The sequence below is a fragment of the Primulina eburnea genome, chromosome 14 (assembly GCF_022965805.1).
Source record: "Primulina eburnea isolate SZY01 chromosome 14, ASM2296580v1, whole genome shotgun sequence".
NCBI lineage: Eukaryota > Viridiplantae > Streptophyta > Magnoliopsida > Lamiales > Gesneriaceae > Primulina > Primulina eburnea.
The window spans coordinates 28,699,451-28,771,539 of NC_133114.1; the positions used below are offsets into that span (position 1 = coordinate 28,699,451).

General features: G+C 32.7%; 4 protein-coding genes and 1 long non-coding RNA gene across 6 annotated transcripts; 2 read left to right on the forward strand and 3 right to left on the reverse strand.

Annotated features, from left to right (window-relative positions):
- The first annotated feature begins 13,000 nt into the window (after window positions 1-13,000).
- Window positions 13,001-16,350, forward strand: LOC140812338 (meiotic recombination protein DMC1 homolog). The gene is made up of 14 exons (XM_073170584.1): window positions 13,001-13,136; window positions 13,246-13,328; window positions 14,017-14,108; window positions 14,193-14,264; window positions 14,352-14,390; window positions 14,493-14,550; window positions 14,647-14,692; window positions 14,808-14,853; window positions 15,046-15,107; window positions 15,248-15,314; window positions 15,405-15,497; window positions 15,739-15,807; window positions 15,880-15,958; window positions 16,031-16,350. The coding sequence occupies exons 1-14, from the start codon at window positions 13,123-13,125 to the stop codon at window positions 16,219-16,221; spliced, it is 1,011 nt and encodes a 336-aa protein (XP_073026685.1). The 5' UTR covers window positions 13,001-13,122; the 3' UTR covers window positions 16,222-16,350.
- Window positions 16,351-17,365: 1,015 nt separating this feature from the next.
- On the reverse strand, window positions 17,366-19,853 carry LOC140812933 (stem-specific protein TSJT1-like). Its single transcript, XM_073171317.1, has 4 exons — window positions 19,536-19,853; window positions 18,321-18,561; window positions 17,941-18,061; window positions 17,366-17,710 (listed from the first exon to the last, which is right to left on the reverse strand). The coding sequence occupies exons 1-4, from the start codon at window positions 19,736-19,738 to the stop codon at window positions 17,520-17,522; spliced, it is 756 nt and encodes a 251-aa protein (XP_073027418.1). The 5' UTR covers window positions 19,739-19,853; the 3' UTR covers window positions 17,366-17,519.
- Window positions 19,854-23,926: 4,073 nt separating this feature from the next.
- On the reverse strand, window positions 23,927-31,768 carry LOC140811823 (uncharacterized). The gene is made up of 17 exons (XM_073169902.1): window positions 31,380-31,768; window positions 29,886-30,189; window positions 29,673-29,802; window positions 29,452-29,596; window positions 28,973-29,215; window positions 28,795-28,879; window positions 28,310-28,412; window positions 27,541-27,666; window positions 27,342-27,455; window positions 26,163-26,281; window positions 25,953-26,037; window positions 25,777-25,869; window positions 25,596-25,685; window positions 25,371-25,490; window positions 25,196-25,287; window positions 24,775-24,832; window positions 23,927-24,201 (listed from the first exon to the last, which is right to left on the reverse strand). Exons 1-17 carry the CDS (start codon window positions 31,570-31,572, stop codon window positions 24,118-24,120), a joined length of 2,184 nt encoding a protein of 727 aa, XP_073026003.1. The 5' UTR covers window positions 31,573-31,768; the 3' UTR covers window positions 23,927-24,117.
- A 19,049-nt stretch (window positions 31,769-50,817) lies between these two features.
- Window positions 50,818-51,479, forward strand: LOC140813038 (uncharacterized). The gene is made up of 2 exons (XR_012113817.1): window positions 50,818-51,068; window positions 51,177-51,479. It is a non-coding gene; the product is annotated as an uncharacterized lncRNA (long non-coding RNA).
- Window positions 51,480-56,484: 5,005 nt separating this feature from the next.
- On the reverse strand, window positions 56,485-61,293 carry LOC140812173 (VAN3-binding protein-like). 2 transcript variants are annotated; one of them, XM_073170387.1, is made up of 7 exons: window positions 60,914-61,293; window positions 60,034-60,141; window positions 57,798-58,218; window positions 57,472-57,696; window positions 57,290-57,339; window positions 57,063-57,120; window positions 56,485-56,870 (listed from the first exon to the last, which is right to left on the reverse strand). In XM_073170387.1, the coding sequence occupies exons 1-7, from the start codon at window positions 61,217-61,219 to the stop codon at window positions 56,656-56,658; spliced, it is 1,383 nt and encodes a 460-aa protein (XP_073026488.1). In that variant the 5' UTR covers window positions 61,220-61,293; the 3' UTR covers window positions 56,485-56,655. The 2 variants fall into 2 exon arrangements, with proteins under 2 accessions (XP_073026488.1, XP_073026487.1); XM_073170386.1 differs by having other exon boundaries at window positions 60,034-60,144; window positions 60,914-61,292.
- Between the last annotated feature and the right edge of the window lie 10,796 nt (window positions 61,294-72,089).

Consider the following 72,089-nt stretch of genomic DNA (forward strand, 5'->3'; position numbering starts at 1 on the left):
TAAGATTGATTAAATTTATATATTAGATTGTAATGACAAAATTAACCTTATCATAATAAATTTTATAATTTCAAAGTTGTTACTTGACTTCATATTTTTTATTTGTTAATGCGTCGATAGTGCTTGAATGATTTATTTATTTTTACTTAATTTTATATATTATATAATATATAATTGAGCCTTTGATTTTGTGAGTCAAGTCAAATATCAATTTTTAAGGTTAATCGGGTGATACTAATAATTTTATTGAGATTTATAAAAATCAATTTATATAATTATTATTTTATATAATATATAAAAATAAATAAAAAATATTTATTTGATTTTAATTTCTACCTACTAGCATAGATTTATAAAAAATCATTTATAAATTGAAGGTAATTAAGTCATTTGTAGTGTATTTTATCCTTAAATTAAAATTATCACACATAATAGAAGGGATATTTTATCCTTCAATAAAATTATTTATCAAGGGCCTATGATATTATCATGAGCTTTTTAAAAATGTACCAAAAATAGGATAAGGAGTATTATTTATCAATCTCTCCCTTATCCTATGTACCAAACTATGCGGAATTAGGAATAAGAGGAGTCCCATATGGACCAAAAACGATCTGGTAGAGGCCCCATTAATGTAAAGTATGGATAGACAGTACATGGTTGATAACACAATATCTCCATGGTTAAGATTAAAATCATAAGAACAAAGGGGTTCATTTTGTCAAATAAATCTAAACAAAAATTGCTTAGAAAATCAAAAAAAGGACTCAATATCCACCATAAACGATAACAAAGAAGTTAAGACAGCAATAATAAGTTCTCAAGTGAATTATTGGCAATCCATTTTGCAAAAAACTTTCTTTATACAGAAAATGTACACAAAAGGAAGAACAAATATTTTCAAGCACCAGATGACAGCATTTTCGACCTTAATTTTGTAAAAAGTTCAAGAAACTAAAAGCACGTCGATGGGAAAAATAACACATATAAAGAAAGACGGCCTACAATGCGGCGGTGAACTGTTAATCCTTCTAACTTTAAAGGGAACTAAGGGGAGTTGTAATCAATACAGGAGATTTAATGAATTTTTTAGATTTTAAAAGTTTAAAAGTGGCGTGCTGTCGTTGTGTCACCAAACTTAAATTCTTATTCTCTAAATAAAATTAATGTAGTGATGAGTAGGGTCGAATCCACTAAGGAACGAGGATGATTTCTTTCGAGCAAAGTGCAATTAAAATGGGAGATTTTTGTATATTGATTAAATAAAATACTAAACTAAATTTATCCAAGAAAAGAAAACAATAAATTAAAATGATAATTAATCAACTAGAATAAAATGAAGAATTTAATATGAGAAATATCTGATTCAAGGGAGTTCTATTATTTAATTATATCATTGTTCATCGGCTACCAAATAATTTATTCAAATTAAACCAAGCAATTAACCTTAGAATTATAGGGATAGCCGCTAAAATCCTTGTGGTTTCCTAATTTAATTGACCAAACCCAACATTCATTCAAAACTTATCAATAATTAACTGGGCACGATAACGTTTTATATTAATTAAAGATAGCTTTTAGATTTGTGAAAACAGTTAATACTAAAATCTAACAATCGAGATAGGTGTAATTTATAGATCGAGTTTCGTTAATTTATTTAGATTAAACATGCTATGATAACACAACACACTTAATCTATCGCTACTCATGTACCAATCGTTAATGACAATTACAGATCACTGAATTCATGGATAGCAGTAGAAAATTATATATCAAATTAAATTGTCAGATTAACCGAGATATAACTTTCATAGAATTAAATATAAATCAACAAATATTTGAACAAACACGAATATTAAATTAACGCACAAAAAGCCTCATAGTGATAAATTGAAATAGTAAAAATATCTCCTGAATCAGAAATAAAACTTAGCCTAAAGATGTGGAGAAGATATGAGAAATTCTCGCATATTCTTCTTGTTCTTCACGTTGAAAAGGAGATCTTCTTTTCCTCCTCTTGTTTCTTCTACTGTGCGTGCGTTTGGTGGGAGGATATTTTCTTGTGTAATTTGTTGTCTCCTTATTCACGTGAGTTTTGTAGGCAAAAAAGAGAAAATTGAGTCCAAAAAAAATTATCAAAGCCCAATAATCTAATAATTATAACCTAATCACTAAAATTAAAATATATTTAGAAAATATCTTCCAAGAATATAGAGTTTTTTATGAAAAAAACTCTATCTAGCATTCTTCATTGATATAAAAATTCCTTGATTTTCTCTAGGCAGCTGAAGAGTAGTCACAAGACGTGATCACGCCTTGTCCAGAAACCACTTCTGAATTTTTCTGTTTCAAGGTTTCCACTAAAATCATATCATCAACTTTAATTGTGATATAAAATCACCTTTTTTATCTCAGATTTATCGCAAGAGCAGAAAAGTTCGTTCTACAATAAAGTCACACAAAAATATTGTCAATTAAGCACGTTGGTAGTGGTAACAATGAGAGATATAACAACAAAAATGCAAACTATTATGAGCCTATCAAAAAGTATTCAATCTAGACTTTTGCATACTTCTATAGAAGTCCACTATTATTCAAAATAGAATTTTATAGAATATTAAAAGATCAAGTGATATTCAGCATTACTTTTAAAAATTTATAAAAGCCTAGGCGTATTGAAATTTTTAATAACTCCATGAAATTTTTTAACATACAAACATTAAAGCCTAAGGTACAACTATGAATTGTCAAAATTTGTCTTTGATTCAATCCAAAGATTTGGATTGACTTTAAATCTTCGAATCATACACAAGCTCTTTCTTTTTCTATTCTCACCTCACATCAGTTCTCTTCTATCTTTATCACTCTCCAATTTTCAAAATTTATCTATACTTTTTTTTTTATTTTTCAGATTTTTCATTTTTTTTGATTGCTCATTTAATAAATTTTTATTTTAATATCATAAGAAATTTTGAATTTTATAACTGATTGTATGATTTTTAATTTATGATTTACACAAATGAAAGAAATATTAAATAATAATAAAAGATTATCAAAAAAATAACGTTGCTTGATTCTTATAGTTGAACAGTCTTACAACAAGCTTAATAAAAAAATAAAACAAAAATTAAGATTTTAAGCTATAATTTATAAATAAATTGTGATAAAATTGATAAAATAGTTTTTTTCATTTATTGTTTAAAAATTACATTTTATTTCTTTATTTTATGATTTTCAATCTTGAAATTATTAAGGTTTAAAATTATAACTACAAATTTTTTAATAAAATTATAGCACTAGATATAAAAAAAATCATAAACTTTTATTAGCTCATATAATTGAAATAAATAATATTTTTTATATAAAATAAAACTTTTATTAATTTTTTGACTAAAAATAAATTTTTAATTCTTTTTTATTATTTTCAATTAATCTGTAAACTATAATATTTTAATAAAAAATTATATTCATACAATTATAAATAATATTTTTCACATGAATATATATATATATATATATATATATATATATATATATATATATATATATATATATATATATATATATATATATATATATATATATATATATATATATATAAAACGAGGTCATTTTCTTAAAAAAATAATTGATTAAATTTATTTTACAAATTTTCCTTGATTTTTTAATAAAACGATGTATTTTTAAAAATTTACAAATATACATACAAACTTAGATATACACATCATATACACATAAAGATTAAATTATTCAAATAATTACATTTATTTACTAATATAAATTTTAAAAACTATTTTAAACTAAATATATTATATATGTCAATTAATTATTAGTTCAAAGAAATTAATAAAAAAAATTAACATGTTATAATTAGGTAAAAATATACAAAATTCTATATAAAAAGTTTACAAAGTTATATTAAATTTTACAAAGACGTTTACAGGATTCCATATAAATCTATTTGTTAATCTGAAATTCTGTAAAAGTCAATAAAAATTTATAAAATCAACAAAATTCTATAATTATATTAAATTTAAATTTATAATTCTTTATAAAATAATGTGTTGATGTCGACTTTATATATTCTTTTAATATATGTTGAACGCAATTTGTGGAAGCTCAAAAAATTGAGTAATATATTCTGAGAGTAGTCTGGATAGCAGCAACAATCAATTGGGAAGCGCACTTGGGAGACCAATCGAATTCTAAGCGGAAAGGACCAAACGAGTCATTTGACTGGCGGAGAGGTGATGCTTACGCATGCATATTACTTGTTTTTGCTCAAACTCAGATTGACTAAAATCAATTCAGTCAATCTGAGTTTAGTTTAGCCATATGAAATCCAAATCTTCTACATACATGATGTTAAGATTGTAATTTTGAGATAACTCAACTGTAAAAACTAGTTCGAAAGGAAGACATTTTTGGGGTGGTCCATAAAACAATCCTAGGTTAAGGCTATGTTACTTGAGTAAAATTGAGAGTTTATAAAACTCAATCACAAAAGCTGGTTCACGTAGGAAGATTGTTTAAGTCCATATATACAACTCTCAAGAACTTAATCAAATTGATTTGAGACATCTAACATGTATATTTTTGGTACAATTAGGAAGAGATTTTTGTTTTTACAGGTTTGAACTATAGTCTCTCATGGATTATCACTGCACCACACGAATCGTGCCCAAAATTTTCATGTATTTGCTCATGCATAAAAAGTTAAGAACCTTTCCTAAAAAATAAAAAACTAAGAACCTGGTGATCAATAGATAAGTTATGACGACACAGTCGCATCTGCCTTTCAAGGTTCCAATAGAGACGAGGTATCCACACAATTTATCAATAATGAGTTAAAGTTATTTTCTATGACTTTTCTTAAATGGTTGATAATCCATTGATAAATTTTTAAATAATTAATAAATTAGCATATAAATTATTGCTTGTGGCTTTGTAAATTTTAGCAAAAAAAATTAAAGCCTAGTAGGGAACACAAGAAAAAACTGGAACTTCTTAAGATGTGCATGCAGAGCAACTAGTTGCCAAGCCTAGAAATGTTGTAATCTGTAAACTAAATTAAAGTTTTAAGTTACAATCAAATATTCAGCAACATGTGTCTTTTATGGAATTAGAGCATCTCTCTAACGAACTTGGTATGTATTTAATGTATTTTTTCCCTCCTAAATGGCATCTCAATCCTCTAATATTTTCTCCTTTTTCGCCAATTTTCGAGTCACTGCTGCTCAAAATTTCATATATATTATTAATACAAAAGCTCAGCTTCCTCTCTAACTCCCCAAATTCAATTACTTGCTTGGAAAACTCATTTTGATGTCATCTTGTTCGGGTGGATCTTCTTGGTTATCTCGATGAATTCTTCCATGTCCTGCTCCCATGGTGACTCAAGACGACAAAAGTGTTCCGAATCTAGACCATTTTCCTTGATGTCGTCAAGATCATCTCATTCTTATGTGCAATTTTGGTTTCTTTGAGTGAGTTTTTCATTCCGTTGGTGTGTTTGCCACATTGAATCATGAAGCTTAGTCTCGATCATATGTCTTGTCCCTACGCCGAGGATCTCCCACTCACTTGATTTATCTCAAATGTAATATTTGACTATGATTACTAGTGTTTTGATCTTTCTATATTACTATCTTTGTTGCATCGATCTCTAGATTGCCAGTGAGCTCACTCTTATAAGTGCTGACACAGTCAATGATGGAATCTTCTTATTTATGCAACTTGTGGCTTAGATCCCACTAACAAAGAGCTAATTACAGCTATAATGCGCACTCATGATTCTGTTGTTCAATTCCAAAGTTTAATAAAATCATTCATCAATACGAACTGTTCATTTAGAATGGGAAACAGTACTGGTTACACATTAACACAAAGCTTCTGCTTGGAAAATGTTTGCGGGTAAAAAAACAATATTCGCAATATATAATCATATACTGTTCAAATTAGTTGAATCTAAGCTCCAACTTGGTATTTGACAGAAGAATGTGCATTTGCATAAATAATTTAAATTTTTATATTTCAATCAACTACAAATTAAAAAATATCGAATCCACTATACGATTGAAATAAAAATTAAAATATATATATATATATAAAAATATTCATCAAATTTAATATAATTTGAGATTTTGACACCCAAAAATATCTAAGAAAAGTCTGGCTTTCTGAATGTACGGAATATCCTAATATGGCAAATACATGACATAGATGTTAGAAAACAGACAATTAATCAAATACTCGTTTTCAAAAAAATAAATAAATAGAATCATCAAATATTTCTCTCTCGAGATTTTGGATCAAAATGGAATAAAATCAAAGACCTGAGTTAGCCTAGAGGCCAATATATCTGAAGCAGAAACACAATGATAAAAGAACAGATTTATATAGTACCTATATCAATCAGAGAAAACCTGGAAAATATATAATATAAAGGGGGATTAAACTGATTAATTATAAGGTCGAAGAACATTAGGGTTTTTAGGGCAAAATAGCTTGAAATAGCAGAAAAAGACGAGGTTAATCGTTTTTCATGCAAGCAGCATCAGGTGAAGCAGCCACATGATCTAATCTTTTCTCAAGAAGAGAGAAAGGTTTAGATCATGCTGGCAGCTTCAGCTAATCCCTTTGCACGATAGAGAAACCGGATATATCAATTTCTTAGAGCACCCTGGCTTTAGAAAACCCTTGGAAATGGTTTTTCTTTCTTTTTTTGCTGAAGGGTTTGGCTGCAGGAGAAACTAGAAGACGGGGATATAAATATATTTGTGAGTAGGGTTACGCTTCAGAAGTATGGAGTGTAAAAAGATGAGAGATTGGTGAATAAAAAAGCCGGAGCCGGAGGAAGCTCTGTAGTAGATGTGAGAGGGGTGGGGTTGGGTGGTCCCTATATTGATGCAAATTGAATATTGTCACGCCACCGCCTCCAACATGGAGACTGCGGAAAGGTATTCAGTGTTCCTATATTTTTATTAGCCTTTAGGTTTGAGATATACAGGGTGGATTTCGGCAGTTGTGTTGCATTATGTTAAATATTTTATAAATTTGTGTATTTTTTATCTCAAGGAAAGCTAATATTTTTTTTATCTATTAACTTGTTCAATTTTAGGTTTTGGTCTACTAAATTAAAACTTAATAAACTAAAACCCAAAATCCAACAAGTTAGTCATTAAAAAAACTGTTTCCACTTTATCTTACATTAAATCATATATGTGTGATATGATTCTATTCTTCTAAATTTTTATAATTTTTGTCTTTTTATTCCGATGTGATCCGATCCTGACGTATATAGTGATACTTTAGTGCTCTCAATTAAAAAGAACTAATATTATGAAAAATTAAAATATGCAAGACTAAAACTGAAGCATGATAATATAGATGACAAAAATCGCGAAAAAACATATACACGTCACCAACATTGCAATTTTCCTATTTTTCAAAAAATCATTGTGATTTTCCCATTCCATGGTGGTTATCTTCCATCTTTTTCTTAGTGATTGATATTTGAAAAGAGACGACATCTACTAGGCTCAATATGCAACTGAATATTCTCATAGAGATGGAACTACAAAAGCATATCATTAACACAAAAGATTTGAAGATATTATTGTCAACAATAGAAATTCATCTATAAATACAGAATGGGGGGAAAATCAATGCTTTACTTAAATTTATTAAAATTTGTAAAATATTAATTAAACTCTCAACAAGTATACCTTTTTCAAAACTTTCGATCCCAAGAATGAATTGTAGCCAGGTTTATTGATTAAATAATTCGTAGCAATAGTTATATGCAATTATATAATTTATTTCTAACATATTTCTTGATTGCACCTGCAAAAATCCAATGATTTATTCTTCCAGATCCCTTTTTGTGAATTTGATGATATAAAATTGGCAGTGAATTCTGATTGTGAACAGGGGCGGATGGTAGTTCGGTCAAAGCTGGGCTATTTCCCGGCAGTTTTTCCCAACATTTAATTGCATGATTAAATTGGTAAAAAACTTGGTGAAATTTTACCCTTATAATTTTAATAGCCAAATCCAATTAAAGTAGCCATCTAGTTTCCCAAATTCATTTTAATTTGGAAGTTGGATAGTTTTTAGTAATGATGTAGATTATCAACAAAAATAACAAAAAAAAAATAATTGATTTTGAACTACAATGTTAACAAAAGAAAAAACTTGAATTTATTTTTCTATATTAAAATGAGGGGAGAGGAATTTGAGGGATAAAGTAGCTAAAAACCACCTTAAATTTAGTTTTTTTATGAATCTTATTGTGCATAAAACACTAATCATGTTCTATGCATTTCTTAAATTTGAAATCATTTTGAATTATAACATAACTATCCAAATAAAATTTTGTTTCAGCCTTTTTTATTATGAATTTGAATTACATTAATATATGATTTTGTTGTTGATGTGTAAATTATTGATTTAATCCGATGAACGTTTGTTTCATAATTGCCAAAGAAAATAGTGAAAATACATATATTTTTCTAGAGTATGTTGTTTGTGAGACGATCTCACGAATCTTTATCTGTTAGACGGATTAACCATACTCATATTCACAATAAAATACAACAAGTAATTTATTTAGTTAAAACATGATTAAATAGATTCGATTAAACTTTAAAGACGTTTTATTGAATTGGAAGTAAAGCAATCCAATAATTAATTTCTCTTTTTACAATTAAAATAAACTTTCTTCCCGCTATTCATACATACGTGACGGGATAATAGATATATTTATTATAATCTTATGGTTTCAGAATCAGTTTTTATAATATATATGACATGTATTATAATAATGGTTGTCATATTCTGTTATCCTCTAATAATAATAATGTAAATTGATTGTTTTGTCCACCAAAAAAATGATATGTAATGAAATGAAAACTCAATAAAAAATAATAGTTAAAAAAATTATACAAACATACACATACTTTAATTAAATTTTTAAATTTAAAAATCTATACAAAACATTAATATATATATATGCACCATGTGCTCTAGTATTACTATATTTTAAAAATGTGTTTTTATTCAAGATCATGAAAAAGTGAAAGACCATTTTAGTTCAAGTTTACTTTAAACAAAACACGCTTTGTATATTCAATTAATTAATTAATTTCAAAACAAAAAATTACAATTAAAACCAAACAAATGGATAGTAAAACATGAACTCAAGCACCATTTGACTCGTGGGCTTATATGATAAAATGATACGAGTGTATAATATGAAGGATAAAAATTTGATAGATATAAGAAGTTTTTATAATATAATTATTTATAGGAGTAGGTCTCTTGTGAGACGGTCTCACGAATCTTTATCTGTGAGACTGGTCAACCCGACTGATATTCACAATAAAAAGTAATACTTTTAGTATAAAAAGTAAAAAAATTCATGGATGGCCCAAATAAAATACATGTCTCACGAAAGACGATCCGTAAGACCGTCTCAGACAAGCTTTTGTCTATTTATAGTATATTATTTGGTGTGTGGGCTGAGAATGATTGATATAAAATGGAAACATTTCCACCTGATATAGACAGCGAGTGCTAGCGAGTACCCGATACCAAAATTTTAGGTTCAATCTTAGTTAGCTAATCAAAGAAAACACTGTAGTCGGAGATGAAGTGTTTGCACCCCGAGTCTCGAACTCTCTCGAAAGAACACAGTCGGGTGATAACTACCATGCAAGTATAATTTTTGCTTCCAACATCTCTACAGTTTTACAGAATAATAGAGAACATTTAATTTAATTATGTCTGTTAAAATAGTAAATAGATAATCATCATGATAATCTATTAATGATATAAAATAATGTGGGATATCTATATATCTTTTCTTTATGTAGATAGTGTCCCTAAACTTTTTTCAATAATTTATGGGGACAATGAAATTTCGTCCCGTTGCTTTTTATATCTCTATGCAATTTTGTTCTTTTATATTGTAAACATTGAGTCTTAGTCTAGTATTTTTTAGATCTCGACAATTTGTCATTTTTAGTCGGAAGTGTTGATGAGACATTGTACAATTGAGCGTCACGTTGGCATCAAGTCATCGTCAAGTGGAAAATAGTCCAAAATTGCGAGGAAACATAAATGTAACAAACGTAAAATTTGATAGAATAAAGAACTAAAATTGCAAATAAAGTAGCTTAAAAATCATAGACATACAAATATACATAATCAACATTGCAATTTTTCTTAATTTAAAATATGCATTCCCAATTAGTGGGATGCTTTAATTTCCCTTTCAACACAGTAAATAAAAGTAGAATATAAATTATAATTTTCCATGACATTGTACAAGCAGGAATTTTTTTTAAAAAAATAAGTAGGATTGTTTCCTTCCATCAGATATTCCAACCTCATTTCTATTTTTTCACACAATTCGAACTCATAATCATTAAAATTGTAGACAATTAGCTACCAACACATAGGATTTGTGGGAGAAAGTATAACAATTAGGTTGAAAATTAGATTTAAAATTGGGTAAAAACTTGTGTGAGACGGTCTCATGAGTCGTATTTTGTGATACAGATATCTTATTTGAGTCATTCATGAAAAATTATTACTTTTTATTGTGAATATCGTTAGAATTGACACATCTCACAGATAAGATTCGTGAGATCTTCTCACAAGAGACCTACTCTTAAAATTGAAGCAAAAAAATATATTTAGCAACACAGTTTTCCAAATCTTTCATTCTATGTTACGCAAATGTATAACACATTTGAAATGTTGATTCAAAATCAAATCTACTTAAATCTTTCGAGCCAAATGCAACATGAGGTGTTGATTCGCATAGCATAAGTTCTACGCCAATCCCATAATTATCTCGCAACAAAGACAACAAATCCTAGAAAAGGGGAAGTTGGTGAAAAATCCTCAATCAAAACATTTCTTTGAGTTCACTCCCTACCCACAAAATTATGGTACTATGTCATACAAAATGTGATACACTTCATGTGGAAATGTGGTACTAAAAAAGTACCCAGGGACTGAACACAAAAAAAAAATCGACTGACTGGGACTGAAGGCCAATTTCTCGCCCTAAAAACTATATTTCTAAGAGAGAGAGTGTGTGTGGACACATACACATGCGTACAGTGGTCCTTGAAATAGCTAGTTAGTGGGTGACAGAAAGAGGTAATTATATTATCATAGAGTAGAGTGGTCCTCCGACCCTTTTATTATTTCAATCAACAAACTTTTTGCTTTAAACCCCAATGTATAAATAATAGAATAATATTAATTATAATTAATTGTGAAGGGTTGCAGTACAAGCATTTACTGTTTACGGCTAGGACAAAAGCACACACATGACAGTCTATTTAAAGTAAGACGGAGGACAAGATGATGTTCACTCTCCGTAGCTGGAAATAGTTCATATGTGATTACGTAAAACCCAAGCTGTCACGTTCCGAGTCCGGGCTCGGGCTCGTATCTGCGTGACTGCACAATGGATTTCTATAGCAACTACTTCGTATTCGTCTTCATCGCGGCCTGATCACTCGATCCACCAGCGCCGAGAATCTAAAGCTACATGTTCAAGAGGTGACTCTCGTCATATAGCACTTTTCCCCGCATGTTCAAGAGGTTGCTCTCATGCACGTAGCACTTTGCCCGCATAGCACTTATTTCCCGGTGTTCCATACCCGTGACTGGCTCTGATGTCATTCTGTCACGCCCCGAGCACGAGTCCGCGCCTGCGTGACTGCACAATAGACCTCTTATAGCAACTACTTCATATTCGTCATTGTTTTACAAAATGATAACTCAAGTTGTTATAAAAGTCCATTGTAGCACATTATAAACTCATTTTAAATCTTAATTTTTAAGATATGAGACAAAAGTATCACTCAACTGTCATCTCATCATAATTAGGCGTCGCCTATCAAAAGTTCGGGGAGGTGAAATAGGTGCACTTTATCGATGATTTTTCGACCCACCAACCTCTGTATATCCATATAGATGGAAAATAGTCCATATTTTGAAGCCCAAGCTCAATTGTCATTTCATCATAATTAATCACGCATAAATCCAATAGTTGGTAAACTTGTCAACACAGACTAGCCCGTCAGGCCTGCTTGCTTCACCACATTAAATAGTGCATTTTATTTGATGATTTATCGACCCACCAACCTGATCTATATATCCATCTAGCTGGAAATAGTTCATTTTATGACCCAAGTTCAATTGGCATCCCATCCTAAACAAACTGCCCTAAATCCATTAATTAGAAACCCAATAGTTATAGCCCCTTAACATTGTATTAACCTGAATATGCTGTAACTAGCCATTAATCACGTAATACTCAAATCATTGCAGTAATATAGAGTCAATGGAGAATCATAATTAGGTCAATTACTGATATTTTAGCACTTAATTATAAATAACCCACCAAGATTTATAACTAAAACCATATTAAGCTTCATAAAAAAAAAATTAAACACGAGCTTTTTAGATAAAATTTTAGGTCAACTTTTTTTTTTCTATTTATAGATAACTTTTATTGTGCTTTTTATAGAAGTTAAGTTTAAATATTTGACAATATAATTTTTAAACAAAAAACCTTAAATATACCAAAGTTCATGATAGTAAAAGATTTTTAAGATTTATACATTTATTTTTAAATTTTGTAGTTTATGTGTTCTTTAATCTATTTATTGATTTTATATAATTACTATTGTAAAACTAAAAACGTCTCTCGCGTTTAATCCCATACAAAACCCACTTAAATTTTTAAAACTTGAAACTTTTTAAAAAAACTATCACGCTTTTTATAAATTTAATCACATTTTTTAATTTCATTTATCATGGGATCATGGTCTTAATTAATACAGAAGTTTTCTTAGAGGGTCTCATTTCAAAGAACAAAAAAAAAGATTAAAAATAATTGGATAGACGAATTACTGGCTCTTATTTAACGCGTGTAAGTTCCAAAGATCATGCCGCCGCACTGAATCATAACCCAAAATACATGCAATCCGTGAGTTCACCTGGATATAAATCTCCGCTCTCGAGTTTGAAAATAACAAACTCAATCGCGCTCTGATTTCTATACGACTTCCATCGAAATCCTCCTCCTCAACAAAAATGCTTGCGTTCAAGTATGATTCAGTTCAAATAGCACATTTTAATTTCTATGCTCAACCAACTATATAAAATTCCAGATCAATTACTAAATAATTCTTGCGTTGGGTGAATTTTGAGCAACAGAACTGAAGAGCAGAGCCAGCTGCAGCTTGTCCAAAGAGAAGAAATCGAAGATGAAGAAGACTTGTTTGAAGCAATCGATAAATGTATGAAGTTATGTGGATGCTGAGTTTTTTCGTTCGTTTGGTCTCGTAATGCTCATATATTAAATGATCGAGATTTGCGGTTTTGTACTTCTCATAGTTCTTGGTTTCATCCTGTTTGTGTTTGAATTTTAATCGTTGAATGCTAAAAGAAATTCCTCTTGTAGTCGGATCGTCCATACTTGTTTACTATTTGCAGAAGTTTGTCGTTCAATTCTGTCATATAAATTTCATTAAACATTTTAGTGTCTTGCAACATTTTCTATGATACAGGGAATTTCTCAAAGTTTTAGGAACTTAGTAAACTATTTGATCCTGAATCACAGTAATTTCTGGCAGTAGTTTTCGATTCGGTTCTGATCTCTAATTTTTTACTAGTTTTTATATTTTTGGTGAGGTAAATTGCATACGAAAATATTGTTTCACGATGTCATTGTGCGATTACTTGCCGATCTCTGTTTTGCGCGTTACGTTTTCATGAGATTTTGAGTGTGCGAGTGTTGATTTGTCTGGAACAAAAAATTCCGCTAGATTTTGCAAACTTTTGTGCGCCACTGACCCAAATATGGTGGAACAAAGTTTTGATCCTTTTCTGGAAATTGAATATCAAATCAAGTCTTCATTATATTTAGGAGCTTTTCATGAATGATATGTTGATGCCTTTGAGAACTATTTTATGTGGTTTATGCAGTGATAGCTCATGGAATCAACGCCGGAGATGTGAAGAAGCTTCAGGATGCTGGAATATATACATGCAATGGCCTGATGATGCATACTAAGAAGGTGAAGATAGATAATCAAATGCCTTGCAATCTTAGGTATACGGATTTGCAATGTATTTAACTTGTAATTCTATGGGTTATCTAGAATTTGACTGGAATCAAAGGGCTATCTGAAGCAAAAGTTGATAAGATCTGCGAAGCAGTAGAGAAAATAGTGGTTAGTGCTTTCATTTTACAATTGTAGTTCATATCTGAATCATTCTGTTATGGATCCTGACTCTGTTATTTCCCCCTTACTTTTCAGAACTTTGGTTACATCACTGGAAGTGATGCTCTGCTGAAAGTAAGATTTTTAGTTTCTTGGTGTTTTTTGTGGAATAATTTAAAGTATCAACTGAAGGAAATTTGTTTAGAGGTTGATAGTCTACTATTTATGAGAGTGTAGAGAAAAGCAGTAGTTCGCATTACAACTGGAAGCCAAGCTCTAGATGAACTGCTTGGGGGTAACTATTGAAATCTTCTCGGCATTTTTTTTCATTTAAATATGTCTTTCATTTAATTTCTGTGATATAATTCACATTTGGCCGTGCTTTTTGAAGGTGGTATAGAAACTCGGGCTATCACAGAAGCTTTTGGGGAATTCAGGTGACAATTAGGCCATTGTTCTACCAACTTGATATAATAAACTTCACCAACAATTGAAATCGAGCCGTTTTAAATTACTTTCTTTCTAAATTGCTTTGTTGATAATTTAACTCAGGTCTGGAAAAACACAACTGGCACATACTCTCTGTGTTTCCACACAGGTAACATAATAGTCAAGTCGGTCTTGTACATGTATTCCTACTAGCTGGTAAACAGAGATGTAATACACAAATTAAAATCTGAATGGTACATCTTCACTTTCCATCAGTTTGTTCCTATGATTGTTGTGTTTGAATTCTCTGCATGACTGGAAGTGAAATTTGTTTTGATTTGTCGATCACATAATTTTGCAGCTTCCTACCAACATGAGAGGTGGCAATGGGAAGGTTGCTTATATTGACACTGAAGGGACCTTGTATCTTTCTGATTGTTTTTCTTTAACATTAATTTCAAGACGAAAGATAAATCTCTGTTGTGGCGTTAGATTGAAAAAATTACATATATTTAGCAATCCGTGCTCTTTCTTTTATAAACCTTCACTGAATGAACTTTCAGTCGACCTGATCGAATAATACCGATAGCTGAAAGATTTGGAATGGATCCAGGAGCAGTGCTCGACAATGTAAAGATAATGTTTTTGTTCTCAAATTAATAGTTAAACAATTTGTTTGAGCGATCTCATTTTCAGCCTCTGTTTGTTTATCTGTGAAAGATCATATATGCTCGAGCTTACACATACGAGCATCAGTTCAACCTGCTCCTTGGTCTGGCAGCAAAAATGGCTGAAGAGCCTTTCAGACTATTGGTGAGCTAAATTATGTCACTAAAGTTGAATCAGCTATTGTGGCGAATATACTAGATTTTTAGTTCCAAGGGTTTGTTCCATTTTGTAAATGAGTGACATACATTTATCGATGCATTTTAAAATTTATATTAAAGACATTTCTCACTCTGAGTGTATAGGAAATAATACAGAACATCGTTCCAAACATACTATTTGGTGTGCCGGGCCGTTAGGAGTTTACTTATTGGGTTTTTACTTTCAGATTGTTGATTCGGTGATAGCCCTCTTCCGAGTTGACTTCACAGGAAGAGGAGAACTTGCTGATCGTCAGGTCAAATCTAGCTTATTACATTAGTTCGATGTAACATAGCTCCTATAATAAAACAAACTTCACATTCTCCAGCAAAAGTTGGCTCAAATGCTGTCAAGATTGACGAAGATTGCCGAAGAATTCAACGTGGCTGTGTACATGACCAATCAGGGTAAACTTTTAAGCATGATAACGTCAAACAAGTTAGAGTCGTGTTGCTGATTCGTTAAATTGGTGAATGCAGTGATAGCTGATCCTGGGGGAGGAGTTTTCATATCAGATCCAAAGAAGCCAGCAGGAGGACATGTTCTGGCGCATGCTGCCACCATAAGACTAATGTTCAGGAAGGGCAAAGGAGAACAACGTGTCTGCAAGGTGTTTGATGCTCCAAATCTTCCTGAATCTGAAGCAATATCCTTCCCTTTTCTTGTTTAAAATTTCGTCATTTCTATTTTTTTCATTTAAACTTTTCGCTAAAGCCAGGGGAGTGTGTGTTTAGCTCATTTGCAAATTACAAGTTTCACATGAACATGTTGAAATAGAATCGGTATGGAAGTCGTGAGGCGGGATATTTTCGATTTTTCTTGACAGTAACAAGTATTCCAGATAACTGCTGGTGGGATAGCGGATGCAAAGGATTGAATTAGCTAGCCAGAGAGGTTCTAATTAATTCAGTGCCGTTTTCTTAGTTATCAGTCTTTGAATACACAGTTGTACACCACGCTAATTAGCTTATGCGATTGCTCAAATAAATCTTGTGGTGATACGCACTTTTGTTGCACATATCAATTCCCATGATTACTTCACTTTTCAATATGAAATTTTATTCCTCTTTATTCCAATAATTTTTATATTTTTTTAATCCACCTTATCCCTCGTTTGATACGCATGATTATTTAACCAAGCCAATACCTCTTATGAATGATGAGTAGGTCTCGTGTGAGACCGTCTCACGGATCCCGATCTGTGAGACGGGTCAACCCTATCCATATTCACAATAAAAAGTACTCTTAGCATAAAAAGTAATACTTTTTCATGGATTACCCAAATAAAGATCTGTCTCACAAAATACGACCCGTGAGACCGTCTCACACAAGTTTTTGTCATGAATGATTAGGTTATATTAGGTAGGTTAAAATAATACCTCCTCACCTCCTAGGATTATTTATCCAACACTTAAAAATCATACCAAACATAACACCATATATTACATTCCTACAACAATCATTTACTTACTAATCATTAATTTATTTTATCCTCCATACTAAACGCAGCTTAATTGTCTATTTTCCGTTGAGGAGTTGAACCTTGATCACATGTCAAACATAAAATGTGTAATTCAAATATTATTTTTTTCAGTCATCAAGTCACGAGTAATCGTAATTATTCAAACTTTAATTTCAGTTTTCGTTTCTATTTAAAAAATTCATTAGTTTCACACAACAATGTTTCAAATCAACAAAAGAAACCCAAGGAGGGGCCATTTTAATCATTCGAATTTGCCAAAGCCATAGAATATATGGAGAAAAACAAAACAGATATAGGTCATAATTCATCGCATCATACATGCTATACCAAATAGAAAATGCCTTATTTTATTGATGTTTTGGTGCCATTTAAATGGCTTGATTTCGGTATGCCGCTAATGAAACAGAACAGTGAGAAACATTCTTTAAAAGCAGGGCCTGTAAATAAGCAAGGCCTTGACATAAGATGCAACATCCAACATTAGTTCAGTAGTGCTGAGACCAGTTAGCATCGCTTCCAACTCTAGGCATTCCAGTTTTATCTTTCCGAGACTCTGCGTCCACTTTAAAGGTCATACCACACACTTCCCCAGAACTGTCAACTCTTGGTACCGCCTTCAATTCATTAATCGGATGCTCGTAACTCCTAAGACCACCAGAGGATGTGAAAAAGCAACCTGAAGTTCAGACAAAACTCATTAGATTCCTAATCATACCAATGGAGCAAAAACAGAGAATGGTTGCACCCAAAAACTAGTCTTCAAACTTTTAAGTGCATAAAAACATAAAAGCAAGTGATATAATGATCCATGGTATGCCTTCACAGCTAATAACCGCGCAATATACAGCTCAAACACACTCCCCAAACAAAAGGAAAATACAGATCTTTAAACCTAAAAGACGGTACCTTTAGGAAATGGAGCAAAAGACTTGCCACAACCTTGTTTCCCAACTTCTCCATCATTACAAAGAACAAGATGACCTTCAGCATCAGTTCCCCAGAAAAAGGGTATGCTCCCATCAGCATCCTGTGTCATAAAATTAAGCTCAACATGAATGCTACACGTGCTTGCATATTTGTCCTTACTTCAGACGAGGATACATAGTTTCAGAAACACCACTTGTAGAACTCAATTTCAAATAATCGATAGGCAGCCCTCACTAAGACGGATGTGAAGTGTGAACCATATACTAATAATAGCCCTCCTTTACAACCGTATAAATAACGGGTTTAAAATAACATGCCAAAAAAATAAATCAAACTTTATTAAGATTAAGACAACTTACGGAAGCAATGAATGCAGTTTTTGAAGCACTGTCAAACAGAATGAATGCAAATTTCCCTTTAATATCTCTCACGACATGATCCGCGGGATATGGACCTCTATCCCTCAAAGTCCTGTAAGCTTCAATCACAATGATTACTTCATTTGCAGTCTTGTTTAACCCGTACTGCTGCTTAAGATGCGCAACATTCTCAATGTGCCCTTCGAACAAGCAGAATATGTCGTCGACCACTGCAAACAATCTGAAATAAAAATGACAAAATCAATTAGAGACATTTGGTTTTTTAAGAATAACGGGATCCAATCCATAAAGCCAGTATCAACAGCATTCTGAAGACTAGGTAATTTGATAGGTATCATGGGATACATCGATAAAAAAAAATTTGATAGTTTCAACCCACATGTAATATATGTGGTGTGATTAGTTACATGGTGTTTGGTGTCTGATCAACCATAACAAACAGCTAATAAGGTTCTTAAACGTACTCTAGTGATATTGGCATCACCGATGTTCTCCTAAGTATATCTATATGATACATGAAGGAAATCAAAAATTGCAGCAACTTGCAAATTTTAATTCATTTAAACCGAACCAATGCCTATATATCATAAGCCATATGAGAGGATGCTCCAGTAATCACAAAAACCCAATAACAAGTGATGAAGAAATTTATTAATCTTCCAAAAAGTACTTCTTTTTCCCTCCCTAAAACACCACACAAAAGGGAAAAAGACAAAGACAAGACATAGAAGATGGGGTTCAAGAAAATTTAGAAGATACTCCGCATAAAGCATAAACACGACGCCGACTAATTGAGAAATGCATAAATCTTGTTAAGGGATTTCAGAAGACGACGATTAATTGACACCAAATAAAGACGACAAAAAAAAATAGAGACCGTGTCACAAATAAAATTCGATACGCATCCAGTTAGTCAGATTCCAGAAGCAAAAATATAGAATCTTTAAATTATACAAGTGAAATTAATAAAAACAGGAAGTCCTACGACCCCCCACACTAAAGATTCAATCTAACGCGATCTGCAAATAAAATGCTCTAAAACAGGCATAAATCCTCCCCACAATGACAAAAACCAACCCATTAACGACACCATGAGCAAACCAGACTAGATCCATCGAGAGTAAAGGCCCACATATTAATCATTGCAAAAAGAAACAAAACCAATGATTGAGAAATATGAGTGAGTGGACAAACCTGGGAAGAATGGGGTTCTGTTTATCAGAAGAATATGCCATAAAACCAGAAGAAGCGAGGTTGATGACGACAGATGCAGGGTGTACGGACGAGAAATGGGTCGCCAAGAATCCATCCTTGAGAGCGCAAACCGATTGAGTTTCAGAATTTTGGATCAAAGCTTCGGGGCTTTTCGCCACGGATTTGTCAAAAACTGCCAACATTTTTGTAAAGATCAACTTTGAATTGTGTATGAGATTTAGTTGAGCAAATGGATGAATTTCTTGACTTTCCTTGTATGATTCCAGTTGAAGAAAAGGGGAAGCGAATCGAAAGTATCTGACGATGATTATTATACAGCAATTTTCATGAGGATGGATAAAGTTAATTGACGATATTACCCTTGCTCAGGAAATACTTAAAATAGTGAGGCTTCATATTTTTTGTTTTACGTCAGGATTATGTTTTAAAAAAATATTCAAAGTTTCAATTAAATAATTAATTAATGTTGAAAATAAGAGATTGAGTTTTGAAAATATTGAAAATTAGTGTGTGGAGATTTATATAATAATGTATTTATTTTTGGATTATTTTCAAAAAAAATCTATAAATAGGTTTATCAATTTGTGATGAAAAACACAATTGAATGGAGAAAATTTTATAAAAGTGTGTAATTTAATATATTTTGTGAGTTTGAGATTATTATTTTTACCGTAAATTTTTACTTTTAACAATTAAAAAAATTATATATTTTGATTGATAGTTTTGGAAAAAAAGTTGTGTTAAGTTGTATCACTCAAGTAAATTGATCTATATTTTTTAGAGATAGATTAACAAAAATGATTTGTATTTAGTTTTGTCTTCAGTAGTTTTTAATGCATGTAATAAAGACATATAATACAAAAATAGGTAATTTCACTTAATTAATGCATGTAATCTTTTTATAATTATATGATAATATAGTGCGTATATTTTTTGTAGAAATATAAATAAAAAGAATGATTAATTTTATGAAAATGAAAACCATTGATAATATACTTTGGGGAGAAACATAAATTGTAATAGATTTTCAAGAGAACAATAAAAATATTTGAAAATATATTTCAAAATTTTCAATAAAAAAATATATCATTTCATTATTGTCGCTATCTTTTTAAAAGCATTAATTAAAAATAAAAATATTACAACTTTTGTTTTATTTCCCAAAAACTTGTGTCAAGGGTTATATTTTTTTTATGTTAAAAGTATTACTATGTATTGTAAATATTGATAAGGTTGACTTATATCATAGATAAATATTAAATTAAATAATGGACGATGACGTGTCTCGTTTAATATAATTTAAATATTGAGTTGGCTCTCATTCAGAATTGCACATTTCGCAATCAAAATTTTGTCTCCGACAAGTTAATTTTTAAACGTAAAAAAAAAATAGTTGTACCATTTAAATTTTCATCGAGTTCTTGAAAAAAAAACATGATCTTTGCATAAAAAGTTTCAACGATGATTTTATCAATCATTGTACTATTTTTTCACATAATTATTACATTGCACATAATTCTCACTTTTCACATTAATTAACTTTTAAATTTTATATGCTAGCATTTTCCTAAAAGAAAATTTTATATGCAAGTCAAAAATCATTTATATCTCTTCAAAAAAAATCTTATTCATTATTTTCCTCAAAATAGAAAAAATTGAAACAAGACCATATATAATATTTGTCAAAGTTTAAAACAAAGAACATAATATTTTTTTTTTTGTTATTTCACCAAACCTTTCTTTTCTTTCTATACAAATATAATCATTTAACATAGCCATTTTCTATACTTTTCCGACATAATTATACATATTTAACTTAATTTTCATAATTTCATATTAATCTGTTATTATAAGATATTTAAATCAAATAAACTGGGATTTAAATATCAAAATATTTCAAGTATAATCATGATCGACAAGAGTGTACTTATTGTACTTTAAGAATATCTAAAACATGGAGCAACCTAGACTTTGAGGGCCGAAAATCGTCGAACGGCCGATGAATTTTGATCAAACTCGGTCATATGCAACAGATTTGCTGAACATACATCTGATGCACACAACCTGAAGTCCACTTACAAGAGCTAGCAATATGTATTCCCCAACTTTATAAAATATGATGCGCCTTCTTGTGCTCTCATTTACTGCACCAAGATATGTGGATAGCGCTTATTTCATGATCAATGGCGCATATTAGGATAACAAACTATCAACTTAGGCTATGTTTGATATCTGTGATAAGTTTGTCTCATTTTTTATGGGTCCAATTAATCAAGAAGCTCATGATAAAAAAAAAAAACATATTTGATTGAAAAGACATCACATTATTTTGATGGGATTGACAATCCAATTCCTAAAATATTGCATAAATTATCATTTTACCCACAAAAGACTCAACATGAGAGATCTACAATTTTAAATCTGCTCTCGGCTCATGTTTTAAGAAATCAAAAATTAATATTCTTTGATGGTTTATATTTTTTTTATTTGCACATCACATTAATAATTTCATGATGAAACTAAAACAAAATTAAAAAATAGAAAAAAATAATTAAAATCAATATTAAAAATGAGATAAAATGCAAAATCATATTAATTTTTATTAAAAAATAAATTATCAGATAAATACATAATCTATAATTTAAAATTTTATAAAATATTTATTTATTAATATAACACATGATTTTGAAAACACACAAATATCATTTTATATATCAAATTGTCATCAATGCTAGTTTAAGGTATTTTTGTCTCAATAACAAAAAATATAAAATTTATCATTCTCATTAAAATCTTACCAAACAAAACATTATTTATCACAACACATTATATATCTTCACCTTGAGTTTTGGCATCAATCCAATTAATTATCTTATCCTACGCACTAAACATAGTCTTAATGAAATGTGCAAACTAAAAGAAATGCACTGAAAGAATCGTTATCGAGTAACAGTCATTCTGCAAAGCAACCAAACTCAATTCTTGGAAGGGGGGAGTTTGAGATCTACCAAACTTGATGTCTGTTTTTCGGTTAGTTCTATTTGTAAGAACTTGAAAATTTTTGCTGAGTTAAAATGTCCGATATAAGAAAAGGTAAACATGAATGGACAAATTACACAGTTATCGCATAACCACCAGATATTGTCAATGTTGCAGCAATGCTTAAAGAGTTTCGATCAAGGTATAAATTAAGTAAAACGGACTATGTACATAATGAAATTGAGTAACAATTGCGTCTGAAATTTTCGAACCTTCAGTCCATCAACTCACAAAGTATTTCCATTGGTTTAGTAGAGTATTTCCAATTTTTCATGAACATGGAAAAGTAAGAAGCAAATACACGTGGTTGGTTACTCGTGCAACTAGAGTTCTTCCAAAGTGGATCCAGAATCAAAAGAGAAATTAAAAGACGAAAAGGTCTTACTACGGCGATGACGAGCGACTCGCGCTTTCAAGTAGTTTTACTCTGCCGTAACAGATTCTAGAGCCTCCACTAGCTCAGCAATTTTAACATTAACGGAGTCCAAATGTTCTGAATGTAAGAGAGGAAAGAACACCATAATAGAACTAAAAAACTAACGCTGGATCAAAATACACAATTCAAAGCAAAACAAAGGCAATACAAACCATCTTTGCCTATGTTATGTTCACTGGGAATTTGGCCAACATGAATGTAGAACGATAAATTCTGCAGTGGAGTAAGGGTTGTGAAAACAGAATTTGTACATTCCCCTTCTAAGTGCCTTAAAAAATCAAATTTGTCCCCTGTTGTCCCTTTTAAATTGTGCACTGTGTTACCATCAGGAGAAGTCACCTACACCAAGAATCGATAAATACACACAAGTTTTAAAAAACCATCAATTCAAAGATAGTTAAATCTAATCGATTTTTCAATAGCCTGAGAGCCTGAACAATAAGCAAGTTAGCTCAGGAAACAAAATATTTTCTTGGAGACAAGGCTGGAAATTCAATAAAACAGTGATTCCGACAAACTGACACCCCTTGCATGTAACTTGCGTGTTTCAAAACAGAACTGAGGAAACGCAACACGAGAGAGGAATACGCCACAGAAAAAATCACCAAATATGTATGAATGTATATTTATATGCATCCATATCGAAACCATATCGAAACTTATGAGTGCTTGCAAGTTGCATGTGCGCTTGCTTTTATGTAGTGATTTGTATTAACAATTCTTAGTAAAATTTCCAAAAGCAAATCAGAAAAATAAAATGAATGAGAATACGGATATGTTTCCGATTGGCCGGTCAACTTCACTCGTAAGTTTATAGTCAACTAATCATTTATACATTTTACTGATAAAAATTAAAAATATTAAAAACAAAAAATTTCGAAATTTCTGATTGTTATATATTTATAATGATAAAATAAGAATATTTTTTTATTCCCTACCACGGTAATGTGTATAATAAAGAGAATAATAATAATAACATAGGCCTGTACACTCGGAAAACATATTAACGAATGGATAACAGCTCTACCATTTTATGTGTATATATATGTACATTAAACTCGATCACTTCAGCAAGATGTAACTCCATTATACTGGGGTCTTATCTTCAAACGCAAGTTCTTTTGCCTCACCATTTTCAAACTTCTCCGTGTCTCGTTCGTCGAACATTTCCTGTAAATCAGATACAAAAACAATGCCATTTACTAAAGAACCGTAATTCCAAAGCAAAAGATGGTGCCGATCTTCAAAACCAGAAGCTTAATAAAACTAAAAGTCAGGAAATTCACGTGGCTCCTTTTCCCACATAATTTGGTTCATTTAAAATCAAATCTCGATTATTCATAAATAAAATACACCGGGTTGTATATCTTTATGTCAAGTTAATTTTACTCTTCGATTCATCGCCTTTTGTTGTGGGTTTTGTAAATTTGTGTCCCACACAAATATGTTTAGTCCCCAAACTTGATACATTTCATAATATAGGCAGACACTAACGAGCGATGTCTAAGACAAGGTGATACTCCTCACTAGTTGAGATAAAAAGATCCCAAAATGGATGGACACGAACAAATCAAACCCAACCAATCTTGTCGCCGTATAAATGTGTTGAGAAGAACATACTCGTACACAAGAATATACATACATAATCAAAAAATACACCAATTAATGTAGTGATATAAAAATATTGTGCTTTGTGTGGAATAAAAGAACCACAATCAGTGAATTAACTAAAAAAATACTTACTTCTACAGGTTGGTCGACTGGGAATAGATTGATGCAGCTTGGATTAAAAGTGAAATCGCTGCAGCAAGTAAACAATATTATAGGAGAATCAGAATTCTAAAAAATCAATGCTGTAAAACGACATCACTTATCCGCTAGTCAGCTTTCGGGACGATAAAACTTAACAATCGAGTGTCTCTAAAATGAATTTTCTATCTCATTGCTTTTCGGTTTTGAGTCTGCCAATCTGAATTCATTTTTTTTTTCAAAATTGGAAAAGCCATATTATGATGATGGTAAGTTTTGAATCCTTTTCTTTCCTCCGACGAATCAGATATATGAAATTGTCGTAGAAAACAAAATGATACTCAAAGCAAGAAGGCGGCAATAAAAAGTAAAAGTGCAGGTATTGATCTCGTTATATTATATTTGAGAAACATACCTCTGGGACAGTACCAGCTGCCATACATACGGAATGAAAAATTCCTCAGGATGACTCTCTTGTTCATAGGTGAATCGTAGTTGCGTGAACATCTTTTCAAAAACCAAACAATGGAGTTAAGATGATAAAACATAACAAACGTTGTAATTGACTGGTTACCCAAGCATTTGTGTACCTTCATGCCTTCACCTCTCCATGATCGGCAGTTGTTGACTATGACTTGAAGCACTTTCTCAACCGACCATTCACCATCCCTTTGCTGTGCATCAATTCGGCTGTTGAAGAAATCTAAAACCTGCAATATAAAATAAGAATGAGTATGACGATGTAACTGAATTTTGTTTGCTGAACATGAAAAGCAAATTTAATTGTCAAATGGAATGATTTGCAGAATACATACAGTATATATGTTTTCCAACAGTTCATTAAAACGTGGATGATTCTTGAAAGGTAGGAAAACCTCCTGCCTGTGCATAATTGCATAAATAACCTGAAGGTATGGCAGCAGCAAAAGAGGGTATGTCATACACACATGAGAAATAAGAGCAACAGTTGCTCTAGAAATAAAATACTTGTGATACCTCAGGATTCCTTGGTAATGCATAAGTTAGGATTGCATTTAGTATCTCCAGCACAAGTCTCAGGAAGTCAGTATATATATGAAGTTCTGCAGACTGCAGCATTTGGAATATCATCAAATGTTTTTTAACATTATTTAACTTGTAAATATGATCATACAAAAAAATAACTTCATTACTGGATCTTCTGCAACGGTGTCTCCACTCAGATCATCATCTGCTACATTCATTTTGTCATTTTTTATCTCTGCTAATTTATTATACCTACAAATTTAGAAATTTGAAACAATAAATTAAGAGTCAATAACAACATGAGATGATTATTCTTGTTATCAATTATTCAATGTCCAGTAAGATACCAAGAAAAAAAAATTAAAGATGAGACTTACTTCCGTGAAAGCATGTAAAAGAGGCTAACCAATCGCTGTGATGCATATGCACTCAGGCGATGAACATGTGGTGCCATATTAGCCAAAGTTGCAAGACAATTTGTATGAAGATAGACATCCTGGTGAAGTAGTGAGATGTAAATGCCGAGAACAAATGACACTTAGCAATTAGAACTAATTGTATTGTAATGTTATTCATTGCATCTATTCGATTCTATTTGGATTGATGAATTTAAAGCTAATGATTTCAAATCCATCATGGTAAATCCATTAATTTGTTTTGAATGAATTCATTATACGAGTTTTAAATCATTAACTATAAATTTATGATGTATTTGAGTCGATGTAATGGATTCCAGATCGATCAAATTTGGATTCATTTGCAATCATTCTTCTAAATTCCTTCCCCAAATCCAATTCATTTAACCTACATGCAACCTTAGATACTGAAATAATCATTTGAAAATTAATTCCAAGTAGGGTTATCTTAAAACATATTTTGAGCATATCTTCTGGTGATTTGCTATCACTCCAGTCATGTCGAAAAACTTCACTAGGTAGATGTATAAATTTCAAAAGGAACTAAAAACAGAGTCACAAGCTTGAATAAAAAAGTAGTAAGGGAAGATATGGCTAGCAAGATGAATGAGTTCAAATTTGATGCCTCCTTTAGTTGGTGCAGAGACTTCGTAGAGCACTTTATTTATAAGTAACTATTTTTCTTTTTTCTTCTCTGAAGGGCCAACTGCTGTATGCAATCCTTTCTACGTTAATAGATTAGCATCGAACCCAAAAATTTAAAAAAAAATTTGGTACAGAGTTCGTTTCCGTTATGAAAAATTACCAGACTCCAAGAGGTAAATTTCAACTGGATTCACAATGCACAGATGATAATATACTTTGTACCATGTAACATCCGTAAAAATCATCCAAAAATATTAAAAAACCAAATTAACATTGGGATTTACTTCACAGACAAATGAAAATTTCTTCTATGATGGTAACTGCCGCAAAAGGAAACTAAAAATTGCAGTTACAGATGAAGATTCTGAAACCTATCATTCACGAATAAACATTCAGGAACATCAAAAACTTTCAATGAAGTCTGCAGTTTCTTCGGTACTAATAAGTTTTAAAAGGAGAAAAAAGGGTAAGAGTTGAAAGAAAAAGAAATCTTACCCGTAGCTTAGAGAGATTGTATTTCACAGTCCTAATTAATATTATGACCATCAGGGAACCAAGAGAAGTTTGATGGAGGATACGCTCTTGATACCACGGAACATTCGGAAGCATCTGTAGCCATTAACATTAACAGATGAGTGTACCTAAATGTAAGTAATAAGCTAATCAGCGGACTAAAGCTACATTTACCACTTACAAGTTTGTGGATGCTGGCATTGAATGAGGAATCTTGACTCAGTATAAGAAAGATGATTAGCACCATATAAATATGATTGGACGATCTTCTTGGAGCATTATATAGTGTTTCCAGCATGGGCATCAACTGTTGATCGTGATAAATCAGATATCAAAGTAAAATTTGTGCCCAAACCAGTGATGCAAATGCACAGCACTAATGAGCACACGGAAAGTCAGTGAAGTGGCTACAGAAAATAAGCCTGCAACATTTTAGCAAAAGACCAGTAGTTGAAGATTGAAAAGTGTCATCCCAATATAGAAGTCTAGTTTGATACGAATTTTGGGTCCTGCAAGTCTATGCATGAATTATTTCTTCTACAACAAGAAGCAATAAGTATGATGACCGCTTGAAGTCACAAACTAGCCAAATGTTATCATAACTATTCTCACACTATTAATACAGTCCTTTTCTTGTAACGAAAAACCAAAAAAAAAATGGTAAAATGATAAAGAACACAAAAGTTCTCTTACACAACAATTTTGAATCGGCGATTTCGTAAATAAATAGCAAGGGCATGGATGTACATTAATTTCACAAATGTGGCATTTTCGTAAATGAATAACCACCAAAGGGCAAAAGAAAAAGGAAGTTGACCATACCCACATACCAAACCCCACCTCAAGCGTAATATAGTAATAGAGATATTTATTGTTTCATCCTTAATTTTCGATCAAGTCAGAAATAATGATATTTTCTTCATTTGAACTTAAACTTGTTATTTTCATACCAGTGTATCTAGATCTGTTCGCACCAAAACATACTCCAAAAAATCTGAATTTCCATGGACCAGTGAGTAAAGCAACAGGACAGAGGTTTCGTCAGCCAAACACCTGCACATAAAAAACATGAACAAAATTCTAAATCCAAGATATCGAGATTTGAGCTCATTTTAATGTGTAGTTTCTCTTTGTGAGGATGTGAGAGCAGGAGACGTTTAGCATATATGGTACCAAATTAAACCACAAGCAGAATATAAGACATAACCAAGTTCTGGCTGATTGAAATCCAATATTCAAGCAATGAAAACTCAAATGTTTAATCTTCAAAAATTACGAAATTATTCAAATAAAAAAATAATTTAAAATAATAAAAAAGCACATCAAAGATACTGATAAGGGAACTTGAACATGTTAAGATATGAGTTCTTGCAGTAAAAAGAAGTTAAATTAGAATCCCATCAGAAGTAGAGGCAATGTGATTGGAAACACTCACACGCAAAGTACATCAAAAAGCGAAGCAAAAGGAAGTCTGACGTTCAGACCACCGTGCGCATTACCCTCAACATCATTACGATCAACTGCAACCAGACAACAGAAAGACTCCAGATTCTCAAATATCGCATAATTTTCCATCAATAAATAACGAAACCCAAGAATTTTTAGAATAGTACATTGGATATCCCTGACACTTTCAACAGCTTTGCAGAAAGGGTTTTCTGAAAAATTCATCTCTTCGTTTCGCAGAGGCTCTGAACTGCTGTTATCAGTTTTATCCACCACATAATCCATAGAAATAAATTTACGATAATGAACAAGAACAAGTAAGACATTAAGGCTGCATTCCGCCAAAGGCTTTCTAGAAGCTTCACCAGTTGAGCCAACTAAGAAATTCAATGGTAACAGCATCAAGTGAGCTGCAAATATGATTAGCATAGAACGACTTAAAATGCAGAAAAATATCTTGATGCCAGTAAGTAAAAATTGTAAAATCGGAGGATCTAATTATGCACGAATCAACAATGAACTGTTTCAAGAAAGTTCCTTGGGAAAAAAATTTAAGATCCAGCATAAAAAGTTTGAGAAAGCTTAACTGTACATCATACATCATATATAATTAGAAATGAATGGATGGCATCTATCACAATCTTACCAGCAGCAGAACCAACTCTCCTAAGAACACCAAGTTGATTTCTTTCGGAAAACATGGTATAAGACGAACTAGTTCCAGGAAACCGAGGGAATGTGATGTAATTGAGCAATAACCTCCGCACTACCAAATTAACCATGGAAATTTCCTGCAATGATAATGGCAAATTGCTAAAGTAAAACTCTATATAACTGGCATTGAAGCCCAAAAGTCACTAGCGTCACCTGAACCATGGCTGCATCGATAAAAGGGTGAACATCACTTGGTCCTGGTGATGGCCCAGAAAGAAGCTGCGTTGACATTGCCGTCAGCAAGAAGTTAAGCGCATCATGATGAAGAAGGTAGGTTTCAGGGCTGACAAGCAAAAATGCATCAATTTGGGAAGATTACAATATAAAGCATGGCATCAATGATATATTGCAGAGATTATAGCATACCTAACATCAACTTTTCCAACGAAGCGCAGCACACTGTACATAATAAGGTTTGTAACATCTACACCTTTCGAGAAATGATTTGGCATGGGCTCAGTTTCATCCAGCGAAAGGAATAGTTCTTTTAAGTTCTCGCTCTTAGCATTCTCAATCAGGAACTTCAAAAACACAGATGATATAAACAATGCATTAATAGCTTTCGAGAAGGCCGCAGTCGGCACACCAGAAGAAGAAATGCACTCTTGCAAGCACCATGCTAGATGAATCAAAATCTTTGCAAGGTGCCTGGTTGTGGAATTGTTCGCCGCTGCATGCAAATGCAACCGAAACAAATTAAATGGGATCCAAATTACATCTTAACACTCAAATCTAGATTAGCCATTTATGAAGCGAATAAAACAAAATTTGTGATTCAATCACAAGCAACATATGAAATCACTAGCATTTATCGCACCGAAAAAATTACATATCAATGACAGATGTTGGCAATCAAGATCGTCGTGGCAGCTTCGTGGCACGTGCATTTATGATGCGGTCTCCTTTTTTGGGTAAATGGCACGTATGATGTGACCTACCAACAATTACACATGGCATTCGGAATCCATATAAAAAGAACATAAACAAAATAACTTAAAGGAAAAAAGAAACTACTACCCACGTAGACCATATACCAACTTTATTGCTACAATGGCTTTCCTTGTCCTAAATAAAACCCAATTATCAAGAGAGGTAAATCAACAGCATAGCTATGGCAGTAGGTTGGAATTTATTAATCCCAAGAGTAAGGTTGAATATTTTTCTACCAACTTTAAAAGCACGAGTCCGTCCCAAAAATTCACATACACTTATCTTTTTCTTGCAGGAGTGGAAAAGCTTTATGCAGAATCCAATTGTTAATCTCAAATCCCAAATTTTGTGAAATAATATTTGCAGGATTTGGCCAACAAAAGATTCAAGGTATGAATCAAAAGTCTTATATAATATATTCATATCGATAGAAAGTAGAAGAAATTCCGATGGCAATACTAATACAAGCAATAAAACTCGATTCACAACCTGCACGATAATTTGACAGCTCAACATTGAGAATGTCATATAAAAACTCACTGAGAGATCAAAGGAAAGTAGAGAACATCACAAATAGACCACGAATATATGAAAATACACAGGTTATTTGACGAATTTTTGACAACTTCACTTTAAAAATTACATCAACGAAGCCAGGGAATCAACCATTCATTTCTTGAAGCTCAATATTCCAATATTGCCACAGTAAAAAAATTAATAGTATCATCATGCGGCAGCATAAAAAGTTGCAGTAAAATTGCTGGAGAGTGATATTCAAACAAGACATGCCGGAGTAGCACAGATTTCTACGAACGAGAAAAAAGTCAATGCACGGTAACTTGAATAGCAACGATGACACGGCAAAACAATAGAATATTAAAAAACAAATTGCTGAAACTCAAATAAGAAAAAAATTGATGATGAACTGACCGAAGAGGTAACATGCTTGCCTAACGCGATCCGATTGCCAGCGAAGATCGAGCGGTAGCTCCAGAAGCTTCTGCCAGTAATCAGAGGTGAGAGGAAATGATTTTTCACCGACAAACTCGCCAATTAAGTACTCCGCCGTCTCATGCGGGCGAGCTCCGCCACCCAGTCGCGGCGTCGATGGCACTCCGCCCATTCTGTATTTATCAAATAGTCAGTAGGTGTGACTAGATGCGAGTGTATGTCTATCCTATATAAAATGCGTTCGGATCTGACGGAGGAGAGTGGTGGAGGAAGATTTAGATGGCGGATTTCAGAGAGTGAAATATTTTGGTGGACATTTTCCTTGCGAGGGTTTGATTTGGAGAAAAAGGGTGAAAGCGTGTTCAGAATCGTGGGAACATTAAAAACCGGGGACCTAAATATGTTCTTGGGATCACGTGCCTTTGCACCCAAGTTATAAGAGTGAGTCTCATATCAGACTGTCTCACGAATCATAATTTGTGAGACGGGTCAACTCTATTTATATTCACAATAAAAAGTAATATTCTTAGTATAAAAAATAATACTTTTCATGGGTGACCTAAATAACAGATTCGTCTCATAAATACGACCCGTAAGATAATCTCACACAAATTTTTGTCAAGTTATAATTCTTACTTGATGAGCAATTTTATTTCCTTTTATTGTAATATTGGAAATATAAATATTAAGTGATCAATTGACATAATAAATCGTATTTATTTGAGTGTTAATGAGTTTGATTGTTAGCTTACGGAGTCAGAAGATATATATGTATTGTCTCATATTAGAGTCATAATATATTTAGGCAAAAACTTGTGTGTGACGATTTCACAAGTCGTAATTTGTTAGACGGTTCTCTTATTTACTTATCCATGGAAAAAATTTTTTTTTTGTTAAAAGTATTAATTTTTTTTTTGTGAATTGATCTGTCTCACAATAAAAATTCTTGAGATCATCTCACAAAAAACATACTCTAATAGATGAATGTTTTATTATTGATATTGTCCCATATTATCGAACGATCAATCTTTTGATATCTTCTTGTTGTTGTCTCTATAATATATCAATATTATCAGTTAACATTTGATATCCTTATTTTTATGGTTCACAAAGCCAACAAGATCATGCAACGACGATAATAACTTGACACAATCTACTAAAAAACAATTCAAGAGATCATTTATTTCAATAATTCTCTCATCCTACATTATAACATAAACATTTTAATATCATTTTATATATTTTATTTAATTTTTTTCTTTAACACGAAATGAAATTATTTGATTTGGAACATCACATTGCGGTAATTATTGCCTGGTCTTTATAATTTTTTACGTTTGGTATTTGGTTTCTCGAGAATGAATCTGAAAACACTACAAAAAAAAAAAAAAAAAAATTAGCGACGGTATAACCGTCGCGAAATGGTAAAAGCGACGGTTGGGAGGTCCGAAACAAAACCTTGCGTCGCTTTATCAAAGCGACGGTTTTGCAACTCCCGTCGTCTATGGCGACGGTATTTATGAAGAAGACCGTCGCTTTATAGCGACGGTGTTTTTACTGACCGTCGCTAAAATCAGCGACGGTTATATGCACATCGTCGCTATTATAAGCGACAATTTATACACACTGTCGCTATAAATCGCGACGATTTGCAAAAACCGTCGCTAAAATAAGTAACGGTTATTCAAGAACCGTCGCTATATTAAGCGACGGTATGTAATGAGAGTCGCACATGCACGACGAAGATATAACATTTAAGCAAAAATTAATGTATTAAATTTACAAAAATAAACTAATAAGTAAAAATTAAATCATGTATTATTTTCTGTAAAAAAAAAAAACTTTAAAACATGATGTTGCGCGAAGAATAACTTCCAAATAACGCTGGAAAATCGAGTAGCAAATCTACAAAATAAATACGAAATAGTTAGTACAAAATAAAAAAACGAAACTTCGAAAAATTTATAGAGTTTGGTTATTACCAGACACAAGTGAAAATCGCTTATGAAAAGTGTTCGAAAACCTCGGTATATATAGAATCATAGTGACGGTCTAAAATAAAACCGTCTTCATATAGCGACGGAGAGAAGTATAACCGTCGCTACTAACAACGGATTTTCACCTCACCGTCGCCGATATAGATCGGCGACGGTTTCCATTGAACCGTCGCCGATCTGGATCGGCGACGGTTTATACAAACCCGTCGTTATATTAAGACGGTTTTTATTTAATTGTCGCCTTATATTGCGACGTATTGACGTAAAACCATCGCTAAATTAAGCGACGGTTTAATAATAAACCGTCGCTTGTTTTGAGTAGCGACGGGTTATTTAAACAGTCGCAATATATTACGAGAGTTTAATAAACTGTGGCTAAAAAAGCGACGGTTTCTAGTAAACCGTGGCTAAAAACGCGACGGTTTTTATTAAACCGTAGCTAAAAAAACGACGGTGTTTTGTAAACTGTCACCTATTTTAAGAAGCGACGGTTTATTAAAAGTTGTCGCAATATTTTACGACGGTTTATATAACCGTAGCTAAAATAGCGACGGTTATTTTTAAACCGTGGCTAAAAGAGCGACGGTTTATATTAAACTGTGGCTAAATAAGCCACGGTTGTTTGTAAACCGTCGCGTATTTTATGTGGCGACGGTTTTATTGAAACCCGTCGCTATATAGCGACGATTATGAAACAACCGTCGCCATATGAAACCGTCGCTATTCATCTGTTTTTTTGTAGTGAAATTGCATTTCAGTTGACTTAAATATTTTACCAATTGTAGTATAGGACTATAAATATCAATACATTGTCATTTTATGTTTGTAAGCCATCGAACGAAGAAATCAAGAGGTGATGAAGTAAAACTGTTGTGATAAATAAATCAGAAGTTTTGATTTAATTAACTCAATAACGTAAGAACCAAAAAATAGATTTCTTCACAATTTTAGTGATTTAATCATTCAAATAGGCTTGGTAACAACTGAATTTGCTTTGCCGAGGTTATAAGTTTTTTTTTACGACCAATGCACTCGTACCTATATAAATTATAGAACTTTTATTAGTTTGGTTGACTTTTGAATTACCTCATTTTGAGATTTTGGAGATTTATTCATCCCATGGTTGCAAAAATATTAGGCATGATTTCTGTATTGTCGAATTCACCGAGCCTTCTCTGTAAAAGAAAATGATTTCGTCTTATTTTAAATGTCGAATTGTTGTTCAAAATATTATAATTATTTAATCTCCACTTTTATATCTATATTTGTAATATTACAAATCATACCTAACCAATCGTTAAATAAATGTTTGTATATTTATCCACACCTCATCCAAAAACTTTGGAAAAATCACCTCCCAAATTTCTATTAAATTTTTGATGTATGAGAAAGATAATGTGAAAACAAAAAAACAAAAAAAAAAAAAAAACAAACAAACAAGGAGAAGAAGAAAAGGGCAATATGGTCTTTTAATAAGCAGGCGGCATTCGGGTTTGTAATTACTGGATTATTTCACCCTACCCCTACAGGCACTGCCTGTAGGGGTACATCCAAGGGCCAGAATTTTTTCTGGCCCAATTTTTTATTTTTTTAAATTTTTTTATTTCCCATGATATGAATCTCAACCCTTGATCTTGGGTGTGGGCACTGCCCCCACACCCAGGATCGAACCTTCCGTAATTACTTGATTCTCTTGGTTTTGATCCACGTGGCACCTCGCATCCACGTAGATTAGTTCTTGCTTTGGGACGGGCCGAATGGCAATGCAATGGCGGGCATAAAAGATGAGAGAATCAAATGATGTTTCGGAAAAAAAAAAAAAAAAAAAAAAAAAAAAAAAAAAACTTTTCAATAAAACTGAGTGAGAAAAATCTGAATGAAAGAAAAATAGTACAACAAATGATATTATGATATTCTCTCTGGTTTCAATTGTTGTATATATTTTAATTGATGCATTTTTATCTTGTGCTTGAAATTCTTGAGTTTTGATGTTGACAATGCTTTCGTAAATAAATTAGCTAGTTTTTCGCTAAAATGAATTTGTTGGACATCAATCTCACCATTCTTCTGGAGTTCATGTGCGTGCATGAACTTTGGTAAAATATGCATTGTTCTATCACTTTTAATATATCATCCTTTCAGTTTCCAATGCAAATAATATTATTTTCGAATATAGTAATCACGCTATCTTTAGTTGTTAGTAGTTTGCATGATTTTTGAATACGTTATGTCATGGATCTCAATTATATGTATTCTTAACTTGCTTCGTGTATTGCAATGATTTCAGAGTGGTGTGATGATGTCGTGCTTAAAATTTTTCTGATATCTAGTTTTATGTAGATCTTAAATATAGATTGCATATGCACGTCTTGCAAATTGTATTTGAGTTGACGAATAGTTAGATCTTGCTAGAAAGTTAACAGAAAATGTTATATCTAGGTGACTAAGTTGGTGCAATTCACAAAATAAATCTACCCATTACACTTAATGTATGACATTTCGAGATCAATGATATTTTCTCCTTCTTCAAATGGCCGGAAAAGATATTTATCAGTGTCAAGTGATCAAACAATTATTGATAATGACAATGGATGTGCTTGATACATATAAAAGTGTTTTAATAAATTTTATGTGTATAATGATTGATTAACAAATATTTCTTATGGTAAATGTTCAAGTTATGATGCAAGACAAAAGTTTGTCTCAAATTCGCTTTTCAAATACTTGATAATTTCATTAGTCTCTTCGGGGTACTAAATTAATTGCATCACAAGCGCACAAACTATCTTAATCTGTATAGTGTCTTATCACTTACGTGACTTTATTGAATAACTTATAATAATAAACTTTAGCTCAAGCCAAAAATCAATTGTAATTAGTTGTCATAATAATGTTGCAGGCAATACACTTCATCCAAAAATAAGAAGCATTATATTCAAATTCAATGGTTTAATAGTTGATTAAAGGAAGCTGATAATTAATCAACAAAAGTATTTTTACTAAGGCAAAAACTTGTGTGAGACGGTCTCACTGGTCGTATTTGTGAGACGGATCTCTTATTTGGGTCACCCATGAAAAATTATTACTTTTTATGCTAAAAGTATTACTTTTTATTGTGAATATAAGTAAGGGTGGCCAGTCTAACAAATTATGATCCGTGAGACGGTCTCACATGAGATCTACTCGTTTACTAATTATATATTCTTGACATTATACTAGGTAACATTTTCGTAAAAATTAGGTCTCCAGTCGTGGGCTCATGCTTATCATTGCTTCTTAGATCCAGAAAATAAGGGGATTCAATCTCAATTTAAATTTTTGCTAATCATGCCAAATTTAATTAACACATAAGAAATATAGAAAGCCTAAAATCATCTGGTTTTGATCCAAGAATTTTCTTATTTATCAATCCAAGAACTTCAGTTCCTTGGATAATATCCTTGTATGGTATCAATAATTTATTAGGGGGCGTTTGGTTTGGGTGATAAGGTGGGTTTATTTTTTTAACCCACCTTATCACTCGTTTGGTACGCGTGATTATTTAACCAAGTCAATCCCTCCTATGAATGATTAAGTTATGTTAGGTAGGTTAAAATAATACCTCATCCATCACCCCCTAGGATTATTTATCCTACTTTTAATTCATCCTATTTTTCCAATTTTACCCTTCTCCTATATCCAAACTCACCATCACTTCCCTCCACCGACCGCCGACCGCCGCCGCCAGCAACTGCCGACCGCCGCCGCCGCCACTTCCGGCCGGCTACCGCGATTCCGGCGACCGCGATTCTGGCCGAACGCCGCCGCCACGATTCCGTCCCCCGTCGCCGGAGTAAAGAAAAACAAAATAAAGAAAAGGACAATTGCGTCATTTCATCAAAAAATTCAAAATTATCTCATACTTAAAAATCATACCAAACATACTACTATTTTATATCATATATTACATTTCTATTACAATCATTTTTTTTATCATTTACATACTAATCATTAGTTTATCCTATCCTTCCAACCAAACGTAGATTATTTTATCCCACTTTATCCGGCGTTTGGTACGGGTGATTATTTAACCAAGTCAATCCCTCCTATAAACGATTAGGTTATATTAGGTAGGTTAAAATAATACCTCTTCACCCCCTAGGATTATTTATCCTACTCTTAATCCATCATATTTTTCCAATTTTACCCTTCTCCTAAATTCAAACTCACCACCACTTCCCGCCACCAACTGCCGCCGCCGCCCGACCACCGGCGCCGGCCGACCGCCGGCAGAAATTTCCGGCCGCCCCCCCGCTGGCCGTTTCCGGCCGACCATTTTCGGCCGGCCGGCCGCCGCCGCCGCCGTTGCCGAGAAGGGGAAGGGCAATTTTGTCTTTTCATCAAAAAATTCAAAATTATCCTACACTTAAAAATCTTACCAAACACAATATTATTTTACATCATATATTACAATCAAAACCACAATCATTTTCTTTATCATTTACATACTAATCATTAGTTTATCCTATCCTTCAAACCAAACGTATTCGTATCAATAACTTTTTGATATGCAAACTGTTTGTATCACTAAGAAATTCAAGTTTAGAATAGCAGAATAGCAATAAACTTATAGCTTAATTTATTAATAAACTTTAATTATCATTAAACTTCTGTTTTATTTAGAGATGACAATGAGTCGAATTTGAGTAAGATTTCATATTCTATGTCATCATCCTTATTTATTATATTCATTCTTATCTTAATCGAATATTCAATTTTATCATCGTCCACATATCCGTCGATTGACTGGATATATGTACCGTACACTATTACCACATATAATCGCATTTTCTCAAATTTGAATTATTTCGAGTAAGCTATAAATGATAACTAAATTGATTAGAATAATTTGGAAAAAAAAATTAAATATAAAAATTAACAAATTAAAAATTATAGAAGAAATAGCAAAATATTATAAACAATTTATCCTAATATCATTATCCAACAAAAATAATATGAAATATGTACTAATATTATTCACAAATGCTGGAAAAATTTAGATCTTATACTAATATTCTTCATGAATATTGAAATCTTTTGTCTTGTATAAATATTTTTCAGGAATACTGATCAATAATTTATCATAAATATTCATAAAGAATATTGATAAATCTTATATCTTGAATCAATATTCTTCAAGAATATACACAATATCTGATTTTAAATCTTAAATCATAGATTTGGATGTATTACCAAAATGAAATAACTTTGTGTTGTTTCGAAAGAATCAATATAAAATCAGTAGTTGCATCAACGATATTATAAAATCAACCATATATTATAACAATTATTAATATGAGTAGGTCTCATGTGAGACCGTCTCACGGATCATAATCTGTGATACGGGTCAACCCTATCCATATTCACAATTAAAAATAATACTCTTAGCATAAAAAGTAATAATTTTTCATGGATGACCCAAATAAAAGATCTGTATCACAAATACGACCCGTGAGACCGTCTCACAAGTTTTTGCCTATTAATATATGTATACTGATGGACTCATTTGAATATGTAATCTCGTCCAATATCTATTTTTAGCTTGTTAGACCTGTCTCTCAACTCATTTGATTAAAAATTAGATGTCTTGTGAGATAGTCTCACGAATCTTTATCGATGAGACAGGTCAATCCTACCGATATTCACAATAAAAAGTAATATTCTTAGCATAAAAAGTAATATTTTTTCATGGATGACCCAAATAAGAGATATGTTTCACAAAATATAACATGTGAGATCGTCTCACACAAATTTTTGCCTTGATTAAATTTAAAACTGACTTGACCAGGTCTACTATCATCCCTAGCCTAACTTCACTGTCCGTTGATTTTCATTGTTTTGTGTTATCTTCACCTTACTATTATTTTTTAAAAAGTGACATTTTTAGAAAAGTATTTTATAAATTATTATGTTTGAAGACAAGTGAAATTTCCCGGAAAGTACTATTTTGTTATGTTCAATTAATTTTAAAAGACTAAAGCTGTTTAGCGACGGTTTGTAAAAAACCGTCGCAATTAGCGACGGTTTTTTTCAAACAGTCGCTAAATGTCAAATTTTTTAGTAACTAAAATAATTCAAAACTAGATCGGCGACGGTTTCTCAAAAACCGGCGCTAATAGCGACGGTTTTTAAAATCCGTCGCTAATTTTCCATCCAAAAATTCAAAATTATCCTACACTTAAAAATCTTACCAAACATAATATTATTTTACACCATATATTACAATCCTACCAAAATCATTTTCTTTATCATTTACGTACTAATCATTAGTTTATCCTATTCTTCTAACTAAACGCAGCGTTGATATAAAACATGAGATTGAATGTCATTTTAAACATCAAAACTGAGATATATCCTTAGTAATCATAACCCAAATCTTTTTTAGGACAGGCTATATGAACCTCTTTTTATAGTAATTGAAAGTTTAAAAGTCACTGAACTAAAAATTATTTTGGACAATTTTGAAATAGGTTATTGATTACTTATCTTTCATTTTGTTTGTCTTATTCATATCTTTTATAAATCTCTCCATGTAGCCACATGCATGTATACCTTGGCTAAAGGTCCAAATTTTTTAAAAAAAATTTATATGTAAATTTGTATAATTTTGAAATAATATGATATTAGTTCGGGTAGATCAATTTAAAATATTAAAAGATTCTAAAGTTTAAAATTTTAGCCCGGACAGAGCCATATTTCTGGCTCCATCACTGACTGCATCAAAGGACAAATTTTTTTTCTTATATGAGATATCTATATTTCCTTCATTGGACAATATAAATGAGAATAAATGTTCATCTCACATACGTTCATATAGTCTTGCTCAAGAAAAGCACGAGTTTAGCATAATATTCATCTATGTTTATGGTTTTTAATTTTATTGAAAGGTACAAAGTCAAGATGTGAGAGATACCTAACTGGTTGAACAAAATTCAAATAAAATTCAAAGTTCATTAATCCGAGCATGCTATTTTATTTTATTATTAATTTTAAAATTTGAGTGTTTTTCTTTCAAACATTTTAAAAAAAAATTATTGTTATCGATGAGTGATTTTTCATATTTTGTCAAATATAATGATACCTTATTATATTGTGAGCTCGGCACTCTCACAAGTCAAAATACCTCGAGGAAATAGAAGTCCAATGGCTCAACTAGAACCACAGGTCATCCGCGAGATCATCTTGAGTAAGGTTGGTCGAACTGCAAGAGAACCGTTTCCAATTTAAGTAGACTGGAAGAGCCGACTTGCTGGCCAACCTATTCAAACATGGCCTATTCGAGCAACCACGATCTACAAAATCCGACCTCCCGAGCCGAGCTTCGGCAATGTTTCTGTTAATTGTAGCAAATAATAAAACACGCTTGTATTGTGTAGCATTTTGGGAAGCACGTTTCTTAGCTATTTTACTGTAATGTATATAAACACTTGTAAATCAGTTAGTTTTGATTAACTGAAATAAAATTTCTTTTTGACCCATTGGAGCAATAGCTTGGGTTCTTCAGTTCTTTGACATGGTATCAGAGCCCGGGTTTCACCGTTATGTGTTGGACTGCCTATAAATAGGCCACCCGTTCTGCCCATAATTGGGTCATTTGTAAACTCCACGCTCCAGATGTTCATTCCTGGACGTGAGAGGGGTGTGTTAAATGTCCCACATCGGTATGATTAATAACCTTTGAGTGGCATATATTGGCTTGGACAATCCTCCCCCCTTGAGCTAGCTTTTGGGGTTGAGTTAGGTCCAAGTTCCAATCTTAACATGGTATCAGAGCCATAGGAATCATCCTAGGCTTTTTTTTCCGATTCGCTGCACAATTGCGTAGCTTTTCAAGCGAATTCAACGCAATTTTACTCTTGATTTCTTCAGGAAAGCTCATGGCTAACAATTGCAGCTTCAATGATCCATTATATATCCACCCATCGGATACTCCGGGAATGAATTTGGTCAGTGATCCGCTGATTGGTGTGGAAAACTATGGCATTTGGAGCAGAGCTATGCTGATCGCACTTCGGGCGAAGAACAAAATTGCATTAATTGATGGAAGTTGCCAAAGACCCCCGGTAGGTAGCCAAAATCTTCTTCACTGGGAACGATGCAATGCTCTCGTATTGTCATGGATAATGAATACAGTCTCCAAGGAGATTTTCGGAGGAATCATCTACGCATCCGATGCTTCATCAGTTTGGACAGATCTGAAGGAGCAGTTTGACAAAATCAATGGATCGCGAATCTTCTCATTACATCGAGAAATTGGACGTCTAACCCAAGGTAATAACACTATCTCAACATATTTCTGTAAGCTCAAGCAACTTTGGGATGAATACTCTGCTCTTGTGATCTTGCCTTCATGTGAGTGTGATGCTGCTAGAAGATATTTGGAACACGATCAGCAGCAGCGGCTCCTTCAGTTCCTAATGGGGCTTAATGACAGTTACATGAATGTAAGGAGCCAAATTTTGTTGATGACTCCCTTACCTACAGTAGGACAAGCCTTTTCCCTACTGTCTCAAGAAGAATCTCATAGGGCTTTATCATCAGTCGAGGCTCCTATAGCAGCCTTCTACACTAACCAGACTAAGGCAGGAAGTACAGCGAAAGATCGCGTGAATTTGTTCTGTGATCATTGTAACTACAGTGGACATACCAAGGAGATCTGTTATAAACTTGTTGGTTATCCTTCATGGCATAAATTGTACAAAGCTCCGAATAAGGGACTGAACAAGAAAGTGTACAGAGACAATGGGAGGCAAGGAAGAATGTCAGGAGATGCTAACTTTGTGGAAGAAACCATTGCAGCTCCACCAAAAATAGCAGCAGCAGCTGGAGCTCCACCTATCTTCACTCCTGATCAGTATACTGAAATTCTAAAGCTTCTGGGAAATCATCACATGCAAAATGAGTGTGGACCAGTCGTGAATATGGCAGGTAATACTTCACACAATCTCAGTTCGGCATGGATTATTGATACCGGAGCTAATGAGCATATGGTTGGTGATGTCTCATTGTTGCAAGCTTCTAAATCTGTTGTTGATTCCACTAGTGCAGTGAGATTGCCAAATGGTAGTAAAGCTATTGTTCATAAGACTGGCTCAGTACAGCTCACAAATTCCATTAAACTCGAACGTGTCTTATATATCCCCCAATTTCATTTCAATCTCCTGTCCGTGTCCAAATTTACCAAAGATCATGGTTGTTTTATCACCTTTTACCCACCTTTTTGTGTGTTTCAGGACCTCAGGACTGGGAGAGTAATGGGGATTGGTAAAGAAAGGCATGGACTCTATCATTTCATCTCACAGACAGTTCCAACTTCATCTCCCAAGGGTAGTTTCAATTTTCATTCTTTTCTGCCTAGAATAGACAGTCTATATTCTTGTTTTGCTACTGATCTTTGTAAAGATGTTAGTGTTGATACTTGGCACAAAAGGTTAGGTCATATGTCAATATCCAGAATGCAATTGTTACCCTTTATACAAAGAAATGACTCAATATCGCATTGTTCTGTATGTCCTATTTCCAAGCAATGCCGTTTACCTTTTCCACAAGCTAGTTTGTCCAGATCTTCATCTGCTTTCCAGTTGATTCATATGGACATTTGGGGTCCATTTCATACTCCTACCCACAATGGCGAAAGGTATTTCCTTACCATTGTTGATGACTTTACAAGGGGAACTTGGGTATACCTCATGCAATCTAAGATGGATGTGCTTAGACTCATTAGATTGTTCTTTGCTTTGGTAGACAAGCAATTCTCTAAACATATTCTTGCTGTCAGGACAGATAATGCCACTGATTTCTTTAAATCTGAGTGTACCAATTTTTTCTCATCATTAGGGGTGATTCACCACAGTTCCTGTCCATACACTCCCCAACAAAATGGGGTAGTGGAGCGAAAACATAGACACATCCTTGATGTTGCTAGAGCACTCCGATTCCAATCATCTATACCACTCAAGTATTGGGGCGATTGTGTGTTAACAGCTGTGCACCTAATCAATCGTGCCCCCACACCATTACTAAAAAATAAGTCTCCTTTTGAGCTATTGTTTCACAAGACTCCTTCTTTCACTGCCTTAAGAGTTTTTGGGTGCTTATGCTATGCATCTATCCTATCCCACAGCCACAAGTTCTCACCTCGATCTGTACCTTGTGCCTTTCTTGGCTACTCTACTGTCCAGAAAGGGTATAAGCTCCTTAATCTTCAATCACACAAGACATTAATTTCTAGAGATGTGATTTTTCATGAACACATCTTTCCATTTGCTGTTTCTAGCCAATCTCCTCCCATTTTTGCTCCATTTTCTGCTACAGGGGATCCCTTAATTGTCCCTGACGAACCACCAATGCCTATTCCTTTGCCTGAACTATCTCCCTCTAGTTCTACACCTGCAGTCGTTCCATTGCGCAGGTCCACTAGAGCTATAGTTCCTCCCATTTGGACACATGATTACTCTTGTTCATTCATTCATAATCACAATCCTACTGCTTGTTTGTATCCCATGGCACCACCTTACATACAATCATTTCTCCAAGCCACATCAGTCTTTTTTAGCAGCTTTATCCTCAGTTAAAGAACCCCAATTCTACCATGAGGCAGTCACTGATCCTAGATGGTGTGCTGCTATGGATGAAGAACTTGCTGCTCTAGAAAAAAATCACACATGGGCAGTGGTTGATCTGCCACCACAGGTGAAGCCCATTGGATGTCGATGGGTATACAAAATCAAACTCAAGTCCGATGGCAGTGTTGAGAGATTTAAAGCACGGTTGGTTGCGAAGGGGTACACACAACAGCCGGGCATAGACTTTCATGACATTTTTTCTCCCACTGCAAAAATTGTGACTATCCGTTGTCTTCTCCATGTGGCAGTGCATAAGAATTGGCCTCTCTTCCAAATGGATGTGACCAATGCTTTTCTCCAAGGGAGTTTGGATGAGGATATTTACATGAATCTACCCCAGGGATACACTGTACAAGGAGAAAACAAGGTTTGCAAATTACAAAAATCTTTATACGGTCTAAAGCAAGCCTCTCGGCAATGGAATCTAAAGTTTTCAAATATAATGATCGAGTTTGGTTATTGTCAATCTCAACATGATCACTCATTATTCTTCAAACATACTGATGCATCGATTACTTTGCTCGTTGTATATGTTGATGACATTGTCATCACAGGGAGTAGCTTGACAGCAATTAATGAGCTCAAATTGTTCCTTCATTCCAAGTTACAACTTAAGGACCTTGGGATTCTTAAGTATTTCTTAGGAATTGAAGTTGCTCGTTCAAAAAATGGTATTTACCTTAATCAACGTAAGTACGCTTTGGAACTTATAGCTGACACGGGCATGGCAGGGGCCAAGCCATTTGATACACCTATGGAGCAAAACCGAAAGTTCACTAGCCACGAGCTAGATTCTAGCCTGCAACACAATCAAAAAAGTACCCCTGCTGATGTTTTACTGATGGATCCGCATGAATATCAACGCTTGGTTGGCAGGTTAATCTACCTGACCATAACTCGACCTGATATTTGCTATGCAGTCCAATCTCTAAGTCAATTCATGCATGCTCCGAAGAAGTCGCACCTGGATGCTGCTGTACGAGTGGTTAGGTACCTTAAAAAAAGTCCAGGCCAAGGTATCTTGTTACGGCCCTCTACTTCACTCTCTCTTACTGCATTTTGTGATTCTGATTGGGCTGCTTGCCCCATGACTCGCCGCTCCGTTACTGGATATTGTATTAAGCTAGGGGGATCCCTCCTTTCTTGGAAATCCAAGAAACAAAACATTGTTTCTCGATCCTCTGCCGAAGCCGAGTATCGTGCCATGGCAAACACTACTTGTGAAATCATCTGGATTGTTGGTCTTTTATGTGACATGGGAATTCATGTCCGTGGTCCTACAACGTTGTTTTGTGACAATATGGCTGCCATCCACATTGGCGCCAATCCCGTCTATCATGAACGGACTAAACATATCGAGATCGATTGCCATTTGGTCCGTGAGAAAATCAAAGAAGGTCTTATACGCACTCAGTATATTCCCACACACCAACAACTTGGGGACATTTTTACGAAAAGCTTGGGGAAGACTTCACATACTTACATACTTGGGTTTCTTGGTGTTTATGACCTACATCAACCTTGAAGGGGGAGTTACTACAATTCAAGCTTGCTGTTTCTTGCTGTTTACTGTTGCATAGTCATAGTATCAGTCTCAATGTTTTGTTGTTGATATTTTGTTTCTTTTTACGGTTCGAGCTTTGTGTTCATATCCACACCAAGCTTGAAGGGGGAGTGTTAATTGTAGCAAATAATAAAACACGCTTGTATTGTGTAGCATTTTGGGAAGCACGTTTCTTAGCTATTTTACTGTAATGTATATAAACACTTGTAAATCAGTTAGTTTTGATTAACTGAAATAAAATTTCTTTTTGACCCCTTGGAGCAATAGCTTGGGTTCTTCAGTTCTTTGACAGTTTCGTATGGCTCACTCACAGCGGCTAAGAAATAAAGACCAGTTTCTCACAAATGGATCACATATGCTCGCCTCATCCATTTGGGCCCGTTCGAACGCGCTTATGATTTTACTTGTTGAAACTCTCTGGGCTTTCACCCAGCCAGGGGCGGATCTAGGATTCCGACAGAGGGGGGGCCGCTTAGTTTATTTTGCGACGGTTTTTCAACAACCGTCGCTATATTGCGACGGTTTTTAAACAACCGTCGCTATATGGCGACGGTTCTAAGAAACCGTCGCAAATTTGGCGACGGTTTCTGTCACAACCGTCGCTAATTCAAAAAAAAAAGACCTGATCAGGTTTCGAAATCGGGTGGAGCAAACGTTATAATTGACTTTAGCCACTATGATACATGGGCGTATCTTTCATTTTGGGGGGCCATATATATATATATATATATATATATATATATATATATATATATATATATATATATATATATATATATATATATATATATATATATATATGTTTATATATTTAGTTTAAAAAAAATTAATATATACTAAAAAAAATTTTAAAATTTTTTGGGGGGCCGTGGCCCCCGTTCGCCCTACACTAAATCCGCCCCAGCACCCAGCAAACTTTGAGTAGATGCTAGGAGTATATTTGTCTCAAAATGAATACTTCTGCTTTATGAACATTTTATCTGACATTTTTTGTTTTTTGTTTTTCGTTTTTTTCAAGCATACGTTAAATTTGACATGAACCTTGAAAGTTAGGTCATAGAAAAACCCAACTCCTCTAATGGGGTGGGTTCATTTTTGTGTACACAAAGATATTTCGTTTTGGATTTTCTTTTTCTTCACGAAATCATTCTTTGTATGATGACTTGGTCTCATGCAAACCGCAAACCATGTTGTACGGACACTTCACAATTACGAATATGATAATATATTGCAAATCCAATTTTAAATATTAACTCATTAATTTTTTTTTACCGGAGTTGGTCTTTTGTGAGACGATCTCACGGGTCTATATTCATTATATGAATTAACTCGACCCATATTAATCATGGAAAGTAATATTTTTAGTATAAAAAGAATATTTTTTCATGAACTGTCGGACAAAACTTGAAAATTCGTATCATAAAATTGAACTATAAAACGATTTCATAAGAATTTTTATGTTTATCTTAACTATCTGTCACTGAATAGTTAGATGCACTGTTTTCAAAACCGGACCGGAGCGGCCGGTCGGACCGGTTCAACAGCGAACCGGCCTCCAGACCGGTCCGGAGATAAGGAAAAAACCGGAAAACCGGTTAAACCGAAAAAACCGGAAAAAATCGGAAACCGGAAACCGGTTAAAACCCGGAAAAACCGGAAAAACCGGAAATGTGGTGTTTATTTGGATATTTGTTGTAATTTTCATCTTAAAAATTAAGTAAAAACTATAAAAACATAAATAATCAATATTTTACTATTTTATTTATTATATAAAATAAATAAAATATTTTATTTATTATATAAAATAAATAAAATATTAATTTTATTGATCCGGTTCGACCGTTCGGTGGAACCGGTTGAACCATTTTTTAAGGCTTGACCGGTTCGATTAACGGTCCGGTTATAAAAACACTGGTTAGATGACACTTTGAATCAATGTAATGTAAATTGCGGGGTTTTTTACAAAAATAATTAATTTTTAAAACTTTTTTCAAAAATAATGTAAAAAAAAAAACCTTTTCAAAACTACCCTAATCCGCTCTCACGGAGCGCGGACGCTGTACACGTGGAGCAGCGTCCGCGCTCCGTAACAACGGACGCTGTGCCATGTAGGCATCAGAAAATATTAGCGACGGATAATATAATTAACCGTCGCTATTTTGCGACGGTTATATAAACCGTCGCTAAACCGTCGCTAATATCAGCGACACTTTCTAAACCGTCGCTAAAATGTACAAAGCGACGGGTTATAAAACCGTCGCACATGAGCGACGGTTTTAAACCGTCGCTAAAGGCGCCCTTAACCGTCGCCAAATGCGCATTTGAAACTTTAATAAATTTGCATGATGGGCTTATACTCTTGCAAGCCCACAATCCATGCCCCCATTATATTAATATCATCATAATCTCGATCGATGATCCCATATCATTAATTGACAATTTCAACTTGTTTGTTTATATGACGCACACTTTAATTTCTAGATACTTACCTCTACGCACGCTACGCGTAATTGTATCAACAGCGTGCACATATGCGCCGCGGATAATTTTGAACTTTCAACGGCTTGCAAGTTTGCAGCCTTCAATATACGCTGCGGTAAGAGAATTTGCGCGCTGCCAAAATCCATTTTTGTTGTAGTTAATATTGTGGGTGTTCAACTGAAATGGATTTTTATCCGAAGTTTGAACACCCACAATATTCACTACAACAAAAATGGATTTTCGCAGCGCGCAAATTCTCTTACCGCAGCGTATATTGAAGACTGCAAACTTGCAAGCCGTTGAAAGTTCAAAATTATCCGCGGCGTATATGTGCACGATGTTGATACAATTACGCGTAGAGGTAGGTATCTCGAAATTAAAGTGTGCGTCATATAAACAAACAAGTTGAAATTGTCAATCAATGATATTGGATCGTCGATCGAGATTATGATGATATTAATATAATGGGGGCATTGATCGTGGGCTTGCAAGAGTATAAGCCCATCATGCAAATTTATTAAAGTTTCAAATGCGCATTTAGCGACGGTTAAGGGCGCCTTTAGCGACGGTTTAAAACCGTCGCTCATGTGCGACGGTTTTATAACCGTCGCTGAGTATATTTCAGCGACGGTTTATAAATCGTCGCTACAAATAGCGACGGTGTTGCGACGGTTGTATAAACCGTCGCAAAGTAGCGACGGTGTGGTTATATTATCCGTCGCTAATATTTTCTGATGCCTACGTGACACAACGTCCGTTCTTACGGAGCGCAGACGCTGCTCCACGTGTGCAGCGTCCGCGTTCCGTGAGAGCGGATTAAGGTAGTTTTGAAAAGATTTTTTTTTTTTTACATTATTTTTTAAAAAAGTTTTAAAAATTAAATTATTTTTGTAAAAAACCCGTAAATTGCGATGCATGCAACACTCTAGTGTGTTTCTCTTAAATTATTATACAGCAATTATATAGTTATTCACTGCGCTTTGAAGACATTGACACTCGTCACGTGTTCTTCCGACCCAGTACAAGACCGTCAGCCCTACGTTAGGAATCTACCTAGTCCTACCCGGCCCGTATAATAATTTGATTCTACTAGGACCGCAATTCTTTAAATTTAATATGTAATTTCTATGAATATATATGTTTTTTTTTCTATGAATATATATGTTGTGACACGATTAAATTTTATTTATATTTACAACGAAAATTAATATTTTAACATAAAAAATAATAAATTTTTATGAATGACTTAAATAGAAGTTTCGTCTAACAAAATTAATTCATGATATCGTCTCATAAGAATTTTTGTAAACATTCATATGTATACAGTCATTTACTTTACAATTATTTATTTTTTTCTACGAGAGTACTTACACAACATTAAATATGCTCGAAAAAAAAAAAACAAAAAATGAAAAAAAATGAACCAAGAATGAATTTAAAAAATCTAGATGATCAAAATCGTAAAAAATATATCTATATAAAATACCAAAAAATTATTTTAAAAAATTTCTGGTTTTTTTTTTTTTGGAAGGAAAATTGTAGTTTCATTCCAAATTAACGTCTGGATACGATTTTTAACTAATTAAATTTATCGAGGTAATGAGAAATGCGTTTTCACATGAAATATGACATGACCAACTTACATCTATCAATAAATTTATACATGGCCCCATTCTCCTCTTTTCCTACAAATGAAAAATGGATCTAAAGAATATTATGTCATATTCATGATTCCTTTCGAATGTATAAAATTGTATCTCTATACAAGTTTAGTTTAATTCCAGTACTTCAAAACCAATAGGGCTGTTTAAACCTAATCAGTGTCCGGATATATATGTAATTTGAGTATTTTTTTTAATTTTTACTTATATAACATGTATTTTTTTCAACATAATGTTAATATAACATCAAAATATTGACATGTTCGATATCAAGTCAACAGTGTTGAGATATGTAACAATATTGAAAAAGTGTATATTAGTGGAAATCGTAAATCGACCACCCAAATTTATTTACGAACATCATCATGTTCCAATGTTAAATTTGAATTTTCAATTCGGTGCTCAATATATCCATTCAAATCTGGAATGACTCAGATTTGATATATGTCAAAATAATTGGATTATATATAATTGGATTATATATATATATATATATATATATATATATATATATATATATATATATATATATATATATATATATATGACTGTAAAATCACATGTTAATTGACACAAGCCTGTCTTAGTTACTTTGTTTGGGTCATCCATAAAAAAATATTACTTTATGCTAAGAATATTATTTTTTATTGGCGAATATCGGTAGGATTGACCTGTAACATAAATAAAGATTCGTGAGACCGTCTCACAAGAGACCTACTCAGTTACAATTATGTCTTGTTTTAAATGAATATGTTATATTTAAATAAATTATTAAGCAATAAATATGTACTACATACATCATAATCTGATATTATATATATCTAGAAAGGAAACATCTACTTCAAAAAACAAAATTTTGTAGAAATAATATCATAAAATTCATAAAGTTATATAAAAAAATACCAGAAGTAATACCATTATATATGAAGAGAATAGTTGAATAATGTTTGACTCGGACTCATCCACACGCTTGCACGCGACAATAACAGCAATAACATTAACAGCCACAACTCGCAATCAATTTCTCTTTTCTCCAACTTTCCTCTTTTCTCGAGAATTTGCAATCAAACTTCCTACAAAAGTACACATCCACATTTCCAAGTTCACATATATTTATATTATACACAAATATTTTACAGCCCTCTGCACCACTGTACCTTCACGGTCGCGAGCCACCACTTAAGGAGCAATGGCCATATTGCACAACCGCCCCGGCCAATCATCTCTGTCTCTGGCCGCCATTACGTTTCTTCTTCTTGCCTCCGGCTCAGTTCTGGGCTCCAACCCATCATTCAAATTCAGTAAGTGCACTCAAAATCACCATGAATGGACTGTCACTGTACAATATTAATGTCGTTTCTTGAGTGTTTAACGTAACGTCCAAATGTGCGGGCATACAATACGTACAGGTGTTGGGGGAAGGAAATTAAGTGACGAGATGGTGGAGCAAGTTGTGTACTCTAGGCGGCGACTCGGCGGCCCTCGATCATCGCCGCCGAGTTGCAGATCCAAGTGTGGAAGATGTGCTCCATGTACACCAGTCCACATTTCGATTCAGCCTGGTTTGAGTATGCCATTGGAGTACTATCCAGAGGCTTGGAGATGCAAGTGTAGAAACAAAATCTCCATGCCGTAGAAAAAAAAAGTAAATGTAATTTCGGTGAATCAAAATGTTTCGAGCCTGTTCTATCTTCAGAATTACTCAAGTTTCATTCACTTAGTTTTGTTCCATAATCAATGCACCAACACTCCGTTGTATAGTAGAGTTCGAGCAGAAACTGTTAAAAATTTCAGAAGACTTTATAAAAAATTATTAGTTTGGTTTCGTTTGATATACATATAATATCAAGTTTGCATAAACTTTGTTCCTGCTTTTTTGTTTCTTGTGATTATCTATTAATTAATTGATCTTGGAGACAGAAAAGAACTTTGGGAATACAATTATTGGACGTATCAAGGGTGACTCCTATATTTCTGTCTTTGAGGCCCAGTTTGGTAGGTGGGATAGTGGATGGATTGATAGATAGTCAGTTGTTTGGTTCAATTATTAATTGAGATTGATTATTTGTGGGACAATTTGGGATTAAATTTGGGATTCTGTGTCCTTGCTTTCAGGCGTGATTATTTTTATCCGAGTGGACTGAAATTAGCGACGGTTTTGAAAATAGATCGGCGACGGTTTCTGAAAAAAATCGACGACGGATTCTAATCGGCGACGGTTTCTCAACATCGGCGACGGTTTCATGACTAATAAACCGTCGCTATAGTCAACGGTTTCACAAGATCGGCGACGGTTTCTCAGAAACCGTCGCTATTAGCGACTTTAAGATCCGTCGCTATAGCGACGGGTTTTAAGATCCGTGCTGTTCCGGAAGGCAATTGATCTCATCAAAAATCAAAATTACATGATATACCAAACATGTATTGGATTGCATGGAGTACAATATAACCACCTTTATCTCAATCATTATTATCACGTCCTACAACCACATTATATCAACTAATCAATAATCAATTCTACGTACTTCCGATGGTGGGCTAATACTTTAATTATGATGTGATATGTGGATGTGCATGAAGTAAGCTGTTTCAATATATTTACTCATTTATATATATATTACAAATACCTTTTTTGTTATGTTTGCTGTATTTTTTTATATTTTTTAAAAAAATATACAAGATCTTAATATTGCCAATCAGTCCCCAAACTCGGTGGCCCTTACATGTCCGCAAGGTTAAGCCCAAGGCAAAAACTTGTGTGAGACGGTCTCACGGGTCATATTTGTGAGACGGATCTCTTATTTGGGTCATCCATGAAAAAGTATTACTTTTTATGCTAAGAATATTACTTTTTATTGTGAATATGGGTAGTGTTGACCCGTCTCACGGATTAATATCCGTGAGACGGTCTCACATGAGACCTACTCTAAGCCCAAAGGCGCGCTTGCTTTGACATAATATCTCATTTGTTTATCTAGTTATTTTGTACTTAATAATTAATACTGAATATCGTTACAATTTCCCCCCTAAAATTTATTAGTTTCCACCGATAATTATAAAGTAACACGATAACGTTTATTTAAAAAAAAACGTGATAACGTTTTATGTATGAGCAGTCGAATCAGGCAAAACAGTATAGGAGGTCTCTATTTATGTCAAAATACTGTACGTAGATCAGATGGTTTCAGCAGTAAATTATTCAACATGAGAATATCGTACTGAATGTCTGTCGTTTGACAAAAAATATATACTTGAAATTATGTAACTTAGATTTTTAAAGTCGTACAAATACAATAATTTTCTATTATGGTTCGATCGTTATGTAGATATGCCAATTATTGCTCTCGATAAATATAATTCATTGATCAACTTTTTATATATATATAAAAAAAAGAAATATAGTATTTTAACATAGCCCAGATAGCGATGATATATAATATCATGCCACAAATTGTTCCTAAAAAAATTCAAATAATTAATATGATCAATTAACTAATAATCGTATCACGATAATTGAACCCAAAAAAAAAAAATGATTGGATCATAATTATTGCATTCTCAAATATGAAGAAGGATGGTTTTAACATGTAATTGATATGTTGCTGAACTCGGATATTATGATTATGAGTGGGTCTCGTGTGAGACCGTCTTACGGATACTAATCTGTGAGACGAGTCAACTCTATCCATATTAATAATAAAAAGTAATACTCTTAGCATAAAAAATTATACTTTTTTATGGATGACTCAAATAAGAGATTCGTGTCACAAATTCGACCCATGATACCGTCTCACACAAGTTTTTGCCTATGATTATATATTTAAGATGGTTTCACGGATATTTATCCATGAGACAAATCAATCTTATTTATATTCACTCATACAATATATTTATTATAAATTGACAACCCAATTTTTGGAAAGAAAAGAAATTACAGATCTTAAGTAATAAATATGAATATTTGTGGACATTCGAATCCACGTCTTAAACAATTTTTCAAAAAACATTTTCAGGGTAAAAGGAATTAACTCGTCAAGACTCCGATAATCGATCGCTCTATATTCACTACAATTCGAAGCTTTGATCATATTTAAGCCAAAGAAAACTTTACCAAGTGTTCATATATTTTTATTTTTTTAAAAAAGAAAGAATAGTTGTTATTCTAATTTTTTAAAAAATAATTGTTTTTAATATAGTGGAAAGCTTTAAAAATTAGTAAATTAAATTGTGAGCAATAAAGTGAAAAAACAGACGTGATATTTGATTTGACATTGTGGTTGTCACTCAATTTACTTTTTGTTTAATTTTTATTTATTTATTTATACATAGTTAGTGATGCACCTAGTAAAATATATATTGACCCTCTTTTGCTTGGGTCAAAGTGTGTCACTGTTTGGATTACAAGTACAAATGCTGTTTCTCACTGTGTTTTTTTTCTACTTTTACTGTATATTATAATTCACGATATGATAATTACATAAAGTACTTATTTTTAAAAGAATTAATTCTTTTACAAGTATACAACTTTTTTGTGCATGATCGCTACTTATAATATATTATCAAACCAACTTAAAATTATAAAGTAGCTAATATTTTTAGGATATTGTCCCATCTCGGAAACTCATATTTAAAGTACCAGTTTTTATGTTAATTCATATGACACAAAAAAAGTCAAACTGATTAAGATTATTTTTTTGTGAAACAGTCTCCAAGTTAATTTTATTAAATAGATAAATATTTAATTCGACCAGATTCATAAAAACATAACTTTTTTACGTTAAAAGTGTAACTTTTTACTTTAAGCATGAATCGTATTGACTTGTCACACAGAAATAGCTCTGTGAGACGGTATCACAAAATACATAGTCACACACTGCATTGTGAATCCAAATGTTAAAAATTATCATAGGAATAGGAATATTTTAGGTATAGCATAGGATTTTCAACTAAACCGGAGAACAGTTCCTCAATGCATTTTTAGTTTTTTTTCCCAACTGCCCTCTTTCTTGCTTCATTACTCTAATTTGGGCCTTTTTCCTTCTACTCTTACTCTTTTTCTTGTTGTTTCAAACATTATGTTATTCCATATGCAATATATCTTTGGGCTTTCTCTCTTGTTAGCCCATATTACCCTACAATTTTTTTATCTTCTACATTTTTGGGCTTTATTTATTTAGATGATCGTTTACAATGTCCTCATACCTGTAACTAAACAAAATTCCAATTCGCAATATGCCAGACGAGTCAATTAAGTTCATAATTATAATAAAAAATAATATTTTTTTTATAAATCGAGTCGAATTGGAGAATTGTATCTCAAAATTGATATGTGAGACTATCTAATAAGAATTTTTGTGTATATTTTATGCACCCGTTTCTGAGAAGTATTATGCACGATTGAACTACATTTAAAATTGACACAATATTGTTGTCAAATCAGGGCCTTAGCTTCTTTTCCAAGAGTGCCAATAGAATACACGATTAAGATCAAGCAAACGTAAATTAATGTATTATTTATGATCACTCAGGTTTATATTTATCATACGAAATGAAAAAGAAAATTTGGTTTGAACAGTAGATGTAACGCGTGAGAAAAAAATTCAACAAGAAAAACTGCCAACCAATATGAACACTGAATTCTTTATGCTTTTTTTATTTATATTCTTTTTTTTGTAGGCAAAAAATTGTGTGAGACGACATATTTTGTGATACAGATCTCTTATTTGGGTCATCCATGAAAAAATATTAATTTTTATGCTAAGAGTGTTACTTTTTATTGTAAATATCGGTAGGGTTGACCCATCTCACAATAGACCTACTCTTTTTTTTTAAATGAATATATCACATTATCTCAATTTTTTACCAAACTATCGTGGATGTCTTATTATAGAAATCTGTTTTTTTTTTTGTAAAAAAATATTATTTTATTATTATTAAGATATTGCTTAAATATTAATAATCAGATAAGATTTACTGAGATACTTTAAACTTTTAGATAAATTAGAGATAATTTAAAGAAAAAATCGAAAAAAAATAGAGAGATGTACAAAAATTACTAATAAAGTTACATCAGAAAATTAGCTAACAAATATCATGAAGATTAAAACTATAAGAAACTTTGATGTCACATTGATATATTAAAATTAATGAGTACGATGTGTTTTAATTTAGTAATATTGTAATAAATATTACACGATGGAATAAACTATTTAGCGCAATCTAAATAAACAACTAATCACATATCGAGACAAAGTTTAAGTCCGCTAAATCCAAAATCTATGCTCCCAAAAACATTTGAATGAATAAGAAAATTAAAGGGCCCACTGGAATCAAATGATTACTTCTTTGATCTTTCCCTAGTACGATTCTTTATTTATTTTTAAAAAGAAGGATTCTTTCTTCCTTTTTGACCAAATAGACCACAGTTCAAGATTTCCCTTCTGTGCCCCCCACAACATAGAGAAAATTAGACTTTTATCACATGGTTTTCTTGCTTTTTCTTACACGCCACTTTAATTTCCCAACATTTCAAATTAAAACACAATTCCTTAAAATAGTTTATATCTTCTACATTGGAATCTTGGATGATTTTCATGTCTAGTTATTACACTTAAGTAAATAGTTTGTCATTAAATCAATATTAATATAATCATTCATCAAAATGCAACCCTCATGATACGAAAAATAACATAGTACATGACAAATATATATATAAAGTAAAAAAACCCATTTAGATAAACAATTACCATTTTTACATGAGAAACACAAGGGACAAAAACAAAACCAAAACCACCCAAATTTCAGAAAATTTGATCAGTCCATGCCCTAAAGAAAGAACCATATTCTGCTATTTACTAAACCATTCGTCAACTTCTTAGGAGAGGGACATCAAATCTTGTGTCTACTGTTCTTCTCTGCGGCGATTGTGAGTAATCTTGAAACACCTTGAGTCCAAATATCATACTCCCTTTGATTCCTACACTCGAATTCAACGACCCCTCGTGCAATGGTCTTCAACGCAAAATATCTGCGATGCTCACCGCCTTCCAGCAAGTGGCGGCCAGCCCAAGCCGGAATATCCTTCAACACCTCCAACACCACATCTGATATTTAAAAAGAGAAACAACAAAATAAAGATAAAGATGTCAATTTTTATTTTTTTGTGTTTTTTCCACTAAATCGCATACTACTTTCTCAAATCCCCAAATAGAAGGAAGCCCACCACCTCCAATTCTGCTCTCATCATAAGGGAAAAGACAAAAGTTAACAAATAATAAAATAAAATAAAAACTCACTCTTTTTCTTTTTGGTTATGGTCCCAGCAACATGTCTACTCTTCATCTTTAGCATAACCTGCAAAATTTGAATGAAATTCTGATTGCAGATCACGAGATAAAGTGTAAAGCAGATTCATGTTTACAACTTTAACTTCTGTCCTTGAGATGTAAAGTGTACTCTACAGTATAGTCTCGAGTAAATTGAAAGCAGGATTGATTGTTCAATCATGGAGAAAAAAGCCTACCTGTCCCATTCTGTTAATGTAAACAGACACAATTTTCCAATGAAGATCACCTGCAATTATCATAGGAAATGAACTGTCAAGAAACATGAATGGACATTACCTTAATCAATAGGAATTTCATAGACCTGGAAGAGGGCAGCTTTCGTGTAATATATAGATTTGATTAGTGTTTTGTATTTTACCTTTTCGGGTTCTCTTCAGAAGTTCGCTGCCCCTGGCGAGCAATTCTCTACTGCAAATGCCAAGGAAATTTTCTTCGGGAACAAGTTCACCACTAAAACTACCATTTGAACTTCCATTACTCCCATTATTTGTAGCTCCCATGCCTTTGTTCACCGGGATCACTGCTGCAATATTCCACACATCCTTCAATGCTCTTGCCTTCAAGGTGGCAGCACCACGCAAAGCTAAAAACAATCGCAGATCAACATAAACAATAATCTCTAAATTTAACTCAAGTTACAAGATTCAGCATTATTTTGATCATAAAAGATGAATATAAGGATACCCGTAGCTGCAGCAGCTGTCAAAGTCATGATGTCACCGGCTGAACTAACATTGACTGCTGAACTCACTACTGAAGCCAAGTTTTCTCGCTCAGCCCCCATAACATCAGCCGCTTCGACGCATTGTGCAGCCACCAATGTGGCAGCCGATGCAACAGCCATGTCGGTTTTCGCCATCTGTTCATCTTTTCCTGCTGCAGATGATGCAGCAGTGGCAGCTGCAATTGCAGCAATAGCAGCCGCTACCCCTGCCACTGAAATGGCGGCATGGAGCTGAGCGTTTTGTGCCCTCACCTCCTCTTTCTTTTTCTCCCTTCGATCCTTCAGCCACCTCCCCACAGTTTTTCCTCCACCACCAAGGCCAGCGCCATTGACGGCACTGGCCTTGTACAGGTTGCTCGTGACAGTGTTCAACTGAGAGTACTGCATGCAGATATCCATTTGATCGTATCACCACAAAACATCAAAGAAATTGTCCTTGTATGCAAAAATCTAACGCAATACGTGATCCTGTGCTATGATGTGGAATTCACACCAAATTTTAGAAACGCCTAGACTTGTGGCAAACTAAGGGGTCTGAACTGATGCATGATTCAGCTTTCCAAGGTTTCTACTCAAGGTTCAATTAGTGTACAAGGCCGGCATAGGACTCACGAGCCTGTCCAACCACTTCAAGCTGATCCCAAATGACCTTAAGGTTTTCCGCACTCAAGCTTGAGCTTCTGTACTCAATCTTTTAAGACAAACTAGAGCACGCAAAATTTCAAGAGCTTGATTCGAACTTGACTTTTGTATTCCATTTCGTGTCATATTAAATAATATTGTACGTGATTGTATTGCAAAATGTTTTCAGGGTGGTAGAATGACCTATACATTCAATAAATGAAAACATTAGAGCAACCCCACCAAAAGCTGGATCAGTTATCTTGCCTGACACAATGGTGCATACTCTGAAATTAAATTGAATCACGAGCCGAAATAGTTGTTGCCTCCACATCATAAATTCCACAGTAAACTTCATTTATTGCTAGATAAATCATATGTTAGAATTACTAAATTTTATGCCAACTCCTAACAAACAAAGAAAAGGGCATAAATGTACCATAATTCTTCAATTATTCTGTACCCAATGTTTGCCGTGGGAAGATTCCGACATTATCATTTTGAAGAACAGTGTAGAAGACATACACGCTTTATTTTCCTTACTATGCTCATCAAATAGACAGTTATGTTGTTCTAAATTCATTGATTTTCAAATATATTTTTATAGTTTATTAGAGAAGCTATATCACAAATTTCAAATCCAACTCTTACATGTTTTATATTGTTTCATGTTAATTAAGATATATTCCAAGTTGATCCAATAAAACTAATTTTTAAATAATTAAGGCATAAATTTAACATTTCATCAATTATTTCATTATTAACAATAAAAATATGATTTCGAAAAATCTATGATTTCGAATTCATTCATTCAAATGAAAAATCAGATAACATGGTACCTAAAGTATTTACCAGATAAAGAATTTTTTCCCCCAAAATACCATTTAATCTGCAGTTAATTCAATAAAATTTTCACAATAGATGAAACAAAAAATTCAATTTTTTGTTATTCAATTTTAGGGTGGTAGAATGCTCAACATTCAATAAATGAAAACATTAGAGCAACCCCCACCAAAAGCTGGAGCAGTTATCGTAAATAACATGATACCTAAAAATATTTACCAGATAAAAATACCTTCAATCTGCAGTTAATTCAATAAATATTCAATCTCCAGATAAATATTTTTTTTTCTCGAAATACCCTTTAATCTGCAGTTAATTTAATAAAATGTTCACAATACATGAAACAAAAATTTCAGATGATTATAAATTACCAAATAAGCGACCCATTATTATTTTTTGTTTTTTTGTTTTTTTTGCACTAACAAGTCTGACCCATTCTTGGTGAAGATGATAAGGAAATATTTGAATAAGATACTCCTTTCACATATTCAGAGTATTTTTTTAGATTTAAGAGAAAGCTGAAATATGTTGTCCCTTTGTCTCAGAAGCTTCAGAAACTTGTCTTCTGTGACCATACCACATAATAAACAAAAAAGAATTAATCTTTTTAAGGAAAAGAATCTCAAACTCAGCCAGCAAATCGTGAGAAACTACAATGGGATGAGTAGATTAATGCCAATCAAGATTTTATAATGAAGAAACAGATGAAAAATATGTCAGGATTTTTAAGACCTTGGAATCATCAAGTTCAGAGGGGGAGACAGGGGGACTGTCAGTTAGAGAGCCATTGAGAGGGCCGCTGCTGTGGGATAGCCTTCCTGAAGTGCGTGGTGATACCTCCTGCTGCACATGTCCCACACACATCATATTTCAACAAAATTACTTCAGGCTCACTTAAAATTGGAAGAAAAAAAAAACCTCAGCCTCAAAATGGTATAAGAAACGGAATACTTGGGAAGGAATTCATCAGAATCAGAAAAACGAAAAAGTATGAATCTTGAGATATAAATTCAAACCAAAACATAGAAATGAAGGGTATTGTGTCGATCAAGCTCTCTCAAAAAATAATGTGGCAGCCTAAATAAAAATTTGTAATAAAAACTCTCTGTTTCCCATAAAAACACATTTAAGTAAATATTTCTTTATATTATTAAACTTGTCATCTTACACAAAACAGGCTTCAAGAAAAATAACCCTACTTGGCTACTCGAACACAATCAAACAGAACGAACAAAAACAAAAGAGCAGCAATGATCCAAAAGAGTTGATCGTAACTAAAATTCTGAAAAATCATAGAAGAACCAACAAAAAGGACCCAAAACTTCCAACAATCCCAAGTCATGAAAGACACCTAGAAAATAATCTGTTGATTAGTTAAAACTATATTTAACATCTGGACAACACCAGGTAGTATATGGACAAAAGAAATTGATCAAAAGTTTTAGAACAAGTTAAAAACTCAAATATTTTTCAACTCCATTTGCACAGAGAGACAAAAACTGTCATATATATCATATAGCCACTGATGTGAAACCACAATTTCTGCAAATAAAGATATATTCTAGAAATCACCCACATACACAAAAAGGCCAAAACTGCCATCTTTACTTACAGAATGAGACATAATGCGCTCCATGACAAGCTGAGACGTCTCGCAAGAAGCAAAGGAAAAAGGGTTCCCATAAACAGTGGCTGAAGCAGCCTCCAGCTCGGCGGAGACATCTTCTTGAATGGCTCCACAGCCACCTCTGACGACACCGTCTTGTGAGTTATTCTTTGGTAGAAGCTTGGGCGGTGGTGGGGCTAAAACTTCAGAGATTTCAAGAGCTGAAACGCTCCAACAACGGGATAGAAACTCCATCGGCTCAGTTGGAGTGTCTGTGGGCCTGAAAGTTGACTGAAGTTGAAGCTTCTCCATAGAAGAAATGGTGGGAAATATTCAGTGGAGGTACCAAAAAAGAGTGCAGAAGTTAAAAGTGGGTTAATGGGAAACGTAAATGGGGGTGGTGGTGTTTTTATATAGAGATGTAAATTGTATAGTATTTTATTTATATTTAATATTTATATTTAATTAATTTTATTTTAAAATATAACAAGGTTTCTGAATCAAATTACTATATACTACTTTTTTTTTACTTTATTAAATAAAACAAAATTCAAAATTAAATAAAAAAAGACTCAGATATAATAATCAAATTACATAAAATTTATTTATTATTTGTGAAATATATATTTTATTTAAGGCAAAAACTTATGTGAGACGGTCTCACGGGTCATATTTGTGAGACTGATCTCTTATTTGGGTCACCCATGAAAAAGTATTAATTTTTATGCTAAAAGTATTATTTTTTATAGTGAATATGAGTAGAGTTGACCCGTCTCACAAATTATGATCCGTGAAACGATCTCACATGAGACTCACTCTTAATTTAATGTGTATTTAGTCTTACACAAATTTATCTTTGATATTAATCAAAACACCAATTTAGGAATTAAACTTATAATTGTATTATTCGTGCCTTTATGATCACCCTGCTGATTAAGAATTGCAAGTACTGTTTTAGTAGTGTTATTGCAAATAAGTCAAAATTTATGGTAAAAACTAAAAACGAGAGTTGTAAACCTATCGGGGCTCGGAACCTTAGTAAATGCATATCAAACACCGTCTTACGGATATCATCCACTAAAAAAGGTGCGCATAACATATCATTCATAAAATTCCTGACCGTTGGATCAACACAAACTATAACATCATCAATATCCAAATGTGCATTTACAAGTTTATTTTGCAGGAGTACCGGCTAGTAGGGATGAGCATACTTTGGTTAAAATCGAAATAATCGACCGAACCGAAAAATTCGGTTAAATGGTTCGGTTTTATCGCTTTTTCGGCCTGTTAAGATTTCAAAATTAAAGAAATTCGGTTTTAACATTTTAGCTTCCTCATTCGAACAATTCGTAGGTAATATCTTAAAGACCTAAATAAAATGAATTTTAGTGTATTTAAATATTACATGACACAACACTAAACATGAGAAATACTTGATATTTTTTACCTCTAAAAAAACGTAATTATGGATTAATTTTATCTTCACAAATTTATAGTAGATTTCAAAACAATATCCTAAAAACAATTTTATCTTCACAGACAGATAAAGACTCGAAACAATTTCTTAAGTAGACTAGCTGCTTCAATTGTCCAGTCGGCATCGTAATAGGACTATGGTCAATTCATTATTTTTCTCGTGATTGTTCATCTAGTCTAATCTAAAGAGAAAATAATTGAGAATTGAGTGTGGAAATACTTAACCCGTGAATGAACTACCCAAAATCTAGTCTAGAGATTATTAATTTCTAGGGACCATGTGCTGTCTATTTAAGCTCTTAACCATCAATGCACTGCTCGATTTACTCACCTGCACGTGACGACTATCACTGAAGTGTCAAATGTTACGTCAACACTTCGATAAATTAAAAAAACAACGATAATTGAGTAGATTAAGATTATAAATTGACAACCGATAACATAACAGAATATGATTTTCCCGAGGTTCCAAATTAAGAAGAGCCCATCTATGAAGATGAGTGGTGATGGTGGACGATTGGGATTTATAACCTCCGCATGTAATGCAAATGCTAAGGAGGGAGTACTCGTGTTTGTGTCGCCATTGTGGGTCTCTCTTCCAAATCTGATCGAATTATTTATTTGCCAATGCTTTGCACAATTAAAATCACATAAAATGCCACTCTTTCACGGGTAGTTTTTATAATTTACAGTAAACATATAAATACAACAAGTAGCTGGCGAAGATAATTCATGCTGCCTCGTACTTTGAAAATTCCTAATGATGATGAAATGTGTGTGCTCAATAAAATTTCGTAGAAAACAATTATTTGGACAATAGGGAAGTAACTTCGTTTTTATTACAGCTGTGCAGTCTAACTAAACATGCCAGACCCCCCCGACCGACAATCATTCACTTCTGACCAAGTTCACCTCCATTTTCAGCAACTTTTGGTGTAAATATATTAGTAATTTTCACCCGATATGATTACCAAATTCTATGTTGAATTAGCATATCGGTTTAAATTTTCAATTAACGATCGACTTTGTTCTAGTCTCTCGATGAATATATATATATATATATATATATATATAGACACACACACACACATTATTGAAGGTTGGTGGTACCACAATTCCCACGCCCAAGAATTAAGATGATGGCTTTTTCTTTCATTTAACTGGATAAAGTGCCCGATTATTTTTTCACCCAATGCTGCGGGCGTGGGTGGCAATGTACTGGGTAGCGTCATCATCCCCCTCTCTTGTTTCATCTTATCCCACAGTTTAAAACTAATGCACCTGCGAGTGAGGCTCCCGTTTGTTCTTATAATCAGATAATTTTCAACATCCCTTCGCCTGCCAGTCATGCTCCTGATTGTTCTTATAATCAGATAATTTTCAACATCTCCTCGAGAACGTCACCAATATTTGGATAGTTCAACTTGACAAAAACAATTATTTCATCCAACAAAATTAGAATAGAACGTTAATATGATATGATATAAGAGATTTCAATATATGTGTACTGAAGTTGAGCAGCTTGATGATAGAAAGAATAGTAGTTGGATTTTGACACAGCTCGATTGTAATGACAATTGACCTATTGATCTTTTGGGTCTGCAATCACATCCCTTACAGTATCTCATGTCGTCCGGTATTGGTTTCTCTCGCCTTTCTTAGCACTCGAACATAGCGCATTCGTGTCAAATACACAGGTTTTTGAGTGCGAGAACCAATTGATCCAATCCCGAAAAAATCATTAGGCTAATGGTCTTTACAATAAAGGCACCTAACTCAATCGGTACTCATATTATAAGAACTTATGTATTTGACGTGGAGGTACTAGATTCGACTACTAGAATAGGTGAGAGAAACTGCTGTCAAGAGTGATATAACACCATGAGTAACGATATATGTGATAATGTGAGAGATGTGATTGCAGACCTAGCTGAAAGATCAGTAGAATCATGGTCGTTATATCGATAATATTAACAAAATTAAGGAATTCCAATCTAACATAAACTATGTATTAAAATTTAGTTATATAATTAGCACTTTTTAATTTCTAATAATTTTTTCACTAAACAATTTTAAATATGAAATTTCATAAATAACATTTTGATTTAAGATTTTCAGATTGTTTTTTCATATTTATTTTGATAAAAATTTATTTTTTAAGTTATATATAATACACGTGTTATTATATGATAAAAAACAAGAATGAAGCATTTCCTAATTTAAGAAACTTTTATAAAAATATATATATATTAAATGAAATAATACTAGCGAGTAGTTTAATTTAGAATAGTTTTAATTTATACTTTTGTGTTATTTTATATTTAAGGAAATTGACAAATTTAATTATACATTTTGAATAACTGAATTTTTTGGTAATCTAATATAGGAATAAAAAAAAACTGTTAACAAACGTACATTTTAAAAAATGGAACACCTTATCACAAATTATTATTGTCAACTTATACAACACAAAATAAAAATATAATGTATTCATATAAAAAAAATATAGAATAAACAACATTCCCCTTACACAAAATAGTGAAAATTAAACTAACTTTATTTCCTCTCTCGATTATTTCAAACAATTCTGATGTAGCAGTAATCACTCATCCCTGTCCTAATCCTCATTGATGTCGACCGGGCAAATCGGATAGTAGCCGGGTGTGCAATTTGCCAAGTCGGGTGCGTGGATGTGCTTGCGATTGAATATTTTTCAGTGTAAGTTGCTAGTAATCCGGGCCAGCTGAGTCCCCTGTCACCTAGAGGGTAACGACCGAGTTACTCGCGTAGTAATCCTGAAATCACGGAACGTTAGGGGGGGCGCCGGAAGTTATTCCGGCGTATCCACTCCGACGCTCAAGTCAGTAATGCACGCAAAGGAAAACTTGGAGAGATAATCAGAGTATTAGTGAGTGCTTGTGAGTAGGAAAAGAGAGAATACCCCTGTGAAATACCAACGGAGGGTATTTATAGATGCAGCTGGTAGATAACTTGCCCACAAAGTTCGGATGGTGGTCCATGATTCGGGGTCATGAGCCACGTTGCAAAGTAGTGGGCCACGTGCTAAGAGTTGACCTGGCCCTGGGACGTGGGGAGATGGGTTCCGCGATATCCGGAAGACGTGTTGATCAGGGAGAGAATGTGTCTCTTTCCCGGGTGTTTCCCGCCCGGGTGCCTCTGAGGTACTTAGGTACTTCTCGGAGCGGGAAGTTTTTACCCCGGGCATTGGCTAATTACTCCCCGGGCGGTGGCTCGCCAAGTGGTTCAGTGGGACTCGCCGGGAGTCTGAAGATCCGGGATCTTTTTTTCACACCGGCTCACTGAAGGTAAGTGTACTTTGATATCTCTGATCTTGCCCGAGTTCTAGAACCTCTCGGGTCAGGGTCTATACCCGGGCCCGGGTTCCCTTGGGGGCATCACCTATCTTTCTCGTATCAAATTCTTCACCTAAATGTTCAAGTAATATTCCTAAAATAAAATTAAAATCGGGTATGACTCAAGTGGTCTCACCCTTTTTCTCCCTGTAAGTGACTCGGGTTTGAGCCCTCCCAACCCCATAATTTAGGAAATAAAAAAAATTCCTAAATAAAATTTAAGAAACACTGAAACATATACATTTAATGCAATTACGATTTATGTGACAACATAATTCTACCTATGAATTAGAGTTAATAGGGGAAGTTCCGATTGATTAGAATAGAGAGATGGTGACAAAACTCCAAACTAAAAAATAAATCCCAATAATCAATGTAGTTGGATTAGATATTGAATACACCACCAAATTCCAAGGAGTAGGAGACCTACATTACATTACATACACTACCCATTATATTTGGCTTGCCTAAATTTGCAAAGTTTTGAAACACTTGTTAACTTAGTGGGAAACAAGATAGCCAATTGTTTATCTATGTAAGTTCTTTTTTTTAGGTAATGGTACTATGTATTCTAACCTTAATCCATTTTATAATCATTTGAGTAGTTGATTATAGCCACACTCCAAGTTTTTGTTGAAATTCTGATTTTGATCTTCTGTTGTGGTCCATTTATTGTACAAGATGATAATTGATCTTGGTACAGATATCATGTATTGTCAGAAGAATTTGAAAAGTTGTCGGATGAATTGAGATGGTCAATTGATTCGATCATCTTATATTAAAAATACACAATTTCATATGTTGTTCTTATCCGACAGATGATGCACATCCAAATATTTAGTATGTCTTTAGATTATTTTGAAATCAAATATGTTTTTTATTTTCAAAATATTTAATGATGTAAATTTTATATTAATTGAGCTGAATTCCTTTACACCTACCATTTGAGTTTGAATATCGTTTCAATTCAACACCAAATGTTTACTCCAGTCTCTTGTAAATTGTATAAAACAACGTCTATTTCACTCTACTTTTATCCATATCCGATTTAATTAATATCAACTTATATGTTTATTTAATTTTCCAAAAATACACACACATATTTCAATTAATTTCTGCACTTCCTTACATAATCATTATATTTATTTATCCATAAAATCTCACGAGTCACGACTTCCCAAACATTATATTTTAATAATACATACTATATTTAAATTTTTTGAAATTAATCGTTTGGTGTATAATTTGTTTTGATTTGACCCAAGTTGCATAAACCCAAACACACACGCTCACGCACGTGTTGCTAGCCCTCTTGGGACCCTTGGTTGGTGGAACATATAATACAATGTCTAATTTCTCTTAAAAGAAAAGAAAAAGAAAAGAAAATCTTTAAGAATTTACGTACAAATTCTTGTGAGTTGTTCTCATTAATCAATTTTATAAGACAAATTGTTAATTTGAGTTACTTATAAAAATATTATTTTTTATTGTAAATATAAACATGATGTGAGACCGTCTCATTACTCATTTTTTTTTCATTTGACCTCGTTTTAATTTTCAGTCCATATATATATATATATATATATATATATATATATATATATTTCATCGTCTTTCCAAATGCAACTACTCACATCAACTCTTCTATTCCATTCCATGTGGACTTTGTTATATAACAAAAATTTATGTGAGACGGTCTCACGGGTCATATTTGTGAGACGGATCTCTTATTTGGGTCACCAATAAAAAAGTATTACTTTTTATGCTAAGAGTATTACTTTATATTGTGAATATGGGTCTGGTTGACCCGTCTCACAGAGTATGATCTGTGAGATGGTCTCGCATGAGACCCAATCTTGTTATAGCTTTATGGATGGGTGGGTCGTTGCTATATCTAGATGGGCTTAATTCACTCTTAATGATAAGATATAGAGTACTTTGTGAAACCATCCGAATTGAATTACAATTTTTGTATCTATCTATGAATATACACAAACATTCTTGAGATTAGTAAAGATATACACGCGTTACATGTATTGTTATTATTTTTAATTTGATCAAAAAATACGAAACAATCCACATGAAATTTTTTTTCAATTAAGAAGAGTTATTCGATTTAAAAGTAAAATTTTGTTTATATTATTTTCTATGTAAAATATGAAGTGATTTGAAGATGTTTTTAAAAAAATAATTATGAAATTAAATATTTTAATGTCCTCTTCGACAGTTACTCTAAGGGCCTCACATTTAATAATATAGTATACATACGGTCTCGTGAATTAATTTTGTAAAACGGATCTCCAGTCCGACCTAATTCATAAAAAAATATTGTTTTTATGCTAAAAATATTTTTTTTCACTTTAATTATTATTCAGATTGACATGTTTCACGGAAATAGATACGGCACTAAAGACTTACTAATATACATAATTATTGTTGAATCAAAGAAAAAAAATATCAGGGCATTTATTCTTTATTCAAAATTGGTTTGGAGGAAATAAATATGCTAAACTCTATCTATTTGCTGTGTTGATTTCATTTAACCGATCAAGTTGTATTTTTTATTTAAATAGAATCCAATTAAATTATCGGCCACCATTGTGTCAAACCAACTTTAATAAACAAATCTCTATAATTTTGTAACAACTCACCATAGTTATATTTAGAAAAAGAAATCTTTTATGAACACTGAGGTTGTATTATAATTTGAGCAAGTAATCGAAATGACTTCACTTCAAATTAATGTTAGAAGCATTTAACCCAACAAATAATCGGAAGTGATATTTTCGGTTCATTATTTTTTACAAAATGTTCCTATGAATATTTGAATTCAGAAAAAATGACTCTTCAGTATTTTTTGTTTGAATTGAGGTGTTTATATAAACGGTAATTTTGAGAAAAATGCATCTGCCAATGATTTATTTAAGAATCAATACCCACAAGTTTTTTTTGTATTTTAGTACCTGACACAAGATCAACGTAGTTTTTACTACTTGTTTAAAGTATTTTTACCTTTTTATCCTTTTTAACTAATAAAAAACTATTTAAATTCTTATTTTTGTTAGTTCTTCTCTTTCCACTCATAATTCACAAACATAATTCACAAATATATTTGGATGACATGTACTTTGAATTAAAATATTTTTTTATTTAAAAAACAATCACAACTAAGCATTGAACTTTTTGAAATACTTTGTTTTACTTTGAAATACTAAATTTCAATTTTAAAATACTTGATTTAGTAAATAACATACTCAGAATTTGTATTAAAATACTGAATATTCGAAAATGTAATGCAAGTTCACCAAGTACTTGTATTTCCATCCAAGATCTATTTGGATGACATGTTCATTTCATTTAATTATTTTTTTTATTTTTAAAAACATAAATTCGCAACTAAGCATTGAAAATTTTCAAGTACTTAGTTTTACTTGCGAAATACCTAATTTCAATTTTAAAATACTTGATTTGGTAAATGAGATACTCCGAATAGGTATTAAAATACTGGATATTCGAATATGCAATTCAAGTTCACCAAGTGCTCGTATTTCCATCCAAGATCCATTTGGATGACATGTTCATTTCATTTAATTATTTTTTATTTTTAAAAAAACAATTTCGCAATTACGCATTGAATTTTTTCAAGTACTTAGTTTTATTTGCGAAATATATAATTTCAGTTTTAAAATACTTGATTTGGTAATTGAGATACTCATAAAAGTTAATAAAATACTAGATATTCTAGTAGGCAATGTAAGTTCACCAAATGCTCTCATTTCCATCCAAGATGCATTTGGATGGCATGTACATTTCATTTAAATATTTTTTTTATTTTTAAAAGAAAAACAAATCCACAACTAAGCATTGAACTTTTTGAAATACTTATTTTTACTTGCAAAATACCTAATTTCAATTTTAAAATACTTGATTTAGTAAATGAAATACTCAGAATGAATATTAAAATACTGAATATTCGAATATGCAATGTTAGTTCACCAAATGCTCGCATTTCCATTGAAGATGTATTTGGATGACATGTTCATTTCATTTAAGTATTTTTTATTGTAAAAAAAACAAATTCGTAACTAAGCATTGAATTTTTTCAAATACTTACTTTTACTTGCGAAATATCTAATTTCATTTTTAAAATACTTGATTTGATAAATGAGATACTCATAATAGGTATTAAAATAATGGATATTCGAATATGCAACGTAAGTTCACCAAGTGTTGGTCTTTCCTCGAAAGATGCATTTGGACGACATATCCTTCTCATGTGATATCTATTTTGTAAAAGAAAAAAAAAACAAATTCGTAACTAAGCATTGAATTTTTTCAAATACTTACTTTTATTTGCGAGATACCTAATTTCAATTTTAAAATACTTAATTTGATAAATGAGATACTCATAATGGGTATTAAAATACTGGATATTCGAATATGCAACGTAAATTCACCAATTATTGGTCTTTCCTCGAAAGATGTATTTGGACGACATATCATTCTCATGTGATGTCTATTTTGTAAAAAAAATATCAAATTCCCAACTAAGCATGAAACTTTTAAAGTACTTAGTTTACTTGATAAGTACCTAATTTCAGTTTTAAAATACTTGATTTCATAAATGAGATACTCAGAATAGATAATAAAATACTGGATATTTCTAATATTCATCATGATGAAATTTCAATGCAATTGAAATTTTAACAAATACATTGTTCATCACTCCTCATTAAATAAAAACAACAATTTATTTCGATATACAAAGAAAGAACTTACTTTTACTCCGGGACAAGTATGCTACTATATTTTTGTTAAAAGTAAGTGCTTATTTTGATCTACAAACAAGCTTATTTTGATCTACAAACAACTTACTCTTACTCCACGATTAGTAATGAACTGTGTTCATTTCTTTAAATGACATGAATAAGTATTTTAATAAATCTTAGTTGGAAAAACCAACCATGACTGAATTTAAGTTGCATATTCAAATATCCAGTATTATATCACATATTATGAGTATCTCATTTATCAAATCAAATATTTTAAAATTAAAATTAGGTATTTCACAAGTAAATATAAGTACTTCAAAATGTTCAATGCTTAGTGATCAAGCAAATCTTTCATTGTAAAATTCTTAGTAAAAATTAATAATATTCAAGCTCGAAATAATCGCAAGTGCACGATATCAAGTAATAATATAGTGTACAAGAGTATGATTATCGTTCCTTTAAGGACTGTATTTCTCAATTATTATTCTCATTTATTCAATTTTTAGCAGCGATACTTCAGATGATTGTTTACTACTACAATTATTAAATAAAAACTCAATGAAATGGTTCAAGGATTAAATGATGAAATAAATAAGCTAGAATGATTGATTAAAGTTCAATGAGAAATGAATTTGTTGAGAATCTCGGTTCACCTACCCCTTGCTAATCTACTTAATTCGTTCGACAATGATCTATTCTTTCGAAGAGATTTCCTCTCCAATTGAACATGCCCTTTCAAGCTATGTCAAACTAATTCAACTTAATGAAGTAACTAAATCTCTTTAATTATTTATCAAGGGTGAATTGCATGTCGTTTTATTTCGACCTACTGGACTATGACTATCGACGGGTATCTGACTTCATATTTCTATGTAAATTGTAAATCCACGGATTATGCTACTCGTTCCTATCAGAGGCTATTCTCTCGAAGAACATTGCTTGGAATCTTCAAACATTCGCTTCAAGCCTATTTTTCTCTTTCAAAGCTTTGTAGCTGCTGAAAAGTCCTTGAACATGTCATCCAAATGCATCTTAGAAGGAAATTCGAGCACTTGGTGAACTTACATTGCATATTCGAATATCCAGTGTTTTAAAACTCATTATGAGTATCTCATTTACCAAACAAGTATTTTAAAACTGAAATTAGGTATTTCACAAGTAAAACTAAGTACTTGAAAAAGTTCAATGCTTAGAAATTTGTTTTTTAACAATAAAAAAAACAATTAAATTAAATGAATATGTCATCCAAATATAGCTTGGATAGAAATGAGAGCACTTATTAAACTTACATTGCCTATTCGAATATTCAGTATTTTAATATGCATTCTGAGTATCTCATTTACCGAATCAAATATTTTAAAATTGAAAATAGTTATTTCGCAAATAAAAGTAAGTACTTTAAAATGTTCTATACTTAGTGCGATTTTTTTAAATAAAGAAATAATTAAATGAAATGAACATGTCATCCAAATGCATCTTGGATGAAAATGCGAACACTTGGTGAACTTACGTTGCATATTCGAATATCCAGTATTTTAATACCTATTCTGAGTATCT

What these genes read in the sequence shown, in the direction of transcription:
- LOC140812933 (XM_073171317.1), bottom strand. Translation starts at nt 19,738, where the DNA reads ATGTTGGCAGTTTTTGACAAATCCGTGGCGAAAAGCCCCGAAGCTTTG. An exon ending in CAGAACCCCATTCTTCCCAG is followed by an intron (nt 18,562 to 19,535) that starts GTTTGTCCACTC and finishes TTTTTATTTCAG; the next exon opens with ATTGTTTGCAGTGGTCGACG. An exon ending in TTTTGCTCCATTTCCTAAAG is followed by an intron (nt 17,711 to 17,940) that starts GTACCGTCTTTT and finishes TCTGAACTTCAG; the next exon opens with GTTGCTTTTTCACATCCTCT.
- LOC140812338 (XM_073170584.1), top strand. An exon ending in TCTAGATGAACTGCTTGGGG is followed by an intron (nt 14,551 to 14,646) that starts GTAACTATTGAA and finishes TGCTTTTTGAAG; the next exon opens with GTGGTATAGAAACTCGGGCT. An exon ending in ATTGACACTGAAGGGACCTT is followed by an intron (nt 15,108 to 15,247) that starts GTATCTTTCTGA and finishes ATGAACTTTCAG; the next exon opens with TCGACCTGATCGAATAATAC.
- LOC140811823 (XM_073169902.1), bottom strand. Translation starts at nt 31,572, where the DNA reads ATGGGCGGAGTGCCATCGACGCCGCGACTGGGTGGCGGAGCTCGCCCG. An exon ending in ACACCGTTGCAGAAGATCCA is followed by an intron (nt 25,870 to 25,952) that starts GTAATGAAGTTA and finishes CAAATGCTGCAG; the next exon opens with TCTGCAGAACTTCATATATA. An exon ending in GGAGAGGTGAAGGCATGAAG is followed by an intron (nt 25,288 to 25,370) that starts GTACACAAATGC and finishes GTTTTTGAAAAG; the next exon opens with ATGTTCACGCAACTACGATT.
- LOC140812173 (XM_073170386.1), bottom strand. Translation starts at nt 61,219, where the DNA reads ATGGAGAAGCTTCAACTTCAGTCAACTTTCAGGCCCACAGACACTCCA. An exon ending in CTGAACTTGATGATTCCAAG is followed by an intron (nt 58,219 to 60,033) that starts GTCTTAAAAATC and finishes ATCTGCATGCAG; the next exon opens with TACTCTCAGTTGAACACTGT. An exon ending in CATAACCAAAAAGAAAAAGA is followed by an intron (nt 56,871 to 57,062) that starts GTGAGTTTTTAT and finishes TTTAAATATCAG; the next exon opens with ATGTGGTGTTGGAGGTGTTG.